The sequence below is a fragment of the Anomaloglossus baeobatrachus genome, chromosome 9 (assembly GCF_048569485.1).
Source record: "Anomaloglossus baeobatrachus isolate aAnoBae1 chromosome 9, aAnoBae1.hap1, whole genome shotgun sequence".
NCBI lineage: Eukaryota > Metazoa > Chordata > Amphibia > Anura > Aromobatidae > Anomaloglossus > Anomaloglossus baeobatrachus.
The window spans coordinates 220,556,372-220,628,179 of NC_134361.1; the positions used below are offsets into that span (position 1 = coordinate 220,556,372).

The 71,808-nt window shown below is 49.8% G+C and overlaps 1 protein-coding gene across 1 annotated transcript; it reads right to left on the minus strand.

The window, feature by feature from the left end:
- Window positions 1-4,628: 4,628 nt before the first annotated feature.
- Window positions 4,629-27,158, minus strand: LOC142250765 (uncharacterized). The gene is made up of 3 exons (XM_075322983.1): window positions 26,829-27,158; window positions 7,255-7,396; window positions 4,629-6,476 (listed from the first exon to the last, which is right to left on the minus strand). The coding sequence occupies exons 1-3, from the start codon at window positions 27,019-27,021 to the stop codon at window positions 6,002-6,004; spliced, it is 810 nt and encodes a 269-aa protein (XP_075179098.1). The 5' UTR covers window positions 27,022-27,158; the 3' UTR covers window positions 4,629-6,001.
- Between the last annotated feature and the right edge of the window lie 44,650 nt (window positions 27,159-71,808).

Here is a 71,808-nt window from a genome sequence, read left to right on the forward strand (position 1 = left end):
GCCGGCTACTGGGAGTGATCGGCTGATCACCCGGCGGCCGACTACTGTGAGTGACCCGGCGGCCGACTACTGTTAGCAATCAGCTGATCGTTCACAATAGTCTGCCGACGGTGAAACTGTAATAAAAAAAATAAAAAAATGAATTGCGTTGTTTTGCAGCATCCGTTGGGCCACTATATGCAACACATCCGTTGCATCCATCACACAACGCAATGCAACGGATACCGTTCAACGCAAGTGTGAAACTAGCCTAACTCAATTAAAAATAAGTGCATGGTCATCAAGGGGGAGCTTAATCATTACACCTGACCTTCCAATCTGATGTTTTGGGCCCAAAATCATCTGATAAACTCTTTGTTTCCAGATGGCTTTTGTTTCAGTGCAAGACAGTGAATGTTGAACATATATGGGAATTAACTATGTGGCAAGTTGGCTTGCAAAGATTAGAGACCCAGTGATGCACTGTGCACCTTTACATTTTTCATAAAACTAGTATGTGCTGATATCTTCACCACAATTTAAAGGGATTAAATTTAGTCTGGCTTCGGGATGCCTTATCACTAACTCTATCCATCCTTAGCCAAATTTTTAAAATGAATTTGAGAACCTAATGTAGACCAGGTGGTGTGACCCTCTCATGTGCAGGTGATTTACTTCTACATCTTGCAAAATGTAAAAGTTTAGTGCATGCTCAAACTCCTTTTTTGTAAAGGGCTACAAAACTCAATAACTACTTAAGCCAATATTTTTGGTTTAGATTTGTCCCTTTATGGGTTTGTTTTTTTTTTTTTTTCAAATTTTTTTTAAAGGATATTGTGTGTTTTTTTTAAAAAACATTTGTTCATAATTAAAGGGATCAGTTATGTCAAAACCATCAAGTTATTTGGATCTTGTTCATGCATGTATTCCATTTACTGGGTCAAAATTTGCATCAAGTCAACAAATTGTAGTGGTGTTTTATTTTATCCAAACAATTAAAATAAAAACCCAAAACAACAAATTGCAAGCCTACTGGTGATTCCACGGCTAGGGTAAAAATTCTAGTTTTATATTGGCACGTCTTTTTGCCTCCCTGTGTTCAAGGCAATATTTTTTTAATTTTGTTTCATTTTGTATTTAACAGTCTTTTCAACTGACTTCCCCTATTAACTTACTTTTTTGCATTTGTTTTTCTAATTTATATATTTTTTTGTTTTTTAACAATTTCAGATTTCTCGCAACTGGCAATTGTTTTGTTTCACTCCATTTTGAGTTTCTCCTTGGCACGTCAACTATATCTGGGATTGTGCGCAATACTTGTGATGTAATTTGGGACAATCTCAAGAGCCGTGTGATGCCTCAGCCAACCACACATGACTGGGTGAGGATTGCCCATGGTTTCATGGAAGCAGCAAAATTTCCACACTGTATTGGAGCACTAGATGGCAAGCACATTCGTGTTAAAAAGCCACCAAATTCAGGATCCCGTTACTTCAATTACAAAAAGTATTTTTCGGTTATTCTTATGGCTTTGGCTGACAGTAAATACTGTTTTGTAATTGCAGATATCGGTGCCTATGGGAGTGCGTCTGATGCTCGCATCTTTCGTGCTTCCAGGTTTGCACGTCGTCTTAATGACATGAACCGTGCCCTTGCACAGACCTCTGGGCCGCTTGCACCCTTTATTATGGTTGCTGATGAGGGATTTGCGCTCTCGAAACATGTCCTTCGGCCATGGTATGGACACCCGTAAGCGCATTTTTAACAAACGACTGACCAAAGCCCGTCGTTTTGCGGAGTGTGCTTTTGGGATACTTACCTCGAAATGGCGTCTTTTCCTGAGCACAATTCAAATGCATCCTGAAAATGTCAAAGCTGCCTTGAAGGCAGCTGTTCTTCATAATTTTTGTCGTCTCCAGGAACAATCCTTCGCTGATGAGGAGTCGTTGAGGGAGTTAAACATGCCCTTACAACAGGACATACAACATGGTACACAAGAAAGCCCTTCTGGTCTTCATGTCCAGAATATTTTTGCAGATTATTTTGTTTCGCCCGAAGGCTTTGTACCATGGCAATTGCAGGAGAATCTGTAATTATTTTTTTAAAAGTTTAGGTTTTTTGTGACTCCTTTTTGATTTGGCTTTTTTATTTTCACAAATTTGGTTTAGTTAGGGACTCGCAAGAAAATGAGGACCCTTGACGTGGGTTGCGAGCTTAAGATTTTGTGTTTTTCTATTTAAAGGGTCTTGTTTGACCAATGTTAAACACAGAAATCAACAAATACCTCATGATTTTTATCACAATCATTTATTGTTAGACTAATTTTTATGAAGAAATATTAAAAAAATTGTATTGACCATGTTTTTTTTGTTTATCTTTAAAAAATAACCAAACCACATGGCGATAATGGTTAATCCCAGCAGGTGGCTTAATATGGGTGGATAAACCAAAAGGCATGCGTTGCCCTGTCCCAAGACAAATTTAATGAAGGTAACAGGGTGACGGTCTATTAGGAGCGCTAGGAAACAAGAGGACTAGGGGACTCAAAATACAAGGACTTTATACTGGCTATTAGAGGGATTTAAATTATTAAAAAGTCCATCTATTGTAATTCCCCTACTCATCCTGTTTTGTAGCGCTCCTAATTGACCGTTACCTTCACTTGTAATATCCCCTTGTGGGATTATTGGCAGGAGCTGCTCTGCGAACGGAGTGCCACACATTACTTACTAGGACCCACACTTGCCAGGATACTGGGCTTGCTCTGGCTGTTCATGAGCTGCGGTGATGTACTTCCGTTTGCTCGTGGCCCCGTGGCCAGCCTGGAAGGAATTGACATGCACCGGCTTCCCGGGATCCTTGGATGGCTGCTGGCTCCAGCGTGCCCCCGTGGATTTTGAATTCATTATCCGAGGTTGTGCAAGGGTGCACAACCTTCTAAGGTGAGTAGCCTTCGGGCATTATCCCAGTTCTGTAGCAAGGGGAGAAAATAAGTCCTGCACCACCGCACTTTACCTGCAGTATCGTCTGCGGTACCGCCTGTGTCTGTGTCCGAGTGGAGAGCCTGGAAAGTCCAATAATCCAAAAGCGGGGTGCTCGTCATAGAACAAAATCCATGGATAAAGGATGAGAATATAAAGAGACCGCACTCTGTCCGCTGTGAAGGATTTTCTTTTATTCAAACACATGCAAGGTGAGAAGCCGGAGGCACACTGTGAGCTGGCTCCTCTAAACTGGACGACGGCCGTTTCGCCCACAAATTGGGCTTCCACAGGTCCACATGTGGAGCTACGGCTACACCCCTTTTAAAGGAGCGCTCACAGGCTGCCTGAGACCACATAAAAACATACAGGAGATTTATATGTGTACGTGAATATAAAAAGTAAACATATGTCAAGTTTCATGAACAAGTTTACAGAAATTACATAAATAACAGACAACCGAAGTATTTGGAACTGTCACAGGAATACAGTCAGATCCACACGATCGTTTAACCCTTGTGGGCCTTGTGCCCCATAATTAATAATCAACTTAGCCTCTTCTTGCAATAATAATTTGTGCAGGTCGCCCCCCTTAGAAGGGAGAGAGACCTTTTTGAGGCCGGCAAAACGTAAAACGTCGGGATTACTGTCATGATGTTCCTGGACGTGTGTGATTAATCTGGGGGAACCTTTCCCTGATGTTATTGAACTATAATTGTCTATGTAGTTCTCTGCCCTTGTGGCAGGTTCTACATAGGCAAAACTATCAGATGTTTGAATGTACGGTTCAGGGAACATTATAGTTCAATAACATCAGGGAAAGGTTCCCCCAGATTAATCCCACACGTCCAGGAACATCATGACAGTAATCCCGACGTTTTACGTTTTGCCGGCCTCAAAAAGGTCTCTCTCCCTTCTAAGGGGGGCGACCTGCACAAATTATTATTGCAAGAAGAGGCTAAGTTGATTATTAATTATGGGGCACAAGGCCCACAAGGGTTAAACGATCGTGTGGATCTGACTGTATTCCTGTGACAGTTCCAAATACTTCGGTTGTCTGTTATTTATGTAATTTCTGTAAACTTGACATATGTTTACTTTTTATATTCACGTACACATATAAATCTCCTGTATGTTTTATGTGGTCTCAGGCAGCCTGTGAGCGCTCCTTTAAAAGGGGTGTAGCCGTAGCTCCACATGTGGACCTGTGGAAGCCCAATTTGTGGGCGAAACGGCCGTCGTCCAGTTTAGAGGAGCCAGCTCACAGTGTGCCTCCGGCTTCTCACCTTGCACGTGTTTGAATAAAAGAAAATCCTTCACAGCGGACAGAGTGCGGTCTCTTTATATTCTCATCCATTATCCCAGTTCTGCCTTACCACCAGGTGCTATCCAGCACATCCTCCTTTTTTTTTTTTTTTTTTATTCCAAGACAAATTTAGTCATTGCAAACCTAAGAAGCTGCGTACTTCCATTATACATGTTCTGGCACTTTCCATCACATAGGCCTCTCCTGTTATAATGGCCCCATGACAGAGGGCAATGTTGGCCTACCTCTGCTCCAAAATATTTTGGCCACATTTTTTTTTTAAACAAAAATTTAGATAAAAAGCCATACGTCAAAAAATGTGCTCACATTTTTTTATTCAAACAAAAACATTTCAACTCAAATGCACCACTAATATTTTGGTTACATAACCGAACAAAAATGGTATTACCATATTTTTTTCAAAAAAAATACACATTAGGTTATATGATGCTACACAAAATCAAACCATAAAAGGTTCTAAACAAAATAATGGGTTTTGTCTTATAGTCTGGTGGTGTATTACCGGAGGAGGTGGCAGCGGTGGTCGATTGGGGTCACAGGATGCAAGGGCAGTGGTTCTCCCCCAGCTGTGCTGGTGAAGTGGTGGCTGAAGGGGAAGCTGTGATGGTGCTTGAGCAGCTGTGCTGGGGCTTGGGCTGCAGCATTGGTGGGCGGAGAGGGCTTCAAAGAAATGGCGGCTGGAGTTGGCACGTGAGCAGATTGAGCTCTTGGCTCAATAGCAAGCTGAGATATCTTATGCTTAAGCACCACCTCTGCACACCTTTTTATTAAGTCCACTGCTGACAGATCGATGGAGCGGAGGTGGCGCATGTGCTGAAAAATACTTTAGCCAAGAGCTCCATCTGTGCACGCACTGACTCCTGGCAACATTATTTGAAGTCATTACTGGCTGCCCCACAGCCCCTGCACCAGCTGACACCAAACCCGCCCAGCTGCCGCAGCCCCAGGACCAGTTGCAGCAGCATCACAAGCCCATCCACTACAGCCTTTGCACAGTCGCCCCACCATTTCCCCAGACACGTGCAACTCCTCTCCACCACCCCCGGTAAGCTACATTCTGATTGTAAAATGCACCCCTCACTTTCCTCCCTAATTTTGGGTATGAAATGTGAGTTAGAAGAAACAAACTATCGGGATTTTCATAAACATTAAATAATAACTGCAAGAAATCAACTACAATATTTTAGTGACTAAGCCAATCACTCGGTTTGTGATTGGGAGCTGGCCTGATTGCTAGGGGTGGACTTTGTGGCCCTTTGAGTACGTTGGCTCTGGGTGGTTGTGGGTTGGGTAACGTGTGGTTGTCTGTAGCATGTGGGATAAAGGAACAACAGAGTGTGGGTAATTATATGATTCTCTAGATGAACCATAGTAGGAGGATGGCAGAGGAGGGGGGGGAGGAGGGTTGTTGGTTGTATTGAAATGATGAGCCATAATTCGCATATTGGCCTGGCCGTTCCTGCTGGGACAAAGGCAAGTAGGTGGGAGCAGAAGGTTGCTGGGAAATGGCTGCCCAGTTAAAGAGCCAGCAGTAGATAGTTGTGGGTTATAGGATGTCATGGGCTGCTCAAGGCCATATGTCTGGCCAGTTGTTGGGACAGATGTCTCAGCAGAATGATGATGAGTTGGTGAATTTCTGGTGGCCACGGTGGTCTCGTGGCTTGCCTGCTGCTCATCCCGCCAGTGTTCTAGCATATTTAGAACATTGGCTGGGTCATTCCTGGCTGGCCTCAAGCAGGTGCAGAATACCTGCCCTTACATGGACCTGCCGGTTGGCTGGAACCAAAGTGAGATGTGGGCCAAGGGACCTGCAAAACCGCTCGGCATCTGTTTCAGGGTTTAGACTATTTAGGATATGGAGAACACGGGTATCTATTAAGTCTGGCAGAGAGGTAATCTCCTCTGAACGTTGCATCCGTCGGGTTCTAACTAAAGCAACACTGGGCCTAGGGAGCACATGTTGGGTTGGGAATTGGGATGCAGAATCGGATGCCAATTGACCTGCTGGCTGTCTAGTGTTGACAGCAGCTCCACTTGGGCCCTCTCCAGCATCTGCATCTACTTGTGGCTCGTTGCCTTGACTTGTCTCTGCCTCCACTTGTGTATCTGCCTCTGATTGCGAGGTAATACGGGTGGAGGGTCCGGCTGTAGCAGACTCAGATTCTGATTCATCCAGATTATCATCTGTCCTATGCAAAATAAAAATATGATCATATGAAATTACATACACAAAGAAGTTTAGCCTTTGCTTTGTTTTCACATAAGGCTAGGTTCACAATTCCGTTAAATAGAATCAGTCACAATCCGCTGCTCTGGTAAACAACGGAATCCATTTGGCGGATTCCGTTGTTCCCATAGACTTATATGAGCGGCAGATTGTGACTGATGATGCTGCGTTGCATCCTCCGCCCAACTGATCAGTCGTGAAACGACTTACCGCAGGGCGGAAGGAACGCAGCTTGTAACATTTTGGAGCAGGGCAATTGGTAGAATTTCGCTGCGCGTGCTCTCTCTGGCTCCCTGCACACGTAACCAGGATACACATCGGGTTACCAAGCAATGCGCTTTGCCTAGTTACCCGATATTTACCCTGGTTATGGGTGCAAGAAGCCTGACAATTCCCTGCTCGGCTCCGCCCCCTCCCGCAATCCGCATGTATACACACACACACACACACCTCAACTGTCCCATGCAGACCGCGGCACTGACGTCATCCACGGCCCCCCTCGGCTCCACCCACCTCGCACTCCACCCCCCGCACTCCGCCCCCCGCACACAACGGAGTCCGACAATGAATTTCTGTTCATTGACATCCATTGTATAATGCATCAGTCACATGCGTCAAGCAACGCATGTGACTGAGGCAAAACAACGGAAATGTGAACCTAGTTTTATACATTTAAATTTTAGACTTAGTTTAATTTTTTAAATGGTTTAAACATTGCCAACCTATGTAGAATCACTTACTGGTTTAATTCCATAACTGGACGAAGAAACTGCAAATTGCGATAATAGATATACGGCCTCTTCTTGGATGTTGAAGGGAGAGCGTTAAACTCTCGTCTATATTGGTCCCTACATGAGCGCCTGCGCCGTTTCAGTATTTCAACTGTTCAAAAAAAGAGAATACATTAAACAGACTTTAATATTAACCAAATTTAAACACAGAAACAGTCTGGAAAAGCCATGCTTGTTTTTTTTACAAAGTTAACGTTGGCAAGTTAAATATATTAACTACCTGCTGACCTGTTGGCCATATTCTCCATCATGATGTTACTATTGCTTCAGCTGTTGTTGTTAGCTTTTGTCACAATGACAGCATTTAATTTACTTTGTTCTAAAAATTTGCACTTGTGTAAAATTTTTGTGTCCAACAATACAACGCCTAAGTGCAAAATGTTTTAAGAGGAGGCAACGGATATCTCAACCCTTGTCAATGAGTGGGCTAGGGATATGTTGACAATTTTTTTTATTTTTTTTTTTTTTTATAATATTGGGCAAGCAAATAAAGGTATGAAGTTGAAACATACAGTTAGGTCCAGAAATCTTTGGCCAGTGACACAATTTTGGCGAGTTGGGCTCTGCATGCCACCACATTGGATTTGAAATGAAACCTCTACAACAGAATTCAAGTGCAGATTGTAACGTTTAATTTGAAGGTTTGAACAAAAATATCTGATAGAAATTGTAGGAATTGTCACATTTCTTTACAAACACTCCACATTTTAGGAGGTCAAAAGTAATTGGAAAAATAAACCAAACCCAAACAAAATATTTTTATTTTCAATATTTTGTTGCGAATCCTTTGGAGACAATCACTGCCTTAAGTCTGGAACCCATGGACATCACCAAACGCTGGGTTTCCTCCTTCTTAATGCTTTGCCAGGCCTTTACAGCCGCAGCCTTCAGGTCTTGCTTGTTTGTGGGTCTTTCCGTCTTAAGTCTGGATTTGAGCAAGTGAAATGCATGCTCAATTGGGTTAAGATCTGGTGATTGACTTGGCCATTGCAGAATGTTCCACTTTTTTGCATTCATGAACTCCTGGGTAGCTTTGGCTGTATGCTTGGGGTCATTGTCCATCTGTACTATGAAGCGCTGTCCAATCAACTTTGCGGCATTTGGCTGAATCTGGGCTGAAAGTATATCCCGGTACACTTCAGAATTCATCCGGCTACTCTTGTCAGCTGTTATGTCATCAATAAACACAAGTGACCCAGTGCCATTGAAAGCCATGCATGCCCATGCCATCACGTTGCCTCCACCATGTTTTACAGAGGATGTGGTGTGCCTTGGATCATGTGCCGTTCCCTTTCTTCTCCAAACTTTTTTCTTCCCATCATTCTGGTACAGGTTGATCTTTGTCTCATCTGTCCATAGAATACTTTTCCAGAACTCAGCTGGCTTCATGAGGTGTTTTTCAGCAAATATAACTCTGGCCTGTCTATTTTTGGAATTGATGAATGGTTTGCATCTAGATGTGAACCCTTTGTATTTACTTTCATGGCGTCTTCTCTTTACTGTTGACTTAGAGACAGATACACCTACTTCACTGAGAGTGTTCTGGACTTCAGTTGATGTTGTGAACGGGTTCTTCTTCACCAAAGAAAGTATGCGGCGATCATCCACCTCTGTTGTCATCCGTGGACGCCCAGGCCTTTTTGAGTTCCCAAGCTCACCAGTCAATTCCTTTTTTCTCAGAATGTACCCGACTGTTGATTTTGCTACTCCAAGCATGTCTGCTATCTCTCTGATGGATTTTTTCTTTTTTTTCAGCCTCAGGATGTTCTGCTTCACCTCAATTGAGAGTTCCTTAGACCGCATGTTGTCTGGTCACAGCAAAAGCTTCCAAATGCAAAACCACACACCTGTAATCAACCCCAGACCTTTTAACTACTTCATTGATTACAGGTTAACGAGGCAGACGCCTTCAGAGTTAATTGCAGCCCTTAGAGTCCCTTGTCCAATTACTTTTGGTCCCTTGAAAAAGAGGAGGCTATGCATTACAGAGCTATGATTCCTAAACCCTTTCTCCGATTTGGATGTGAAAACTCTCATATTGCAGCTGGGAGTGTGCACTTTCAGCCCATATTATATATAGAATTGTATTTCTGAACATGTTTTTGTAAACAGCTAAAATAACAAAACTTGTGTCACTGTCCAAATATTTCTGGCCCTGACTGTACCTGTAGGTTGTTGCTGTGTTGTATATCAGATGATTAAACAACAAACTCCTACTCACCCACCAAATAATAATTACATTTTTGATTGGTTTGTAGTGAAGCATTCTGTTTAGTAGACAGAACATCATTATCAACATCTTGGCTGAGTCACGGGCGCCTCTATACTGACTTCATGGGTGTGATCAAAAGAGAACAGCATGATGTTGATTATGATGCCTTGTCTACAGAGTTTTGAGGATGAAAAACAATATTTGTTTTTTGAAATGTTAGCCTAATAAGCTGCTTATTTTGTGACAATATTATTATTGGAGTTGCCTTTCGTGGGCAGAAAATGCCCCAGCCACACAGCCCCAACAGGCAGATAGGTGTCAACATCATACCTGATTTTTATTGTAACTTAAAGATAAACATTAGAAGAGGTTACGTTTTGAAGTACAGTGTATCACAATGTCACTTATTTTTTGGATTGGGTGAGACATACATTGCTCATTAGTGATAGAGTTCCCAAAAAACATTACATATGAAGAGATAGGACTCAACGCAATTGCTAAATTCGCCCTAAAAGTTTCTTTCAAGCTGACAGTGTGACAAACAGGGGCTGCAACAGATGCTGGCTGACCATTAGCAAGGCTAATATGTACATTAGATGAGCATTTTTATTTAATTTTCAAATTAATTCAGTCAGGTCACTTATGCCTACAAATTGAAAAGCATTGTGATTGATATGTGAAAATCAAGAGTTTGTATATATAATTATAGTCTATTTTTTTTAAAAAAAATTATGGTTAGCAGACTTGTGCCAGGCCTAGATTATATCTGGTATTGTAGAGTGTAGGTGGCGTTTTAAAGCAGCACGCACACAGAAGACTGTAAACATGGGATCTGGGCTGATATTTTAAATAACGTCACATAGACTATATGAGGGCAGAAATCACATTTGCCAAGCACATTTGACAATTCCTTGGTGCAACAATAAAATAGGTTGAGAAAACCCATACCTCCCAACTTTTAAAGAAGGGAAAGAGGGACAAAGTTTGCGGCGCGCTACGCGTGCCGCGGCAATTTTTAGGCCACGCCCCCTAACCACACACATTTTACAAACGGCCACACCCATATCCACTCCCCATCTACACCCATCCAGTAAACTGAAACTGCAGAAGTTGTCCGTGCTGGCTTTGAGCCGCCACAGATCAGCTATGTGCAGAACAGGCAGGGAGTTAACTACAGGGTGTGCAGGCAGCTAGGACCCAGGAGGAGAGCTGAACAGGGTGTGCAGGCAGCTAGGACCCAGGAGGAGAGCTGAACAGGGTGTGCAGGCAGCTAGGACCCAGGAGAAGAGCTGAACAGGGTGTGCAGGCAGCTAGGACCCAGGAGAAGAGCTGAACAGGGTGTGCAGGCAGCTAGGACCCAGGAGAAGAGCTGAACAGGGTGTGCAGGCAGCTAGGACCAAGGAGGAGAGCTGAACAGGGTGTGCAGGCAGCTAGGACCCAGGAGAAGAGCTGAACAGGGTGTGCAGGCAGCTAGGACCAAGGAGGAGAGCTGAACAGGGTGTGCAGGCAGCTAGGACCCAGGAGGAGAGCTGAACAGGGTGTGCAGGCAGCTAGGACCCAGGAGGAGAGCTGAACAGGGTGTGCAGACATATAGGATGCAGAAGGAGAGCTGAACAGGGTGTGCAGGCAGCTATGGCCCAGGAGGAGAGCTGAACAGGGTGTGCAGGCAGCTAGGACCCAGGAGAAGAGCTGAACAGGGTGTGCAGGCAGCTAGGACCCAGGAGGAGAGCTGAACAGGGTGTGCAGACATATAGGATGCAGAAGGAGAGCTGAACAGGGTGTGCAGGCAGCTAGGACCCAGGAGGAGAGCTGAACAGGGTGTGCAGACATATAGGATGCAGAAGGAGAGCTGAACAGGGTATGCAGGCAGCTAGGACCCAGGAGGAGAGCTGAACAGGGTGTGCAGGCAGCTAGGACCCAGGAGGAGGGCTGAACAGGGTGTGCAGGCAGCTAGGACCTAGGAGGAGAGCTGAACAGGGTGTGCAGGCAGCAAGGACCCAGGAGGAGAGCTGAACAGGGTGTGCAGGCAGCTAGGACCCAGAAGGAGAGCTGAACAGGGTGTGCAGGCAGCTAGGACCCAGGAGGAGAGCTGAACAGGGTGTGCAGGCAGCTAGGACCCAGGAGGAGAGCTGAACAGGGTGTGCAGGCAGCTAGGACCCAGGAGGAGAGCTGAACAGGGTGTGCAGGCAGCTAGGACCCAGGAGGAGAGCTGAACAGGGTGTGCAGGCAGCTAGGACCCAGGAGGAGAGCTGAACAGGGTGTGCAGGCAGCTAGGACCCAGGAGGAGAGCTGAACAGGGTGTGCAGACATATAGGATGCAGAAGGAGAGCTGAACAGGGTGTGCAGGCAGCTAGGACCCAGGAGGAGAGCTGAACAGGGTGTGCAGGCAGCTAGGACCCAGGAGAAGAGCTGAACAGGGTGTGCAGGCAGCTAGGACCCAGGAGGAGAGCTGAACAGGGTGTGCAGGCAGCTAGGACCCAGGAGGAGAGCTGAACAGGGTGTGCAGGCAGTTAGGACCCATGAGGAGAGCTGAACAGGGTGTGCAGACATATAGGATGCAGAAGGAGAGCTGAACAGGGTGTGCAGGCAGCTAGGACCCAGGAGGAGAGCTGAACAGGGTGTGCAGGCAGCTAGGACCCAGGAGGAGAGCTGAACAGGGTGTGCAGGCAGCTAGGACCCAGGAGGAGAGCTGAACAGGGTGTGCAGGCAGCTAGGACCCAGGAGGAGAGCTGAACAGGGTGTGCAGGCAGCTAGGACCCAGGAGGAGAGCTGAACAGGGTGTGCAGACATATAGGATGCAGAAGGAGAGCTGAACAGGGTGTGCAGGCAGCTAGGACCCAGGAGGAGGGCTGAACAGGGTGTGCAGGCAGCTAGGACCCAGGAGGAGAGCTGAACAGGGTGTGCAGGCAGCTAGGACCCAGGAGGAGAGCTGAACAGGGTGTGCAGGCAGCTAGGACCCAGGAGGAGAGCTGAACAGGGTGTGCAGACATATAAGATGCAGAAGGAGAGCTGAACAGGGTGTGCAGGCAGCTAGGACCCAGGAGGAGAGCTGAACAGGGTGTGCAGGCAGCTAGGACCCAGGAGAAGAGCTGAACAGGGTGTGCAGGCAGCTAGGACCCAGGAGAAGAGCTGAACAGGGTGTGCAGGCAGCTAGGACCCAGGAGAAGAGCTGAACAGGGTGTGCAGGCAGCTAGGACCAAGGAGGAGAGCTGAACAGGGTGTGCAGGCAGCTAGGACCCAGGAGAAGAGCTGAACAGGGTGTGCAGGCAGCTAGGACCAAGGAGGAGAGCTGAACAGGGTGTGCAGGCAGCTAGGACCCAGGAGGAGAGCTGAACAGGGTGTGCAGGCAGCTAGGACCCAGGAGGAGAGCTGAACAGGGTGTGCAGACATATAGGATGCAGAAGGAGAGCTGAACAGGGTGTGCAGGCAGCTATGGCCCAGGAGGAGAGCTGAACAGGGTGTGCAGGCAGCTAGGACCCAGGAGAACAGCTGAACAGGGTGTGCAGGCAGCTAGGACCCAGGAGGAGAGCTGAACAGGGTGTGCAGACATATAGGATGCAGAAGGAGAGCTGAACAGGGTGTGCAGGCAGCTAGGACCCAGGAGGAGAGCTGAACAGGGTGTGCAGGCAGCTAGGACCCAGGAGAAGAGCTGAACAGGGTGTGCAGGCAGCTAGGACCAAGGAGGAGAGCTGAACAGGGTGTGCAGGCAGCTAGGACCCAGGAGGAGAGCTGAACAGGGTGTGAAGGCAGCTAGGACCCAGGAGGAGAGCTGAACAGGGTGTGCAGACATATAGGATGCACAAGGAGAGCTGAACAGGGTATGCAGGCAGCTAGGACCCAGGAGGAGAGCTGAACAGGGTGTGCAGGCAGCTAGGATCCAGGAGGAGGGCTGAACAGGGTGTGCAGGCAGCTAGGACCTAGGAGGAGAGCTGAACAGGGTGTGCAGGCAGCTAGGACCCAGGAGGAGAGCTGAACAGGGTGCAGGCAGCTAGGACCCAGGAGGAGAGCTGAACAGGGTGTGCAGGCAGCTAGGACCCAGGAGGAGAGCTGAACAGGGTGTGCAGGCAGCTAGGACCCAGGAGGAGAGCTGAACAGGGTGTGCAGGCAGCTAGGACCCAGGAGGAGAGCTGAACAGGGTGTGCAGGCAGCTAGGACCCAGGAGGAGAGATGAACAGGGTGTGCAGGCAGCTAGGACCCAGGAGGAGAGCTGAACAGGGTGTGCAGGCAGCTAGGACCCAGGAGGAGAGCTGAACAGGGTGTGCAGGCAGCTAGGACCCAGGAGGAGAGCTGAACAGGGTGTGCAGACATATAGGATGCAGAAGGAGAGCTGAACAGGGTGTGCAGGCAGCTAGGACCCAGGAGGAGAGCTGAACAGGGTGTGCAGGCAGCTAGGACCCAGGAGGAGAGCTGAACAGGGTGTGCAGACATATAGGATGCAGAAGGAGAGCTGAACAGGGTGTGCAGGCAGCTAGGACCCAGGAGGAGAGCTGAACAGGGTGTGCAGGCAGCTAGGACCCAGGAGAAGAGCTGAACAGGGTGTGCAGGCAGCTAGGACCCAGGAGGAGAGCTGAACAGGGTGTGCAGGCAGCTAGGACCCAGGAGGAGAGCTGAACAGGGTGTGCAGGCAGCTAGGACCCAGGAGGAGAGCTGAACAGGGTGTGCAGACATATAGGATGCAGAAGGAGAGCTGAACAGGGTGTGCAGGCAGCTAGGACCCAGGAGGAGAGCTGAACAGGGTGTGCAGGCAGCTAGGACCCAGGAGGAGAGCTGAACAGGGTGTGCAGACATATAGGATGCAGAAGGAGAGCTGAACAGGGTATGCAGGCAGCTAGGACCCAGGAGGAGAGCTGAACAGGGTGTGCAGGCAGCTAGGACCCAGGAGGAGGGCTGAACAGGGTGTGCAGGCAGCTAGGACCTAGGAGGAGAGCTGATTAGGGTGTGCAGGCAGCTAGGACCCAGGAGGAGAGCTGAACAGGGTGTGCAGGCAGCTAGGACCCAGGAGGAGAGCTGAACAGGGTGTGCAGGCAGCTAGGATCCAGGAGGAGAGCTGAACAGGGTGTGCAGGCAGCTAGGACCCAGGAGGAGAGCTGAACAGGGTGTGCAGGCAGCTAGGACCCAGGAGGAGAGCTGAACAGGGTGTGCAGGCAGCTAGGACCCAGGAGGAGAGCAGAACAGGGTGTGCAGGCAGCTAGGACCCAGGAGGAGAGCTGAACAGGGTGTGCAGGCAGCTAGGACCCAGGAGGAGACCTGAACAGGGTGTGCAGACATATAGGATGCAGAAGGAAAGCTGAACAGGGTGTGCAGGCAGCTAGGACCCAGGAGGAGAGCTGAACAGGGTGTGCAGGCAGCTAGGACCCAGGAGAAGAGCTGAACAGGGTGTGCAGGCAGCTAGGACCCAGGAGGAGAGCTGAACAGGGTGTGCAGGCAGCTAGGACCCAGGAGGAGAGCTGAACAGGGTGTGCAGGCAGCTAGGACCCAGGAGGAGAGCTGAACAGGGTGTGCAGACATATAGGATGCAGAAGGAGAGCTGAACAGGGTGTGCAGGCAGCTAGGGCCCAGGAGGAGAGCTGAACAGGGTGTGCAGGCAGCTAGGACCCAGGAGGAGGGCTGAACAGGGTGTGCAGGCAGCTAGGACCTAGGAGGAGAGCTGAACAGGGTGTGCAGGCAGCTAGGACCCAGGAGGAGAGCTGAACAGGGTGTGCAGGCAGCTAGGACCCAGGAGGAGAGCTGAACAGGGTGTGCAGGCAGCTAGGACCCAGGAGGAGAGCTGAACAGGGTGTGCAGGCAGCTAGGTCCCAGGAGGAGAGCTGAACAGGGTGTGCAGGCAGCTAGGACCCAGGAGGAGAGATGAACAGGGTGTGCAGGCACCTAGGACCCAGGAGGAGAGCTGAACAGGGTGTGCAGGCAGCTAGGACCCAGGAGGAGAGCTGAACAGGGTGTGCAGGCAGCTAGGACCCAGGAGGAGAGCTGAACAGGGTGTGCAGACATATAGGATGCAGAAGGAGAGCTGAACAGGGTGTGCAGGCAGCTAGGACCCAGGAGGAGAGCTGAACAGGGTGTGCAGGCAGCTAGGACCCAGGAGAAGAGCTGAACAGGGTGTGCAGGCAGCTAGGACCCAGGAGGAGAGCTGAACAGGGTGTGCAGGCAGCTAGGACCCAGGAGGAGAGCTGAACAGGGTGTGCAGGCAGCTAGGACCCAGGAGGAGAGCTGAACAGGGTGTGCAGACATATAGGATGCAGAAGGAGAGCTGAACAGGGTGTGCAGGCAGCTAGGGCCCAGGAGGAGAGCTGAACAGGGTGTGCAGGCAGCTAGGACCCAGGAGGAGGGCTGAACAGGGTGTGCAGGCAGCTAGGACCTAGGAGGAGAGCTGAACAGGGTGTGCAGGCAGCTAGGACCCAGGAGGAGAGCTGAACAGGGTGTGCAGGCAGCTAGGACCCAGGAGGAGAGCTGAACAGGGTGTGCAGGCAGCTAGGACCCAGGAGGAGAGCTGAACAGGGTGTGCAGGCAGCTAGGACCCAGGAGGAGAGATGAACAGGGTGTGCAGGCAGCTAGGACCCAGGAGGAGAGCTGAACAGGGTGTGCAGGCAGCTAGGACCCAGGAGGAGAGCTGAACAGGGTGTGCAGGCAGCTAGGACCCAGGAGGAGAGCTGAACAGGGTGTGCAGACATATAGGATGCAGAAGGAGAGCTGAACAGGGTGTGCAGGCAGCTAGGACCAAGGAGGAGAGCTGAACAGGGTGTGCAGGCAGCTAGGACCCAGGAGGAGAGCTGAACAGGGTGTGCAGGCAGCTAGGACCCAGGAGAAGAGCTGAACAGGGTGTGCAGGCAGCTAGGACCCAGGAGGAAAGCTGAACAGGGTGTGCAGGCAGCTAGGACCCAGGAGGAGAGCTGAACAGGGTGTGCAGGCAGCTAGGACCCAGGAGGAGGGCTGAACAGGGTGTGCAGGCAGCTAGGACCCAGGAGGAGGGCTGAACAGGGTGTGCAGGCAGCTAGGACCCAGGAGGAGAGCTGAACAGGGTGTGCAGGCAGCTAGGACCCAGGAGGAGAGCTGAACAGGGTGTGCAGACATATAGGATGCAGAAGGAAAGCTGAACAGGGTGTGCAGGCAGCTAGGACCCAGGAGGAGAGCTGAACAGGGTGTGCAGGCAGCTAGGACCCAGGAGGAGGGCTGAACAGGGTGTGCAGGCAGCTAGGACCCAGGAGGAGAGCTGAACAGGGTGTGCAGGCAGCTAGGACCCAGGAGGAGGGCTGAACAGGGTGTGCAGGCAGCTGGGACCCAGGAGGAGAGCTGAACAGGGTTTGCAGGCAGCTAGGACCCAGGAGGAGAGCTGAACAGGGTGTGCAGGCAGCTAGGACCCAGGAGGAGAGCTGAACAGGGTGTGCAGGCAGCTAGGACCAAGGAGGAGAGCTGAACAGGGTGTGCAGGCAGCTAGGACCCAGGAGGAGAACTGAACAGGGTGTGCAGGCAGCTAGGACCCAGGAAGAGGGCTGAACAGGGTGTGCAGGCAGCTAGGACCCAGGAGGAGAGCTGAACAGGGTTTGCAGGCAGCTAGGACCCAGGAGGAGGGCTGAACAGGGTGTGCAGGCAGCTAGGACCCAGGAGGAGAGCTGAACAGGGTGTGCAGGCAGCTAGGACCAAGGAGGAGAGCTGAACAGGGTGTGCAGGCAGCTAGCACCAAGGAGGAGAGCTGAACAGGGTGTGCAGGCAGCTAGGACCCAGGAGGAGAACTGAACAGGGTGTGCAGGCAGCTAGGACCCAGGAGGAGGGCTGAACAGGGTGTGCAGGCAGCTAGGACCCAGGAGGAGAGCTGAACAGGGTTTGCAGGCAGCTAGGACCCAGGAGGAGAGCTGAACAGGGTGTGCAGGCAGCTAGGACCCAGGAGGAGAGCTGAACAGGGTGTGCAGGCAGCTAGGACCAAGGAGGAGAGCTGAACAGGGTGTGCAGGCAGCTAGGACCCAGGAGGAGAACTGAACAGGGTGTGCAGGCAGCTAGGACCCAGGAGAAGAGCTGAACAGGGTGTGCAGGCAGCTAGGACCCAGGAGGAGAGCTGAACAGGGTGTGCAGGCAGCTAGGACCCAGGAGGAGAGCTGAACAGGGTGTGCAGGCAGCTAGGACCAAGGAGGAGAGCTGAACAGGGTGTGCAGGCAGCTAGGACCCAGGAGGAGAGCTGAACAGGGTGTGCAGGCAGCTAGGACCCAGGAGTAGAGCTGAACAGGTTGTGCAGGCAGCTAGGACCCAGGAGGAGAGCTGAACAGGATGTGCAGGCAGCTAGGACCCAGGAGGAGGGCTGAACAGGGTGTGCAGGCAGCTAGGACCCAGGAGGAGAGCTGAACAGGGTGTGCAGGCAGCTAGGACCCAGGAGGAGAGCTGAACAGGGTGTGCAGACATATAGGATGCAGAAGGAGAGCTGAACAGGGTGTGCAGGCAGCTAGGACCAAGGAGGAGAGCTGAACAGGGTGTGCAGGCAGCTAGGACCCAGGAGGAGAGCTGAACAGGGTGTGCAGGCAGCTAGGACCCAGGAGAAGAGCTGAACAGGGTGTGCAGGCAGCTAGGACCCAGGAGGAAAGCTGAACAGGGTGTGCAGGCAGCTATGACCCAGGAGGAGAGCTGAACAGGGTGTGCAGGCAGCTAGGACCCAGGAGGAGGGCTGAACAGGGTGTGCAGGCAGCTAGGACCCAGGAGGAGAGCTGAACAGGGTGTGCAGGCAGCTAGGACCCAGGAGGAGGGCTGAACAGGGTGTGCAGGCAGCTGGGACCCAGGAGGAGAGCTGAACAGGGTTTGCAGGCAGCTAGGACCCAGGAGGAGAGCTGAACAGGGTGTGCAGGCAGCTAGGACCCAGGAGGAGAGCTGAACAGGGTGTGCAGGCATCTAGGACCAAGGAGGAGAGCTGAACAGGGTGTGCAGGCAGCTAGGACCCAGGATGAGAACTGAACAGGGTGTGCAGGCAGCTAGGACCCAGGAGGAGGGCTGAACAGGGTGTGCAGGCAGCTAGGACCCTGGAGGAGAGCTGAACAGGGTTTGCAGGCAGCTAGGACCCAGGAGGAGGGCTGAACAGAGTGTGCAGGCAGCTAGGACCCAGGAGGAGAGCTGAACAGGGTGTGCAGGCAGCTAGGACCAAGGAGGAGAGCTGAACAGGGTGTGCAGGCAGCTAGGACCAAGGAGGAGAGCTGAACAGGGTGTGCAGGCAGCTAGGACCCAGGAGGAGAACTGAACAGGGTGTGCAGGCAGCTAGGACCCAGGAGGAGGGCTGAGCAGGGTGTGCAGGCAGCTAGGACCCAGGAGGAGAGCTGAACAGGGTTTGCAGGCAGCTAGGACCCAGGAGGAGAGCTGAACAGGGTGTGCAGGCAGCTAGGACCCAGGAGGAGAGCTGAACAGGGTGTGCAGGCAGCTAGGACCAAGGAGGAGAGCTGAACAGGGTGTGCAGGCAGCTAGGACCCAGGAGGAGAACTGAACAGGGTGTGCAGGCAGCTAGGACCCAGGAGAAGAGCTGAACAGGGTGTGCAGGCAGCTAGGACCCAGGAGGAGAGCTGAACAGGGTGTGCAGGCAGCTAGGACCCAGGAGGAGAGCTGAACAGGGTGTGCAGGCAGCTAGGACCAAGGAGGAGAGCTGAACAGGGTGTGCAGGCAGCTAGGACCCAGGAGGAGAGCTGAACAGGGTGTGCAGGCAGCTAGGACCCAGGAGTGGAGCTGAACAGGGTGTGCAGGCAGCTAGGACCCAGGAGGAGAGCTGAACAGGATGTGCAGGCAGCTAGGACCCAGGAGGAGGGCTGAACAGGGTGTGCAGGCAGCTAGGACCCAGGAGGAGAGCTGAACAGGGTGTGCAGGCAGCTAGGACCCAGGAGGAGAGCTGAACAGGGTGTGCAGACATATAGGATGCAGAAGGAAAGCTGAACAGGGTGTGCAGGCAGCTAGGACCCAGGAGGAGAGCTGAACAGGGTGTGCAGGCATCTAGGACCCAGGAGGAGAGCTGAACAGGGTGTGCAGGCAGCTAGGACCCAGGAGGAGGGCTGAACAGGGTGTGCAGGCAGCTAGGACCCAGGAGGAGAGCTGAACAGGGTGTGCAGGCAGCTAGGACCCAGGAGGAGGACTGAACAGGGTGTGCAGGCAGCTAGGACCCAGGAGGAGAGCTGAACAGGGTTTGCAGGCAGCTAGGACCCAGGAGGAGAGCTGAACAGGGTGTGCAGGCAGCTAGGACCCAGGAGGAGAGCTGAACAGGGTGTGCAGGCAGCTAGGACCCAGGAGGAGAGCTGAACAGGGTGTGCAGGCAGCTAGGACCCAGGAGGAGAGCTGAACAGGGTGTGCAGGCAGCTAGGACCCAGGAGGAGAGCTGAACTGGGTTTGCAGGCAGCTAGGACCCAGGAGGAGAGCTGAACAGGGTGTGCAGGCAGCTAGGACCCAGGAGAAGAGCTGAACAGGGTGTGCAGGCAGCTAGGACGCAGGAGGAGAGCTGAACAGGGTGTGCAGGCAGCTAGGACTCAGGAGGAGAGCTGAACAGGGTGTGCAGGCAGCTAGGACCCAGGAGGAGGGCTGAACAGGGTGTGCAGGCAGCTAGGACCCAGGAGGAGAGCTGAACAGGGTTTGCAGGCAGCTAGGACCCAGGAGGAGAGCTGAAGAGGGTGTGCAGGCTTCTAGGACGCAGGAGGAGAGCTGAACAGGGTGTGCAGGCAGCTAGGACGCAGGAGGAGAGCTGAACAGGGTGTGCAGGCAGCTAGGACCCAGGAGGAGAGCTGAACAGGGTGTGCAGGCAGCTAGGACCCAGGAGGAGAGCTGAACAGGGTGTGCAGGCAGCTAGGACCCAGGAGGAGGGCTGAACAGGGTGTGCAGGCAGCTAGGACCCAGGAGGATAGCTGAACAGGGTGTGCAGGCAGCTAGGACCCAGGAGGAGAGCTGAACAGGGTGTGCAGGCAGCTAGGACCCAGGAAGAGAGCTGAACAGGGTGTGCAGGCAGCTAGGACCCAGGAGGAGGGCTGAACAGGGTGTGCAGGCAGCTAGGACCCAGGAGGAGGGCTGAATAGGGTGTGCATGCAGCTAGGACCCAGGAGGAGGGCTGAATAGGGTGTGCAGGCAGCTAGGACCTAGGAGGAGGGCTGAACAGGGTGTGCAGGCAGCTAGGACCCAGGAGGAGGGCTGAACAGGCTGTGCAGGCAGCTATGACCTAGGAGGAGGGCTGAACAGGGTGTGCAGGCAGCTAGGACCCAGGAGGAGAGCTGAACAGGGTGTGCAGGCAGCTAGGACCCAGGAAGAGAGCTGAACAGGGTGTGCAGGCAGCTAGGACCCAGGAGGAGGGCTGAACAGGGTGTGCAGGCAGCTAGGACCCAGGAGGAGGGCTGAATAGGGTGTGCAGGCAGCTAGGACCCAGGAGGAGGGCTGAATAGGGTGTGCATGCAGCTAGGACCCAGGAGGAGGGCTGAATAGGGTGTGCAGGCAGCTAGGACCTAGGAGGAGGGCTGAACAGGGTGTGCAGGCAGCTAGGACCCAGGAGGAGGGCTGAACAGGCTGTGCAGGCAGCTAGGACCTAGGAGGAGGGCTGAACATGGTGTGCAGCTAAGGGTATGTTCACACATCAGGTTTTTGCTGTGCTGCACAATCTGGCGCTTTGCGGGAAAAACGCATGTGGGTTTTTTTTGCCGCCGGGTGCGGTTTTTCCTCATAGACTTTTATTAGCGCCGGATTGTGCCGCATGTACTTACGTTTGATCCGGTTTTTGCCGGATGCGGCAAAAATCGTCACTCCGGCGGCCGCACAGGACGCAGACAGGAACGTTTTTTGCCAGCGGCAAAAAAATGCATAGTTCCGGGTGCGGCATGGTGCATAATTGAAGTCTATGCGACCGGATACGGTGTCATGCTTCAAACGCCGGAAGCATGTACCGTATCCGATTTTTACTTCTGAGCATGCCCAAAAGTGATATAAATTCATTGCTTGTCAGAAAATCAATCAATCACTCACTCTCTCTCAAACTCTCTCACTCACTGACTGACTCACTGACTCATTCACTCTCTCTCACCCACTCACCGGTCACCGGCGCGGGGCTGCACGGCTGTCACACTGCTCCGGCGGCTTCCCCTAATTTGAAAATGCCGGCCGCCCATTATTCAATCTCGTATTCACACCGGCGCCTATGATTAGTTGCAGTCAGACACACCCCGACGCTGAGTGACAGCTGTCTCACTGCAACCAATCACAGCTGCCGGTGGGCGGGTCTATATTGTGCAGTAAAGTAAATAACTAAAAGAAAAACGGCGTGCAGTCCCCCCCCCCCAATTTTGATACCAGCCAAGATAAAGCCACACGGCTGAAGGCTGGTATTCTCAGGAGGGGGAGCTCTACGGTATGGGGAGCCCCCCAGCCTAAAAATATCAGCCAGCAGCCACCCGGAATTGCCACATCCATTAGATGCGACAGTCCCAGGACTCTACCCGGCTCTTCCCGAATTGCCCTGGTGCGGTGGCAATCAGGGTAATAAGGGGTTAATCATGGCAGGCGTCTATGAGACACCCCCAATGATTAACCTGTAAGTGAAAGTAAATAAACACATACACCCAAAAAAATCCTTTATTTGGAATAAAAGACAAAAAAACACCCTCTTTCACCATTTTATTAAAATCCCCAAATACCTCTCCAGGTCCGACGTAATCCACAGAGGTCCCGCAACGCTCTCAGCTCTACTACATGAAGCTGACAGGAACGGTAGTACAACACAGCCTCTCTCCATCAGCTCCACGCAGCAACTGAAGGGAGTCGCGCTGTCAGCGGTGACGTCACTGAGGTAATGCCGGGTTGTGTGCGGTGAAGATGCGTGCAGGGTAGTGCCTGCGTGTGCGGTGATGATGCGTACGGTAGTGCAGGGGTGTGCGGTGATGATGCGTGCTTGGTAGTGCCTGCATGTGCGGTGATGATGCTTGCTGGGTAGTGCCTGTGTGTGCGGTGATGATGTGTGCTGGGTAGTGCCTGCGTGTGCGGTGATGATGCGTGCGGTAGTGCAGGGGTGTGCGGTGATGATGCCTGCTGGGTAGTGCCTGCGTGTGCGGTGATGATGCGTGCTGGGTAGTGGCTGCGTGTGTGGTGATGATGCATGCTGGGTAGTGCCTGCGTGTGCGGTGATGATGCGTGCGGTAGTGCATGGGTGTGCGGTGATGATGCGTGCGGTAGTGCAGGGGTGTGCGGTGATGATGCGTGCGGTAGTGCAGGGGTGTGCGGTGATGATGCGTGCTGGGTAGTAACGGTGTGTGCGGTGATGATGTGTGCTGGGTAGTGCCTGCGTGTGCGGTGATGATGCGTGCGGTAGTGCAGGGGTGTGCGGTGATGATGCGTGCGGTGATGATGCGTGCTGGGTAGTGCCGGCGTGTGCGGTGATGATGCGTGCTGGGTAGTGCCTGCGTGTGCGGTGATGATACGTGCTGGGTAGTGCAGGAGTGTGAGGTAGTGCCTGCGTGTGCGGTGATGATGCGTGCGAGGTAGTGCCTGCGTGTGCGGTGATGATGCGTGCTGGGTAGTGCCTGCGTGTGCGGTGATGATGCGTGCTGGGTAGTGCCTGCGTGTGCGGTGATGATGCGTGCGGTAGTGCAGGGGTGTGCGGTGATGATGCGTGCTGGGTAGTGCCTGCGTGTGCGGTGATGATGCGTGCTGGGTAGTGCCTGCGTGTGCGGTGATGATGCGTGCTGGGTAGTGCCGGCGTGTGCAGTGATGATGCGTGCGAGGTAGTGCCTGCGTGTGTGTGGTGATGATGTGTGCTGGGTAGTGCCTGCGTGGGGGGTCTCTCTCAGCATAAAATAAAAACAAAAAAAAAAAAAACGGATCCGTCGCATCAGTTTTTTCACAATCTGAGACAGATCCGTTGCATCAGGCACAAACCAGATTGTGCCTGATTGGAAAAAACTGATGTGTGAACAGTAGATAAGGCACTGTACAATTTGTTGTGCAATTTCTACTGAGTAAGCTAATACCCCATATTTGGTTGAAAACTACTTTTGAGGTACAGTAGAAACTGAAGAAGAGAAGGAGAACCATATTGGAGTGCAGATGTAGTTGGAATGGTTTGCAGGTGCCATGTCACATTGCCAGAGCCCCTGTGTTGCCAGTACAGCAGAAATCCCACATAAGTGACCCCATTTTACAAATTTCACCCTTTAATGAATTAATCTCGGGATCCAGTGAGCATATTGACACTACAGGTGTGTCACAAAATGTTATATTATTGGGTAGTGAAGAAGGAATATTTACATTTGTACCACTAAAATGGCCCTATAACCTGTTACACAATTTCTCCTGAATGTGACAACACCCCACATGTGACTGCAGTAAAATTTGTGATTTAGTGGCAGCTAGGGGCTTAGTGGCAGCTATTAACTCCTAATTACCCTGATTGCCACCGCAGCAGGGCAATTGGGAAGAATTGGGTCCAGCACCAGAATTGGCGCATCTTATGGATGCGCCATTTCTGGGGTGGTTGTGGGCTGCTATTGTTAGGCTGGAAAGGGCCAAATAACGATAGCCCTTCCCACCCTAATAATATCAGCCGCCAGTTGTCTGCTGTACCTTGGCTGGTTTTAGAAAAATGGGGGGACGCCACGTCATTTTTTTTTTTCCCAAAAAAATAAAACAGCTGGCCAAGCTGGCTATCCCCCTATTGAGCTATTGTGTTATTTCTTTCTATCTATTCTGTTCTTATAATCTATTCTATATGTATGGATACCATATTTTGGTATAGGCGGTTTCCTTGACAGGAGACTGCCCTTCCCATGGTTGTTCCTTCCCGGTGAAAGACCTGGCTAGTTTCCTGCCAGCGTTGAGAAACATGTGATGGTGTCTCCGCAGGCCTTCTTGCTTTGAATATTTCCCAGGGGGCACTGCTCTAGAATCACTGCGTTGAGAAACACGTGATGGTGTCTCCGCAGTGGTGGATGTTGATCTCCCTAAGGTCAACCATCCTTGCTCACATAGTCTTTTACTAGGCAATGCTCCCACTAGCCAGATTCCTACTCCACACTGATGAGAGGCAAATACCCCGAGACGGCTGTCTGTGGATGGATACCATGTTTGGCATAGGTGGTTCCTTGACTGGAGACTGCCCTTCCCGTGGTTGTTCCTTCCCGGTGAAAGACCTGGCTAGTTTCCTGCCAGCGTTGAGAAACATGTGATGGTGTCTCCGCAGGCCTTCTTGCTTTGAATATTTCCCAGGGGGCACTGCTCTAGAATCACTGCGTTGAGAAACACGTGATGGTGTCTCCGCGGTGTTGGATGTTGATCTCCCTAAGGTCAACCATCCTTGCTCACATAGTCTTTTACTAGGCAATGCTCCCACTAGCCAGATTCCTACTCCACACTGATGAGAAGCAAATACCCCGAAACGGCTGTCTGTGGATGGATACCATGTTTGGCATAGGTGGTCTCCTTGACTGGAGACTGCCCTTCCCATGGTTGCTTCTTCCCGGTGAAAACCTGGCTAGTTTTCTGCCAGCGTTGAGAAACATGTGATGGTGTCTCCGCAGGATTTCTTGTTTTGAATGTTTCCCAGGGGGCATTGCTCTAGAATCACTGCTTTGAGAAATACGTGATGGTGTCTCTGCGGTGTTGGATGTTGATCTCCCTAAGGTCAACCATCCTTGCTTATGTAGTCTTCTACTAGGCAATGCTCCCACTAGCCAGTTTCCTACTCCACACTGATGAGGGGCAAATACCCCGAAACAGCTGTCTGTGGATGGATTCCATGTTTGGCATAGGTGCGCTCCTTGACAGGAGACTGCCCTTCCCGTGGTTGTTCCTTCCCGGTGAAAGACCTGGCTAGTTTCCTGCCAGCGTTGAGAAACATGTGATGTTGTCTCCGCAGGCCTTCTTGCTTTGAATATTTCCCAGGGGGCACTGCTCTAGAATCACTGCGTTGAGAAACACGTGATGGTGTCTCTGCGGTGTTGGATGTTGATCTCCCTAAGGTCAACCATCCTTGCTTATGTAGTCTTCTACTAGGCAATGCTCCCACTAGCCAGTTTCCTACTCCACACTGATGAGGGGCAAATACCCCGAAACAGCTGTCTGTGGATGGATTCCATGTTTGGCATAGGTGCTCTCCTTGACAGGAGACTGCCCTTCCCGTGGTTGTTCCTTCCCGGTGAAAGACCTGGCTAGTTTCCTGCCAGCGTTGAGAAACATGTGATGGTGTCTCCGCAGGCCTTCTTGCTTTGAAATATATATTGTCATGCTTGGGTCAGGAGGGTCACCAGTCAGTCCAAGCAATGCAATGCTATCGTTGTTGGTGTTATATGGCTGTTTCACTGAGCGCTCTGTATCTTACTCCAGTAAGATTTTTGGTGTAAGGAATGTCACAGTTCATCATGAATTAGACGAGTTCTGGCATCACACCCTCGTTCTGCCCCAGCTATATCTATTTTGGCAGAGCATGCAGTTTAATGCAATTCCACATTGCACAAAACATTTGTGACTTTTCAAAACAATTTATGCCAAATTCTGCCAGAATTACTTTAATGAATCAGGGCCTTTGCTCTAGTACTCGGGTGGGACAGTGACACTTGATACAAAGCTCTAAATCATGAGCATAAATATATATTAGAAAGAATACCAAGCTGGACTTGCTACCACTATAAGGAGCAAGAGAGTTTACCAAAAGGCAAAGATTTTAACTAACATAAACCTATAAAAACAGAAAGGTTTCTTCAAGACATGCAAAGGCTAGCCTGAACTTCATGTAGCTGCAAATTACCAGAAAAACCCAACACAGAAGAAACTATTTATCTGCTTCAACCTTTGAAAAGGCAGGTCTACAAACTGTTCATTGTGGAGATAACCCTGGCTTCTTTTGTTACTGTCACGCTTCCCGGTCCCCTTGTCCCGTTCTCCGGTCCCCGTGGCCCGCTTCCCGCTCCCCGGCGGCGTCCCCTGCTCACCACTCCGGTCCCGTCCTCCTCGTCCCCGCCTGCAGCCTCCACGCGTCCAGCTCCCCGCTCCCGGCGCTCCTCTGCGAGGTGGGACTCCCAGCCGGGCGCTCCTGCCTCCTCCTCACCGCTTCCTGGACTGGCTTCTGGCACACGGGCCTCGCGCATGCGCATTAGGGCGCGCGCGCGGTCATTGACCCTTTCTTAAAGGGCCAGCACCCAGAAACAGGATATTGCATAGAAAGGTACAGGGTATATAAGGGTTCTCTTTCCTGGTGGGCGGGGCCTGTTCTACGTGTTTAGTAAGCTAGTGTTCAGGTCCCCTATTGCATTGCCTTGTACCTTGCCTGCATTAACCCTGTCCTGTCTCGTAGAGCCTGTCCTGCCACGCCAGCCGCTCCGAACCACGCTCATTCCCGTACCCTGACGGTGACTTCGGCGGATGTTCCACCATCTCTGCAGCTCCGCCAGTCTCCAGTCCCTGGCTCCGCTTGGTGACCCGTTCCATCGCTCAGCAAGTCCCGGATCCCGCCTGACCTTACCACCTGGCCTCGGACTCTGAGCCTCGTCACCCGGACCACCGTCCAGAACTCCATCCACCTTTCCTGCTCCCATACGGACTGTCCGGCTACCAATAGTGCTTCGGCCGCCGTGCACCCAGACCCTCTGGCGGGGTGACCTGCCTGACTGCCTCCTCAAGGGAAACCGGTGTACGGTCCAGAGGTTCCACCACCCGGACGTTACAGTTACATTATCACCAAAATCAGGATATGCAGAAACAAGCTTTAAAATAAGTTTCCTGTACTACATCCTGCAACTGTGTGTGACATGTAAATGTATGTTATATAAAGCCACGACCATGGACTGAACAATGCAAGAAGATTAGGCGAATCTGATTAATAAAATCTTCATACTTTATTTGTACATAGAATAATAAAATTCTGATGGCAGAGATAATAAAATTCAAATTGTGAATTGTATATCTCCGAAATTATGGAGTTTTATTATGCTATGTACAAATAAAGTATGACGATTTTATTCATTCATCGGATTCACCTGATGATCTTGCACTGTGTGAACTTAGCTTTACAGTTTTCTATGCTAACAATTGCCATGAATCCATTAAACTGGAAGCCATACAGATTTGTACATATAGCATGTTTTTTTCCCGTACACTTTAAGTTCAATGGGTGTGTGAGAATACAATACATTTTTCTATTTACTTTTTTTTACTATGAGAATACAATATATATTTTTCTATATGTTTTTTATATAACTACCGTAAGGTTTTTTTTTTCCTATATGAGTAACAAGAGCCTGCAAGCATGTCTACACCAAGGTCAGCAGCTGATATCGTGAAACAAGGGAACAGAATGAAAATATTGATAACAATGGCCGGCTGTATCTGATACGTAACAAAGAGTTTGCAAGCTATGGAGTTAGAACACAGTAGGGGATGGAGAGGAAGTCCCAAAAAATGGATAAACGTCACAAGCTATCTGCATATGCTTTTAATATCGCCAATGGCATACTTAGGAATTTTACTAAGAGATTAACCCATTGCTTGTAAAAATAAAGCATGTGCACCTGCTCTTACTGAGAGGGATTTATACCAGATATTATCTGTGTGGTCTGAATTCCTTTGCTGGCACTCAGTGACTATTAATCAGAGATTACAGCAGACATTCACTGTTAGGAAGAAGGAGATTAACCAAAAGCTATGGAATTTCTCCTTAACAGGTGAATCCTAGCTGGATAAAAAAACAGTAGTGCATTGTGCAAATTTTTTGATATCAGTAAAAAAAAAAAAAAGTGTATGTGAACTACCCCATTCACTTGCACTGTTACATGGGCTGTCACTGTATTATCCATTTGGCACGCTGAGACACAATGCAGTGTAAGGCTATGTGCGCACAGTGCGTTTTTGCGCGTTTTTCGGGTGCGTTTTTGGCCTTAAAACTGCAGGACTTTGCTTCCCCAGCAAAGTCTATGAGTTTTCATTTTTGCTGTCCGCACACATCTGTTTTTTTTACCTGCGTTTTTGAGTTAAAAAAAAAAAAAAATGGACATGTCAGTTCTTTCCTGCGTTTTTCTGCGTTTTCCCCTCATGCACTGCATTGGAAAAACGCAGCAAAACGCAGAGATCAAAAACGCAGCAAAACGCAGCCAAAAATGCACCAAATCGCAGCAAAAACGCATGCGTTTGATGCGTTTTTTCGACGCAGGTGCGTTTTTGTGCGTTTTTAGCGGCCAAAAACGCAGCGTCAAAAAGACGCAGTGTGCGAACCTAGCCTAAGGCTATGTGAGCACGTAGCATAATTTCATGCGTTTACTGCAGCGTAAACGCTTGCGTCCTGCGTCCCCAGCACAATCTATGAACATTGTGCATAATCCATCCGCACGTTGCGTTTGAGAGTGCACCGATTTGAATGCTGAAATTTTGATCCAAATCGCGGCGCTCAAAAAAGCAACATGTCACTTATTTTGTGCGCTTTGGATACTCCTCCCACTCTGTCTATGGCCCTCTTCACACGTCCGTGAAACACGTGCGTGTTTGTTCCGTTTCCGTATATACCGGAGACACAGACAAACATGCACCAATGTTAATCTATGTTTGAGGTCACGCGTGCGTTATTTTATAATGTCCATGTGTGCGTGTCCGTGATCCGTATGTGTTTCCGTGTTGAACGGAAGCATGTCCGTTTTCTGCACAGAGCACGCACACATGGACCCAATGAAAGTCTATGGGTATGTTCGCACATGTTAGTAAACACGTATGCATCTCCCTATGGTCCATGTCCGTTTGGTGTTTTTTTTCTAGCGATGTCGGTCATTCTTTCTATTTCTGTGTATGTCGGTCAATCTCCCTCAGTCCGTCGGTCGGTCTCTCTCTCTGTCTCTCTCACAGTCTGTCGGTCAGTCTCCCCCCTCTCTCATACTTACCGTTCCCCGATCACCGGTGCGGCGCTGCACAGCTGTTAAAAAAACTCCGGCGGCTTTTACTATTTTGAAAAAGCCAGCCGCTCATTAAACAATCTCGTATTCCCTGCTTTCTCCGCCCACCGGCGTCTATGATTGGTTGCAGTTAGACACGCCCACACGCTGAGTGACAGCTGTCTCACTGCAACCAATCACAGAAGCCGGTGGGCGAGTCTATACTGTGCATTAAAAAAAAAAATAATTAAAAAAAAACGACGTGCGGTCCCCCCCATTTTGATACCAGCCAGGGTAAAGCCACACGGCTGAAGGCTGGTTTTCTCAGGATGGGGAGCCCCACGTTATGGGGAGCCCCCCAGCCTAACAATATCAGCCAGCATCTGCCCAGAATAGCCGCATCCATTAGATGCGATAATTCTGGGACTCTACCCGGATCGTCCCGATTTGCCCTGGTGTGTTGGCAATCGGGGTAATAAGGAGTTATTGGCAGCCCATAGCTGCCAATAAGTCCTAGATTAATCATTGCAGGCGTCTATGAGAAACCCCCAATGATTAATCTGTAAGTTAAAGTAAATAAACACACACAGTGAAAAAATCCTTTATTTGAAAAAATAAACACTACAAAAAACCCGCGTTCACTAATTTATTAATAATAGTAATAATTTTATTAATTTATATAGCGCTATTAATTCCACAGCGCTTTACATACATTGGCAATATTGTCCCCATTGGGGCTCACAATCTAGAGTCCCTATCATTAAGCCCCAAAAACCCCTCCAGGTCTAGCGTAATCCACGGAGGTCTCTCGTCGCTTCCAGCTCTGCTACATGAAGGTGACAGGAGCTGCAGAAGAACACCGCCGCTCCTGTCACCTCCACGCATCAACTGAGGTGAGTATCGCGATCAGCTGAGCTGTCACTGAGGTTATTCGCGGCCACCGCTGGATCCTTCAACTGTGACAACAAGTCGCCTGAGTGACAGCGATGAAGTCACAGGTGAGTTGCGGTCACGAGTGGAGGATCCAGCTAGCCACGGGTAACCTGAGTGACGGCAGCGCTAATCGCGCTGCTCACTACAGTCACTCAGGGGATTAGCGGTCACCGGTGAGTCCTTCACGTGTGACCGCTAATCAGTACGCGACACAGACAGAGTCGCAGGATGACAATGAAGTCGGCTGAAGTTCACCCGAGTTCATTCTCAGCACGCGACTCTGTCTGCTGTCAGCGGGTATGCATCAATGACATGTTACATCCCACACGGACAACACATACACACACACACACACACACATCAGTTAAGTTTCACAAGCACACACGGACATTACACACGCACACACGGCTAGCATACGCAGTTCACACAGATGCCACACGGACCTTAAAAACGGACACAAAAACGGACACAAAAATGGGACACTGACCCGAAAAACGGCCCGTAACACACGTGCGTGTATTTTCACGGACGTGTGAAGGGGGCCTATGGGAGAGGCAGCATCCCGAGCGCATGAAATCGGCATCTATTCTGCAGCACACTCCATCCATTATGCAGTGTTTCTGCAGCGATTTGAAGCGTACATGCACTGCCCAAATCGCTGCAGAATTTGCAGCATGGACACTACGCCACGTGCGCACATAGCCTAAGGCTATCCAGGTGTGAAAAAAATCAACAGCACTCACCGCTCACAGTAGTCTGTGTCCCCGTATACCCACAGCATACATTCTATCCCCCAGCGGCTATCCCCAAATGGGAGAAATATTTTAAAGGAAATAAAAGTTGCCATTTTATACAGAGGTGAGTGCCACTGATTTTTTTCATACCTGGATCTGTGAATTTCCCCCTTCCTTGGGACTGATCGGCTGAGCACCGTTGCACTCAGCACAGCTCACACCAGACTTACAGAAGAGCGGTGAGTGTTTTTGATTTATCCTGTATGCGTTTTGTTTCTTCTTCACATATATTGGCAGTGCAAGGCTATGTGCACACGTTGAATATTTGGTCGCAGAATTTTCTTCACCATTTCGGCATCTGCTGGCAGGGAAAAAGACAGCCCGGACTGCTGCCCCAAAGGGGCTCAAGGAAGGGCAACATGACTAAGAGGGATGCTAGGCCAGAGGGTGTAGCAAAGGGTTAAGGTGAGCTATTTTGGGCGGGAAACCAGGAGGTGGGGCTACAGGAGTTATAGGGACATTTGATTGGTTAGGGGTAGGTCAGTGTGGGTTAGTATATATAGGGCAGACTGTTGGGGGTTGGTCATTCGGCACCTGGAAGACGTCTGGAATCGCCCACCCACCCGCCCTATTTTTAAGATGTCCGGATCACGGTGGAAGAGAAGAGGAGTGCACTTGTCGCAGCAGTTGGCGGAAAGGGGGGGGTATTTGAAGTCGGTGGATTGCACAAAGAGCGGGGGGGAACCCAGTGCAGGAGCGGGTTACCCCTGGTGGTGCAATTGTGTGTTGGTTAAGGTGGGTCCTTGTTGTGCTGGGTCACAGCGGGGCATGTTAATGTGGGTCCCTGCTGGGCTCGGTCCCAGCAGGGCAGTGGTTGGGCAACACTCGGCTGGGTGTCCTCGAGTCGGTGTGTTGCGGCTGAGGGCACATGGTGGAGCTGATGTTGCAATCATGTACAATGGTACTCTTCAATTACCCACCCCCTCCTTTGCTGGTGGTTATGTTTTATTGAATTATTTACTATGTTATGGTTAAAGCGTTATTATTTTGGTGATAATAAACGGGGCTGCTGTGGCCTTTACATCCAATGTCACGTAGTCCGTGTCTTATTTTAGGTTAAGAGGTCAAAGGAGGTAAGGCCGTCAGTCAGACATTCCATAGTCATGCAATATTTTTTTATGCGCTTTTTACAATGCATTCTTCATGCATTCTGGAGTGGAGAAATGCTGCAACAACACTGAAAGAATTGACATGCTGCAGATTTATTTCTGCACCAAATCTCCAAAGGAAATAATCAACATGTGCACAAAACTTCAAGGGGTTGTCCACTACTTGGACAACCACTTCTCATTCCCCTTGTTCACTCCAGAAAAATAAATAAGCCCATACTCACCTGCGATGCGGCCCGAGGTCCCAGCGATGTTTGAAGTCACGTTCTCGGGGCCCATGTGACATTGTTATTACACGCGAGCACTTGGCGTCTGTCTCCCCGCCTTCGGATATTTGAGCAGGATGTGAGGGTTGCGCTGACTTCCAGTTCATATGTGCTAGGACAGGGAGAAAAAAGCAGGTGCTGATTGGTCGTGGGGCCTGTGTGTCATAAAAATGTCACGTGAGCCCCGGGAACGCGACTTCAAACATCACTGGATCCGCGGTTGCACATTTCTTTCTCCCTTGCAGATTGGGTGCAGAAATAAATCTGCAGCATGCCAATTCTTTCAGCATTTTTCAACACCATAATGCAAGAAAAACACGTCAAAACCGTAGCAAAAAAGCAGCGTTTTTCCTGCCAAGAGATTCAGAAATGGGGCAACAAATACTCAACGTCCGCACATAGCCGAACACACATTATAGAGGCTTCAGAAATTTTTTCTTAGAGTATGGTCATAATGTGTCCCTTTCCACTGTTTTTTGTTTTTTTTGCATAAAAAGCAGTTAAAAATAAAACTTAAAAAACACCAAAAATAATGAGCATATTATATCCTACTTCAAAAAAACAGCTTGCTGCGCATATTGAATAAAATGTCCAGTCTTGAATTTTTTTTCCCCCTTCCTGACATGCCAATTTCTATTTTATCTTTCTGTCCACATAGACATATGAGGGCTTGTTTTTTGAGGGACGAGTTGTACTTTTCAAAGACACCATTAATTCTTCCATATATTGTACTGGAGAACGAGAAAAAAAAATATCTAAGTGCAGTGAAATTGCAAAATAAAGTGCCAAAATTCCACAACTGTTTTTTGAATTTTTAATTCACCATTTTCACTATATGGTACAACTGTCCCGGCATTATGATTCTCCAGGTCAGCACGAGTTCATGGATACCAAACATGTATAGTTTTATTATTATTTTATTGTTGAAAAAAAAACAGTCTGACATTTATTAAAAAAAAAAATAAAATGGCACTTTTGTAGCCATTTTCCAAGACCCGGAGTGTTCTCATTTTTTGTATTGGGGCTGTATGGTGGCTTATTTATTTGAGTTTCGAGCTGACATGTTTAATTGTACCATTTTTGCATAGGTATGATGTTTTATCGCTTATTATTGCATTTTATAATAGTGTTGCAGGCAACCAAAAAATGTAATTCTGGCATTTTGATTTTTTTTTCTTGTTATGCCCCAGATCAGATTAATTTTTTTTATATTTTGATAGATCGGGCATTTCTGAAGATGGCGTCATACCCTCCATTGACAGGTAGGAACCAGTTCTCTAGGGCTTCCTAGGGACTCCATAGATTTAGTCGCCCCTCTCTTACCCTGCAAACCACTATGTCGATTATTGTTTAAACACTAGGTGTTCTTTCAATGTATATTAATAGAGATAACTGTTTTATTTGGTTATTGAGGTTTTGTGAATCACATATTACTCAGGCCGCTTGTATTGTTTATTGGAAGCATTTCTGAAGGTGGCGATACCAAATATGTGTATATTTTTATTATTGTTTTATTTTTAATCGGGCAAAAGGGATTTGAATGGATTTTATGTTTTCTTGTCATTTTGTCTTATTTTTAAAAACTTTTTTAAAAAAATCTTTTTAATGATTTTACTAGTCACCTTGAAGCCTGCACTCTTCGATTGCTTCTGCTGTTCAGAGCGGTGCTTTAGCATCGCTCTGAACAGCAGAATTGTTGTTCTCCTGTGAATCCCGAAGCACAGATAACGTCCACATGTTTGGCATTATAAGGCTATGTGCCCACGCTGCGGATTTTGCCGCGGATTTGCCAAAAATCTGCAGCAGCGGCACTTCCAAGCCATTTCAATGGCATTTTGGAAATGCTGTGTCCATGCTGCGGATTTTTCCGCGGCGGATTTGCCGCGGATTTTGATCCGGAAAAATCTGCAGCATGTCAATTATTGTTGCGGATTTTGGTGCGGATTTTGGGTATAGAATGGGGAAGAAAAAAAAAAATCCGCATCAAAATCCGCGGCAATTCCGCGGCAAAAAAAAGTGCGGATTTGCCGCGAAAGTCACGGATTTTCATGCAGAAAAATCCGCAGGTACGTTCTACTGTGGACACATAGCCTAATAGTGAGGAAAGACAACTTAATTTACAGGGTGCAGGTCTCCAGAAGCATGAGCTCGGCACAATGTACAGGCACTACAATACAATGTACATGACATGATACCCCCAAACCATTCCAGCAAATTGTGAAATCCATTATGGCGCTCCTCCCTGCACTCGTAGTCCGAGTACACATCGGGTTAATAAGCACAGCGCTTCGCTTATTTACCCAATGTGTAGTCTGGCTACGTGTGCAGGGAGCAGGGAGCCGTTACTGGCAGCCTGAGAGCGGCGGACGCTGTAACCAAGGTAAATATCGGGTAACCAAGGTAAGCGCTTCCCTTGGTTACCCGATATTTACCTTGGTTACAGCCTCCGCCGAAGCAGGCTCCCTGCTCCCTGCACATTCTGATCGTTGCTCTCTCGCTGTCAAACACAGCGATGTGTGCTTCACAGCGAGAGAGCAACGTCCAAAAAATGAACCAGAGCTGTGTGTAACGAGCAGCGATCTCACAGCAGGGGCCAGATCGCTGCTCAGTGTCGCACACAGCGAGATCGCTAATGAGGTCACTGGTGCGTCACAAAAACCGTGAATCAGCAGCGATCTCGCTAGCGATCTCGCCATGTGAGAAGTACCCCTAAGGCTATGTGCGCACTGAGCGTTTTTTTTGATGCTGCGTTTTTGGCCGCTAAAAACGCACAAAAGCGCACCCACGGCAAAAACGCACAAAAACTGCACCGGTAAAGACGCATGCGTTTTTACCGCGTTTTGCTGCGTTTTTGATCTCTGCATTTTTCTAATGCATTGCATGGGGGTACAACACAGAAAAACGCAGGAAAGAACTGACATATCCATTATTTTTTTTTTTTTTAAGCTCAAAAATGCAGCTTAAAAAAAAAGTTGTGTGCGGACAGCAAAAATGGAAACTCAGAGACTTTGCTGGGGAAGCAAAGTCATGCAGTTTTGAACCAAAAACACACCCGAAAAACGTGCAAAAACGCAGCGAAAAACACACTGTGCGCGCATAGCCTAACAATTCCAGTCAATTTTGTGTTCCAAAATTCAAATAGTGCTCCTTCCCTTCTGTGCCCAGCCGTAAACCCAATCAGTTTCCACCACATATGTGGTATCCCTGTACTCAGGAAAAATTGCAAAACAAATTGTAACGTCCATTTTCTAATGTTACCCTTTTGACAATATTGACGTTTAAATTATTTTTTCATTTTCACAGCTCAACAATATAATGCTAAACCACACCTCTAGGTAAATTCCTTGAGGAGTGTAGTTTCAAAAAATGGGGTCACTTGTGGGGGGTTTCCCCTCTTTAGACACATCAAGGACTCCCCAATAGTGACATGTCGTTCGCTATCGATTTCAGTCAATTTTGTGATCCAAAAGTCAAATGATACTCCTTCCCTTCCGAGCCCTGCCATGCGAACGGTGGTTTTCCACTACATATGGGCATAATCAGGAGTTGTTGCACAACAAATGGCACCATCCATTTTCTCCTGTTACCTTTGTGAAAATAAAAATTTTGGGGTTAAAGAAACATTTTTGTGGTAAAAACGTGATTTTTTTTTTTTTTTTATTCTCATGGCTCAACATTATAACATTCTGTAAAGGTGCCCACCACACCTTTAGATAAATTCTTTGTGGGGTGTAATTTCCAAAATGGGGTCACTTGTGGTGGATTTCCACTGCTTAAGCACATCATGGGCTCTGCATGCGAGACATGGCGTCCCCTATCGATTCCAGTCAGTTTTGTGATGCAAAAGTCAAATTTTGCTCCTTCCCTTTCCGAGCAGTGTTGTGTACCCAGACAGTGGTTTTCCACTGCATATGAGGTATCGGCATACTTAGGAGAAATTGAATAACAAATTGCATTTTCTCCTGTTACACTAGTAAAAATGAAAAATTTGAGGCTAAAAGAACCTTTTTGTTTTGGATAAATTTAATTTTCCTTTTTTCCTTCCACAATGCTTTAATTCTTTACTTTATAAGCACCTAAAAAGTTAATAAACATCTTAAATGTGATTTTCTGCAGTTTGAGGGGTACAGTTTATAAAATGCTGTCACTTTTGCTTATTTTATGTCACATAGGACTTCAAATGTGATGTGGTCCCGGAAGAAAAAATGAATTTCTAAACTTTGTTGAGAAAAAAGTTGAAATTGCTGATATCTTTTTAACCCTTATAAGTTCCTCAAAAATTATGTTTAAAAAATGTTGCTGATGTAAAGTAGACAGGTGGCAAATGTTATTTATTAATGGTTTGGTGTGATGTAAGTATCTGGTTTAAGAGCATAAAAATTGAATGTTTGAAAATTGCCAAATTTTCAAATTTTTGGCAAATTTTCAATATTTTCATAAATAGGCGCAAATCATATCATCCAAAATGTATTACTATTATGAAGTACAATATGTTATGAAAAAAGAAAACTTCACAATCACTAGGGTCCATTGAAGAGTTCCAGAGTGATTACCTGAAAAAGCGACATCGGTCAGAATTGAAAAAGTTGGCTGGGTCAGAAAGATGAAAAGAGGGTTGGGGCAAAGGGTTTAATTATTAAAAGTGGGCACCAAAAGCCATAAGACACAAAATAACAAAACCCCCGCCCACTCCAAGACTGGTTCTGAACTGCTATTCTGGTCTCTGTATACTGGCTGCCCACTGTATACCCACTAAGCTCAGAAGTAGTGTTGAGTGAGTAGATGACTATTCTTAGGCCGGTTTCACACATCCGGCTTTTTGCCGGTTTGCCGGATCCGGCGCTCTCCCATACAGTGACTACAGTACAGTGACAGCGCAACAAGCGCCGGTCACGTGCTGTCATGTGACCGGCGCATGTGACCCGGAAGTTACAGCGCTGTCACTGTACTGTATTGTCTGTACGGGAGAGCGCCGGATCCGGCAAACTGGCGAAAAGCCGGATGTGTGAAACCGGCCTTACTTGCTATGCTGTTAGCGAGTACTGTCCGCTACTCGCATATTCATTACGAGTAGCGGACGCAATGTAAGTCAATGGGAATTACTCGCTAAGTGGCGAGTAACCCTAAAGCTGTACTTTTCGTGCAAGTAGCGAATAGTACAGCTTTTGGGTTACTCGCTACTTAGCGAGTATTTTCCATTGACTTACATTGCGCCTGCTACTCGTAATAAATATGGGAGTAGCGGACAGTACTCACTAACAGCATAACGAGTACGAATAGTCAACTACTCGCTCAACACTACTCAAGAGCTCTGCCAATTTAGACTGCATGAGTCGCTGAACTCAGTGATTGGCTGCAGCGGTAATAAGCGCTGTCGATGTGACGTCACTGCTACAAAAAAAAAACCAGCATTTGAGAGCCGATGCTGAAGCATGGAAGGGTGAGTGCTGGTTTCATTATGTTATATGTCTGCCAGCATTTGGGGTCCACTTAAGTAATCAGGGGATGACCAAATGTTTAAATCAGATTTCTCTGTTAAATGTATTTGAATTTTTAGCAATGTTTTGGGGTTTTTTTCATATTAGAACTAGTTTCTTTGATGTCATCTATACTGTTTCGTGGATCCTATGTTATCAGTCATCGTAAGCCTAGGGTCACAGTAAGGTACAAAAAAATCGGTCCGATTTTCGTCAAGAAAAGTGGAACTTTTTTAATGAATTGTCATCCATGTGCCATGGTTTTTTACTCAGCAGCTATTAATAATCTATAGGCTTATTTACAGTTTCCCATGCTACAGAATTGTAATGTATCCATAAAAAGCGAATGCCATACTGCTGCATCCGATTTTTTTTTCTTGCACCCAAGAGTTTCATCCGATCTCAGAGTCAAATTGTAGCATGCTGTGATTTTCTTTTTCAGACAGATCCTATCAGTTAAAAAAAAAACAGTCATCAGCACTTTCCCACTGAACCATATGGGTTAGAGTACAGTCCAATAAAAAAAATCAGATGGCACTAGTCCGATTTATACGGTGGTGTGAGCGAGCTCTAATCCTGTCTATATTGATAAGAAAATTCATACAGTGGAACCTTGGTTTACGAGAACAATCCGTTCTGGGAGTGGCTTGTAAACCAAGTCATCTAGCAAAGCAAAATTTCCCATAGGAAATAATACAAGCTCAGACAATTTGTCCCATCCTGGTCCCCTATTGTGCCATTACATTACTACACATGCACAAACACACACACACACACACACACGCACACACATTATGCTCACCTTACCCTCTGTTCCCTCGCCAACCTCCTGGTTCTTGTGGTCCACAGGTATGTGTATCCAGTAACCATTGCGACCGATGCCGGAGCTTCCCCAGTCAGCGCGTCAGCAGCTGACGTCAAAGCCTGAGCCGCTTGCCTCTGATTGGTCAGTGCACTGCCTTTGAGAAGCACTGACAGCGGAAGTACCTCCATCGTCATGGTTACTGGATACACATCCTGTACCTGCAGACTACGAGAACCAGGAGGTCGGCGAGGGAACGGAAGGTAAGGTAAGCATAATGTGTGTGCGGGCTGCAAGAGCGGGTCAGAGCAAGGTGAAAGTATGGAACCGGAAGTGTGTGCGGTGAGTATTTGCTCGTAAACTGAGTTACAAATTTATAGCAAGCTTTCTTTGTATAGCGAAATTCTCGCACACCACGTTACTCGTAAATCAAGGTTCCACTGTACACTCTTCCTGAAAACAGGAAGACTAAAAAAGCCCAAGTGTTTAGGCTATGTGCCAATGGGACTCTGTACCCGCGGATTTTGCCGTGGAAAACCTGCGGATTTATCTGGATTTTCTAGATAAATCCGCAGGTTTTAGCAAGTACAGACACTCCCCATGTTATCCTATGTGACATGGGGAGTGCTGTGTCCATTCTGCGGTATGTGCGGCTGCGGAACATGATGTCCCGCAGCCGCACGTAACTGCATGTCAATTATTCCTGTGGAAATATCTGCGGAAATCCTGCCTCTCCACTATGGAGATAGAGGCCGTGACTTCTGCAGGTAAGTCGCATGAAAGTCCGCAGGTTTACCGCAGATATTTCGCTGGAATCCTGCAGCAATGTACAGTTAGGTCCAGAAATATTTGGACAGTGACACAAGTTTTGTTATTTTAGCTGTTTACAAAAACATGTTCAGAAATACAATTCTATATATAATATGGGCTGAAAGTGCACACTCCCAGCTGCAATATGAGAGTTTTCACATCCAAATCGGAGAAAGGGTTTAGGAATCATAGCTCTGTAATGCATAGCCACCTCTTTTTCAAGGGACCAAAAGTAATTGGACAAGGGACTTTAAGGGCTGCAATTAACTCTGAAGGCGTCTCCCTCGTTAACCTGTAATCAATGAAGTAGTTAAAAGGTCTGGGGTTGATTACAGGTGTGTGGTTTTGCATTTGGAAGCTGTTGCTGTGACCAGACAACATGCGGTCTAAGGAACTCAATTGAGGTGAAGCAGAACATCCTGAGGCTGAAAAAAAAGAAAAAATCCATCAGAGAGATAGCAGACATGCTTGGAGTAGCAAAATCAACAGTCGGGTACATTCTGAGAAAAAAGGAATTGACTGGTGAGCTTGGGAACTCAAAAAGGCCTGGGCGTCCACGGATGACAACAGTGGTGGATGATCGCCGCATACTTTCTTTGGTGAAGAAGAACCCGTTCACAACATCAACTGAAGTCCAGAACACTCTCAGTGAAGTAGGTGTATCTGTCTCTAAGTCAACAGTAAAGAGAAGACTCCATGAAAGTAAATACAAAGGGTTCACATCTAGATGCAAACCATTCATCAATTCCAAAAATAGACAGGCCAGAGTTAAATTTGCTGAAAAACACCTCATGAAGCCAGCTCAGTTCTGGAAAAGTATTCTATGGACAGATGAGACAAAGATCAACCTGTACCAGAATGATGGGAAGAAAAAAGACTGGAGAAGAAAGGGAACGGCACATGATCCAAGGCACACCACATCCTCTGTAAAACATGGTGGAGGCAACGTGATGGCATGGGCATGCATGGCTTTCAATGGCACTGGGTCACTTGTGTTTATTGATGACATAACAGCAGACAAGAGTAGCCGGATGAATTCTGAAGTGTACCGGGATATACTTTCAGCCCAGATTCAGCCAAATGCCGCAAAGTTGATCGGACGGCGCTTCATAGTACAGATGGACAATGACCCCACGCATACAGCCAAAGCTACCCAGGAGTTCATGAGTGCAAAAAAGTGGAACATTCTGCAATGGCCAAGTCAATCACCAGATCTTAACCCAATTGAGCATGCATTTCACTTGCTCAAATCCAGACTTAAGACGGAAAGACCCACAAACAAGCAAGACCTGAAGGCTGCGGCTGTAAAGGCCTGGCAAAGCATTAAGAAGGAGGAAACCCAGCGTTTGGTGATGTCCATGGGTTCCAGACTTAAGGCAGTGATTGCCTCCAAAGGATTCGCAACAAAATATTGAAAATAAAAATATTTTGTTTGGGTTTGGTTTATTTGTCCAATTACTTTTGACCTCCTAAAATGTGGAGTGTTTGTAAAGAAATGTGACAATTCCTACAATTTCTATCAGATATTTTTGTTCAAACCTTCAAATTAAACGTTACAATCTGCACTTGAATTCTGTTGTAGAGGTTTCATTTCAAATCCAATGTGGTGGCATGCAGAGCCCAACTCGCCAAAATTGTGTCACTGGCCAAAGATTTCTGGACCTAACTGTATAGCTGCAGATTCCGGGGAGCTGCTGCAGTAAACCTACGGACGTACCTGTGGATATATCCGCAGGTACATAGTCCCGTGGGCACATAGCCTAAGTGTGAAAATTGTAATAGTACTAATATTTTTTGTTTAATAAATATTGTGATACAATAAGAATAATTGCCAAAATACAAAACAAGCCTGATTTTAAGGAACCTGTCAGCAGAAATTTCCCCTAAAACCTAACAGATTCCCCCTCTGCAGCTCCTGGGCTGCATTCTAGAAAGGTCCCTGTTATTAGGCTAGTTTCACACTACGTTTATTTAACATCCGCTGAAAACGTTTTTTTTGCTGCAAAAGCGGATCCTGCTTTTACAGCAAAAAACGCATGCAAATGTGGCGCCCTAGGACCTGGTCGCCACAACAGCATTGCCCTCCCAAAGGGTTAATGCTGAGCCTGGAGGTAATTGGGAGATCCATTGGCCAGCAGGTTTAACACCCAACACAGTTCTCCCTCCGGCCAGCAGGGGGAGCTCTGAACCTGGAATTCCAGGGAGCCTTCCTCTACCTGACCAGAGGGAGGAAGTGGAGTCAGTCTGAAGGGAGTAGTGGAAGTGAACAGATGCAGAGTGAGCTGTCCTGTGAATCTGGGGCCTAGAGCTGGAGCAGCTTGGCCCAGAGAAGCAGGAATAGCTGAGAGGCAGCAGAGAGACTCAGACATCGGAGTCTGTGGTTGCCAGGGTATAAAATCCGTCCCTGGTAGCCGAGTCCGAAGGGCAGGAGAGCTGCAAGCCCCTGGCCCAGAAAGATCCAAGGTACAGCTGCAGCATCAGGGCCCGGTGTGGACTCCAGCGGAGAAGCACCAGAGAGAGGGTCTGCGCAGCCACCTACAGAAAGAAGGGACGTGCCATCGGTCCCAGCAGCAAAGAGGGCCATTGCTGGATTCAGAGAAGCAGGGTCCTATCATCACAAAGCAAAGTACAGGAGTAGGCCTCATACTCAGCTGGCCAGAAAGATCATCCCAAGTACTTCCAGGCCGACCGGATCCCCATCACCACCTGTAACGGTCTCCCAGGACTGGACTGTTCCCAGAGTAAAAGAGGAGAAGGTAAAGAGACTGTTGTTTGTGCCTGGTTCTTTCCTCGCCTGTCGGCCCTGCACCGTGTTAGCCACACAACACCATAGACTTTCACGGGCACCAACGGTATCCCGGGGCATCGCTCCACCTGTGGGGAGCAGTACCATCATAGCTGTCATAACATCACCCCGGAGTTCTCCCATAACAGCGGCGGCTTAATAGCCGCATACCACAGGTGGCGTCACGAACATTAACTCTAACTCATCAGCCACATATTCAACTGACACCCACCAGGGCCACGGAGCCGGGCCCAGCCACCACTGACTACCACCGGACTAGTCCGGCCCGGCACCGGGTGTCCCATAGCCCTGGGGTGGGCGAGTCAACTTTTGGCGTCACGAACAGGATTTCGTGCCCGGTCACACCGGGTACTGTGCGCCTGAAGAATTGCGCTTTAAAGACTGTATTACTGCGTGTTTCACTGTTTGAAAACTGCCGCCGCCATTAGCCTCACTGAGCGCAGGAAGAAGGGGGGCGTGCCTGACAAAGAGCGCGAAGGGAGCGCGCCATCAGAGCAGAGCGCTGTTAACCCCGCGCGACCCAGAAGGAAATTTGAAAAGTGAACGGAGCCTGGTAAGGTTCACTAAGGGGGAGGAAGATGTCCGACGCAGAGGGAGGGCAGGTGGCTGCCATAGCCCGAGACGCCGCAGCACCAGCCGAAGCGATCCCTGTCGCCGTCGCCCCAGCCCCCGCTGTAGCGCCGGTAATGCCGATCACCATGCCGTACATACCGGGAGCAGAATGGCTGCCGCAGTACTCCGGGGAGTCCCATACCTTGAGCGACTTCAGAGAAAGCCTGCACAGCTTGTTCCGGGTGTATCCGCTGACTGAGAGCCAGAAGGTGGGCATATTAATGGGACAGCTAGCCGGCGCAGCCCAGCGTGAAGTGAAGTCCTGGCCTGATACAGATAAAGGGACAGCAACCCAGATACTGGCCAAGTTAAAGAGTACTTTTGACACCCGCACCGCAGCAGAGATAAAGATGAGATTCTTTGGGTGCAAACAACGGGCCACAGACAGCATAAGGGACTATGCCTTAAACCTGCAGGAGGCCATGAAAGCGGTTAAACAAGTGGACCCAGAGAGTGTACGTGAGGAACACAAACTCCTAACTGAGCAGTTCATAGAGGGGCTCCTGTCAGATGCCCACAGGACCCAGCTGCGTATCATGGTCCTGCAGAACCCTGCTCTGGACTTTGCAAAGTTTAAGGACCAGGCCATCCGGGTACTGAGAGAATCTACACCGAATGACCCAGTACCCCTCCGGCCTCTTGCTATCACGTACCCCGGGGTGGTGCCTGCAACACGAGCCACTGCAGGGGCTGAGGCGCAGTCCCTGGATAAGGATCCCACTGCAGAGCTCAGACAGCAGGTCCAGGAGCTGACCAAGACTGTGGCTGCCCTTGCCAAGACCGTGCAGTCTCTACAAGTGACCCCATCGCCTGCAAGAATCGAGTTGGCCTCCAGCCCAGATGACGTCCCATGGATGCGACAGAGGAGGGTTCCGCCGACCCGAGGCAGAGACACAGACCGGTATGATTCAACGGGACAACCGATCTGCCGCCGCTGCAGCCAGGCGGGCCACATTGCACGATACTGTCCTTTAAATGGGCCGAGCCTGGGGCCAGGAGCCGACCCCCAGGTGTAAGGAAGCCCGGCTCAACACCCAGCCGCAGCAAGTATGTGGGAGGACGACCGGTCCTTCCTATTGTGCTGGATGGGATCCCTTTGAATGCCCTCCTGGATACGGGGTCCCAGGTAACAACCATCCCCTACAAACTGTACAAAAGATATTGGGCTGATTCAGACATTGACCATGGCCCAGATGATGATTTAACAATTGTGGCCAGTAATGGTCAGCCCTTACCTCAAATTGGGTACAAAGAAGTAACCATTAAAGTGGGGCGGGTAGAATTGCCGTGTCAGGGGATGATAATTGTAGATATTGATCGCAAAGAATCTGACCCATTGGTAACCATTGGTACAAATGTGATAGAAAATTGTGTTGCCGAAGTGATAATTTTGTTGCAACAGGCGTCTGAAACTGCCAGCTCCGGGCAGCAGCGTGCCCTACAGAGGGAGATCAGAGCCCTGATGAGGAGGCAGCAGGTAGAGCTGGCCGGAGGAGAAATTGGCAGTGTGAGGGTAAGTGACCCCCTCCCCATTGCAATACCCCCAAGAAGTGAAATGTTGATATGGTGTCGGGCAGCAATAGGCCTCAAGGGTCAGGATTACCATGCCTTGGTAGAACCGGTGTATTCAGACAGCAGGCCTGGAGTCCTGATAGCCAGAGGGGTAGCAGACGTCCGCAAGGGGAGAGTGCCCATCCGTGTCCTGAATTGTGGGGAGGAGGAAGCCAAATTGCCCCGGTACGCCACTGTAGCAAAACTGTACACTGTCAGCAACAACACCATCAAAGCAGTGGAACCCTTGATCCCGTCCGACCAGGCGGAAGACAATGGCTCCAAGGGGCAGCTGGAAGACTGGTGCCAAAACTTACATGTGGGCACCGACTCCACCCCCTCACACCAAAAGCATGGGGTTTACCGGGTGGTACAGGAGTACGAGCGGGTCTTCAGCAAACACCCCCTAGATTTTGGGCAGGTGAAAGGGGTTAAACATCAAATCCCCACGGGTGATCATCCTCCCGTTAAAGAGAGATACCGCCCTGTACCCCCCGCACAGTATCAGTGTGCCAAGGAAATGTTACGGGAAATGAAGGAGGCTGGGGTTATCAGAGATAGTTGTAGCCCCTGGGCAGCTCCACTAGTGCTCGTAAAGAAAAAAGATGGTACAATGAGAATGTGTGTAGATTACAGGCAAATTAACCGCATTACACATAAAGATGCTTATCCACTACCCAGAATAGAGGAGTCACTAACAGCCTTAAAGTCAGCTAACTATTTCTCCACCTTGGATCTCACCAGTGGGTATTGGCAGGTTCCCGTGGCAGAGGCGGACAAGGAGAAGACTGCATTCACGACGCCAATGGGCCTCTGCGAGTTCAACTGTATGCCATTCGGGCTCTGCAACGCCCCAGGGACATTCCAACGGTTGATGGAGTGCTGCTTGGGCCACCACAACTTCGAAACCGTGCTGTTGTACCTGGATGACGTCATAGTCTACTCCAAGACTTATGAAGACCACCTGAAGCACTTAGCAGAAGTGTTTGAGTCTTTGTCAAAATATGGCCTGAAGATCAAGCCGTCCAAATGTCACCTCTTGAAGCCAAAGGTACAGTACCTGGGTCATGTGGTCAGCGCAGAAGGTGTGGCACCTGATCCGGAGAAAGTCACCGTAATCAAGGACTGGCCAAGACCCACCACGGTAAAGGAGGTGCGGCAGTTCCTTGGGCTGGTGGGCTACTACCGAAGGTTCATTGATGGTTTCACCAAGATAGCAGCGCCCCTTCAAGATCTCCTGGTGGGCCAGCCAAAGCAGGCTAAGAAGCAGAGCCCTCCCTTTGAATGGAGCAGCCAACTAGAAACATCCTTTGTCCAGCTGAAAGGGGCTCTCACGGGAGAAGAAATTCTGGCCTACCCTGACTACAGCCAGCCGTTTGTACTGTATACAGACGCCAGCAACGTGGGCCTGGGAGCCGTGTTGTCCCAGGTGCAGGGAGGCAGAGAGAAGGTGATAGCGTACGCCAGTAGGAAGCTTCGGCCCACAGAAAGGAATCCAGAAAACTACAGTTCCTTCAAGCTGGAGTTCCTCGCTATTGTTTGGGCAGTGACTGAACGCTTCAAGCACTATCTGGCGTCGGCCAAGTTCACCATCTTCACGGACAACAATCCGTTGACACACCTGGCAACAGCCAAGTTAGGTGCGTTGGAACAGCGGTGGATGGCCCGGCTGTCTAACTTTGACTTTACCATCAAGTATCGGGCTGGCAAGAAGAATAACAATGCTGATGCGCTGTCCAGAATGCCCCACTTACCCGAATCTGGAGAAGACCTGGATGAACTCGAAGAGATAGAGTTACCGGCTTTCCATCATCAGGGTGTTTCCCAGTGTGAGCATGCTGTGGGAGTGAAGCGCTCGAGCCAACACGAGGTCTCGGTTAACCCATTACTCCACCATAATTGGGAAGAAACACAGAATGGTGACCCGGCCGTGCGATTGGTCAAAGAGAAGCTAGCGCAAGCTGAGACCCATCTTGGCCCAGACGCTCCAGAGGAAGCCCAGCAGCTGTGGAAGGAGAGGGGACGACTGTTCACCTACCAAGGCAAGCTCTGCAAGAGATATGTCAACTATCGAACAAATGAACTTGTCTGGCAGATAGTGGTTCCGCAGAGGGATGCTCCAATGGTCCTAGCAGCGTATCATGATAACGCAGGACACTTCGGGTGGAAGAAGTTGGAGGCCTTACTCCGTGATCGGTTCTACTGGGTGCACATGAGAAAGATGATCGAGAAATGGTGCCGAGACTGTGGCCCGTGTAACTTGAGGCGGAAGGATGATGCCAGCCAAAGGTCTCCCCTACAGCCAATTGTCACGAAGCAGCCCCTGGAGTTGGTGGCCCTGGACCACGTGAAGTTGACACCAAGTCGGTCAGGCTATGTGTACGCCCTCACCATTGTGGACCATTACTCTCGTTTCCTGGTAGTAGTGCCTGTGAAGGACCAGACAGCCAGGACGGCAGCTAGAGCGTTCCAGGCATCCTTTTGTCGACCGCACGGCTATCCGGAAAGGGTACTGACGGATCAGGGTCCTGCATTCGAGGCTGAAGTGTTCCAAGAGTTCTGTAACATGTACGGTTGTAAGAAAATTCGAACCACACCGTACCACCCCCAGACCAATGGACTGTGCGAGAAAATGAACCATGTGGTTATTGATATGCTGAAGACCCTACCGCTGGAAGAGAGGAACCAATGGCCAGAAAAGTTGCCAGATCTGGTAGACCTGTACAACCACATCCCAGTGACTTCGACCAACTGCAGCCCCGCTTACCTGATGCGAGCCAGACCAGGCAAGTTGCCTGTAGACTTTGAGATGGGGACTGTGTCGCCTGAGGCGGTTCAAGAAATAGAGGATTGGGATGCAGAACGGCAGCAGCGGTACCGTAAGGTCCAGGAGTGCGTGGAAAGGAGCCTGTCTCAAGCAAGAACGAGACAAGAACAGCATTACAATCAAACAGTCCCAGCAACTCCCTTAGCACCTGGAGAACAAGTCCTCAAGAAGAAGCGGAAGACGCATAAGTTGGATGATCAGTGGGAAAACGAGCCCTACACCATTATCCCCTCCAACTTTGACAATAGTAAGGTATGCCTCATAAGCAAAGATGAAGGCAAGACCTGCCAAGCAATTTCCCGAGACCGCCTGAAGACGTGCCCTGAGCGGTGCAAAGTTCAAAAGGAAGTGGAGGAAGTTCGAGAAGAGGGGGAAGAGATGATACAAACAATCCTCGGCAAATTCCCCAAGACTTGGACCCGCATAAATGGTGCCGTAGTGGTACCGGTCCTGACGTTCCCACAGTTGGTCGAGCCAGAAACAGAACAGGTTCCGGATCCACCCAAAGAACCGTCCGCCCCGACACGAGGTGACACGCCAGCAGTGGAACAGGAGGATCAACCCCCTGTCAGTGGTGAACCTGTCATACCCTTGGCGACTCTTAGACCACATGGGCGATCATCATGCATACCTATTGGGGTTAGGCCTACCGGTAGTGCTGAGATAGGAGACACACTAAGTAGTCAGGGACAAACACCAGAGCTACGCAGGTCCCAACGCAGCACTCGGGGACAACCCCCTCTAAGGTATAGGGAATCAAATGTATAAAGGAGAAAGAAAGAGTATTTATTGGAATGTAAATAGTTATGCGAAATGTCTGTAATGTTGTGTACAAAATGTTTTTCTTTTTCTTTGATTGTGAAAATGGACAATTGGGCCACTGGACTATGGGTGGCCAACACCTAAATTGTTCATAGTTAGCACCAGTGTGCTCGACACCCCTGAAGAAAAACCCGTCCGGCGTGCATAGAGTGGGGTCATCAATGCTCTGACGCACGCCCAGAGCCTACGTTGGGGGTTTTATCGCGGCGGGTCCCCCATGGAGCAGTGTAATGGACACCCGGCAGGGAGCCACACTGGACTCTTATAGTACTGTTTGAATTTGTAACGTTAAAGAGAATGTGCCTCCCATATTGGGATGAAATGTATGACATGTTATGTTTTGTTTCCACAGTCCGGGAGTACTGAATTTAACTAAGGGGGAGTGTGGCGCCCTAGGACCTGGTCGCCACAACAGCATTGCCCTCCCAAAGGGTTAATGCTGAGCCTGGAGGTAATTGGGAGATCCATTGGCCAGCAGGTTTAACACCCAACACAGTTCTCCCTCCGGCCAGCAGGGGGAGCTCTGAACCTGGAATTCCAGGGAGCCTTCCTCTACCTGACCAGAGGGAGGAAGTGGAGTCAGTCTGAAGGGAGTAGTGGAAGTGAACAGATGCAGAGTGAGCTGTCCTGTGAATCTGGGGCCTAGAGCTGGAGCAGCTTGGCCCAGAGAAGCAGGAATAGCTGAGAGGCAGCAGAGAGACTCAGACATCGGAGTCTGTGGTTGCCAGGGTATAAAATCCGTCCCTGGTAGCCGAGTCCGAAGGGCAGGAGAGCTGCAAGCCCCTGGCCCAGAAAGATCCAAGGTACAGCTGCAGCATCAGGGCCCGGTGTGGACTCCAGCGGAGAAGCACCAGAGAGAGGGTCTGCGCAGCCACCTACAGAAAGAAGGGACGTGCCATCGGTCCCAGCAGCAAAGAGGGCCATTGCTGGATTCAGAGAAGCAGGGTCCTATCATCACAAAGCAAAGTACAGGAGTAGGCCTCATACTCAGCTGGCCAGAAAGATCATCCCAAGTACTTCCAGGCCGACCGGATCCCCATCACCACCTGTAACGGTCTCCCAGGACTGGACTGTTCCCAGAGTAAAAGAGGAGAAGGTAAAGAGACTGTTGTTTGTGCCTGGTTCTTTCCTCGCCTGTCGGCCCTGCACCGTGTTAGCCACACAACACCATAGACTTTCACGGGCACCAACGGTATCCCGGGGCATCGCTCCACCTGTGGGGAGCAGTACCATCATAGCTGTCATAACATCACCCCGGAGTTCTCCCATAACAGCGGCGGCTTAATAGCCGCATACCACAGGTGGCGTCACGAACATTAACTCTAACTCATCAGCCACATATTCAACTGACACCCACCAGGGCCACGGAGCCGGGCCCAGCCACCACTGACTACCACCGGACTAGTCCGGCCCGGCACCGGGTGTCCCATAGCCCTGGGGTGGGCGAGTCACAAACGCATGTCTTATTTTGCAGGATCCTGTCACTGGATGTTTAGGGGCGGGCATTGGAGTCATGTGATCGGGAGTGAGGGGAACTGAATGGGACAGACTGGGAGTTGGCATCTGACAGCTGCGAGGCTGTAACCAAAGTAAACATCGGGTATTTACTTTGGTTACAAGCGTCTGCAGCTGCTAGGAGCCGGCTGCCTGCACACGTTACCAACGTAAACATCGGGTAACTAAGATAAGTGGTTACCCGATATTTACCTTGGTTACGAGTGTCCGCAGCTCTCAGGTGGGGGAGAGGGAGGGGGAGAGACAGAGAGGTAGGAGAGAGAGACTGATCACGGAGGCTGGTTCTGGGCATGCTCAGTAGAGCAAGCAGGATCCTGTCTATCAGTATGCCAGCGTTCACATGCGTTTGCTGTATAGTCAGGATCCAGTGATTTTGCAGTATTTGGACGCAGCTCAAAAACGCTACAAGTAGCGTTTTTGAAAGATGTTAAAAAACTGCAACTCGCTGGATCCTCATTATAACGCACGGAAACGCAAGTGAACGCATGTTAACGCGAGTCCATTGCAAATGCATTGAAATGAAAACGCATTTGCACTGGATCCGTTTCTGCGTTAAAAAAACGTTCAGGACGGATGTTAAATAAACGTAGTGTGAAACCAGCCTTATTGTGCCCCCTTTCTGACCAAAAAAAAGAGTTTATAAAGAGGTACCTTTTTGGCTTCGGATTCTATAAATGTGACACGGGGGCGGGCAGCCTGATGGCCGTTATTCTGCCCCCTGGTCCTGTATGCCGCCCCCATCGCTGATTTCCATACTTTTGGACGCCGCCCACTGCTCCAGCCATCCCCGCGCATGCCCAGTGCCAGTCTCACGGGACTGAGCACTGTGACTGCTGGTGACGTGTGCGCAGGCAAGTGATTATGGGCGGGACTGTGACTGTTATCAGCAAGTACCCGCCCATAATCTCGTGAGCGCGCAAACCTCTCCAGCGTCACACTGTGCTCAGTGTAGATGCTAGACTGTATGGGCTGCTTCCAGGGATGACGTCCCTTTGTCACGTGATAGTATTTTGAACACGCCCCTATCACGTGACAAAGGGACGTCATCCCTGGAAGCAGCCCATACAGTCTAGCACTACACTGAGCACAGTGTGACGCTGGAGAGGTTTGCGCGCTCACGAGATTATGGGCGAGTACTTGCTGATAACAGTCACAGTCCCGCCCATAATCACTTGCCTGCGCACACGTCACCAGCGGTCACAGTGCTCAGTCCCGTGAGACTGGCACTGGGCATGCGCGGGGATGGCTGGAGCAGTGGGCGGCGTCCAAAAGTATGGAAATCAGCGATGGGGGCGGCATACAGGACCAGGGGGCAGAATAACGGCCATCAGGCTGCCCGCCCCCGTGTCCCATTTATAGAATCCGAAGCCAAAAAGGTACCTCTTTATAAACTCTTTTTTTTGGTCAGAAAGGGGGCACAATAATAACAGGGACCTTTCTAGAATGCAGCCCAGGAGCTGCAGAGGGGGAATCTGTTAGGTTTTAGGGGAAATTTCTGCTGACAGGTTCCCTTTAAAGAATAAGTAATTTTCCAGTGATAGCTTCCCTTTAAGATGGGAATATCCAGACTTCTAACAGCAGTAGAAAGGGCACATCTATACTAACATTTATTTGCAGGTGTTAAGTGAAATATTTGTAAAATGTATCAAAGCAGACATTATTGTAAGCTTATCAATCCTTTACATGGAAAATACAATTTACAAAAAACATGAGATAAAGCATATCATTTCAGATATTCCTTGTTCCTCGGAGGGCCCTCTTGGTGCTGAAAGATTAACACTTGTTTTGTTCATACTGGATTAATTGAAGGCCAAGCTCCAGCCTTGGCACTAAACTCACTCCCCAATCTTAAGGCCCCGTCACACTAAGCAACATCGCTAGCAACATCGCTGCTAACGAACAACTTTTGTGACGTTGCTAGCGATGTTGCTGTGTGTGACATCCAGCAACAACCCGGCCCCTGCTGTGAGGTCGTTGGTTGTTGCTGAATGTCCTGGGCTGGGCCATTTTTTAGTTGTTGCTGTCCTGCTGTGAAGCACAGATCGCTGTGTGTGACAGCGAGACAGCAACAACTAATGTGCAGGCAGCAGGAGCCGGCTTCTGCGGAGGCTGGTAACCACAGTAAACATCGGGTAACCAAGAAGCCCTGTCCTTGATTACCCGATATTTACCTTCGTTACCAGCCTCCGCCGCTCTCCCTGTCAGTGCCGGCTCCTGCTCTGTGCACATGTAGCTGCAGGACACATCGGGTTAATTAACCCGATGTGTGCTGTAGCTAGGAGAGCAGGGAGCCAGCGCTAAGCATTGTGCGCTGCTCCCTGCTCTGTGCACATTTAGCTGCAGTACACATCGGGTAATTAACCCGATGTGTGCTGTAACTAGGAGAGCAGGGAGCCAGCGCTCAGTGTGCGCTGCTCCCTGCTCGTGTAGCTCCGTGCGCTGGTAACCAAGGTAAATATCGGGTTGGTTACCCGATATTTACCTTAGTTACCAAGCGCAGCATCTTCCACGCGGCGCTGGGGGCTGGTCACTGGTTGCTGGTGAGCTCACCAGCAACCCATGTAGCGACGCTCCAGCGATCCCTGCCAGGTCAGGTTGCTGGTGGGATCGCTGGAGCGTTGCAGTGTGACATCTCACCAGCAACCTCCTAGCAACTTACCAGCGATCCCTATCGTTGTTGGGATCGCTGGTAAGTTGCTTAGTGTGACTGGACCTTTAGTATCAGAAACATCTGAACAATTTAGTGATGAGCGAGTACTAAAAAGCTCGGGTGCTCGAGGCTCGGGCCGAGCATCCCAAGATACTCGTGTACTCAGCCCGATCACCGAGCCCAATGTTATCCTATGGGAGACCCGATTATTTTTATGAAATGACCCCCCGGCAGCATGTAGAAACCCTAAAAATGTCACAAAAGTCTCAGAAGAGTGCTCAAATGACATGGCAACAGCATGGGGAAGACCCCTTGAAACATTTATCACTCAAAAGTCACAGCTGTGAACAATTTTGTCCGCGTTTTACGCCATTTTTACGGACTCACCAGAAAACCTTCAAAAATGACACCAAAATGAATTTTCATGGCGGAAATGTTAAGGGCACATACCCAATAGTGAGATAGAGCTGGTGTATGTTACTTTTGGAGATTACATGAAAGATTTTACGTGAAAACATTGTGTGGAACTCCGATGTCCCTGAGAAGAGACGTAAATGAAGGCCTCTTGAGTCTAATGTGCCCATTTTGAGGAAGTGAGTCTTTGTAGTATTTTCCTTTGCCAGGGCAGTCCAAAATTGTGAGGTTCACCAATGCCCCTGCATACAGACGTGCATGATGGCCTGTAAACCTGAAGTGCCCATTGTAAGGAAGTGGGTCTATTGTAGTATAGCCCTTTGGCAGGGCAGCCAAAAATTGGGAGGCTCCACATTGTCCCTGGATAGAGACGCGCATGATGGCCTGTAAACCAGAAGTGCCCATTGTAAGGAAGTGGGTCTATTGTAGTATAGCCCTTTGGCAGGGCAGCCAAAAATTGGGAAACTCCACATTGTCCCTGCATAGAGACGTGCATGAGGGCCTGTAAACCTGAAGTGCCCATTGTAAGGAAGTGGGTCTATTGTAGTATAGCCCTTTGGCAGGGCAGCCAAAAATTGGGAGGCTCCACATTGTCCCTGGATAGAGATGTGCATGAGGGCCTCAAAACATTGTTCCCATTGCAAAGGAGCGGGTCTCCTGTCGTTGTAGTGTCCATTCTGAAAGAATGGGAGAAAAAATGTACCACTGGGGATATACCTGAAACAACGGCCTAACTATTGTAACGGTCATCATGGTGGCGCATGAGGAGAAGGAGGAGCAGTCCAGCGATTATCCAAAGTCCAGAAGTGTGTACTCATGGGTGAGTGGAGGTACATGGCAAATTCTCGTTACAAAATTTATATTCCGCTCTCATTTGCTGGTGGTGTGGTGAAGTCTGGCCCAATCCAACCCTTGTTCATCTTGATCAGAGTCAGCCTGTCAGCATTTACAGTTGACAGGCGGGTGCGTTTATCTGTAATGATTCCACCTGCGGCACTAAAAACACGCTCTGACAAAACGCTAGCGGCAGGGCAGGCCAGGACTTCCAAGGCGTAGAGAGCCAATTCATGCCACGTGTCCAGCTTGGATACCCAATAATTGTAAGGCACAGAGGAATGTCGGAGTACAGTTGTTCGATCTGCAAGGTACTCCTTGAGCATCTGGGAAAACTTAGGATTTCTTGTGGCACTACCCCGCACCTCAGGGGCTGTGGTACGTGAGGGGCTGAGAAAACTGTCCCACATCTTAAAGACTGTTCCCCTACCTCTGGCGGATTGGACTTGTGCCCCTCTCGGCTGTACGCCTTGGTTGTCCGCTGATTCCTGACCTATGCCGCTAGCGTTTTGTGAGGGGAATGCTTTGCCTACTTCCGTGACTATGGCCTTCCGGAACTGCTGCATTTTGGCTGACCTCTCCGCCTCGGGAATAAGAGACATAAAGTTCTCCTTGTAGCGTGGGTCCAACAGCGTTACCAACCAGTAATGATTGTCGGCCAAGATGTTCTTAACGCGAGGGTCACGAGACAGGCAGCTTACCATAAAGTCAGCCATGTGCACCAGACTCTTAACAGCCAGTACGTCAGTATCCTGACCAACACGATGACTGAACATGCTGTCCTCCTCCTCCTCCTCTTCCTCCTCATCTACCCTGTCCTCTGGCCAGCCACGCTGAACCGAGGATATGACTAGTGTGCATGTCATATCCTCAATTTGGCCGGAGAGTTGCTCCATGTCTTCATCCTCCTCCTCGTCATAGTCCTCCACTGCACGTTGTGATGAGACGAGGCTGGGCTGTGTGTTATCACCCACACCCACTACTGTTTCTTGCTCCAACTCATCGCGCTCCGCCTGCAATGCATCATGTTTGTTTTTCAGCAGAGACCGTTTTAGAAGGCAGAGTAGCGGTATGGTGACGCTAATAATGGCGTCATCACCACTCACCATCTTGGTGGAGTCCTCAAAGTTTTGGAGGATGGTACATAGGTCGGACATCCATCTCCACTCCTCAGGTGTTATGTGTGGAGTTTGACCCATTTCCCGACGGCTTAGGTGATGCAGGTACTCAACAACTGCCCTCTTCTGCTCACATATCCTGACCAACATGTGCAGAGTTGAATTCCAACGCGTGGGGACATCACACACCAGTCTGTGAAGATGCAAACGGCGCTGAAAGCCGGCAAGGCCGGCTGAAGCAGTAGGTGACTTTCAAAAATGTGCAGACAGGCGTCGAACTTTTACCAGCAGATCAGACAGCTCTGGGTATGACTTTAGAAACCGCTGAACCACGAGGTTGAGCACATGGGCCACGCATGGAACATATGTCAGCTGGCCTCGCCTCAAAGCCGCCACCAGGTTCCGGCCATTGTCACACACGACCTTTCCTGGCTTTAGGTTCAGAGGTGTGAGCCAGTGATCTGCATGCTGTTTCAGAGCTGTCCACACCTCTTCTGCATTGTGGGGTTTGTCACCTATGCAGATTAGCGTCAGCACAGCCTGTTGCCGCTTCGCCGTGGCAGTGCTTCCAGCTTGGGACTGGTGTGGAGGGTAAAGTAGATGAGGATGCGCAGGAGGAGGAGGAGGCTGAGGAGCATGACATTCCGGAGCTGTAGAGTGTGGGTGAAGCCCTGACTGAGGTAGGGCCTGCAAACCTTGGTGTGGGAAGGACGTGTTCCGTCCCTCGCTCAGACTGGGTCCCAGCTTCCACAATATTAACCCAGTGTGCCGTCAACGAGATGTAGCGGCCTTGCCCACAAGCACTTGTCCACGTGTCTGGACATGGGGAGGCAGCCTGCCCGCCTGAAGAGGCAGCTTGCCGGTTGCCCGCACGCAGAGGCAGTCTGCCGCCCGCACAGTCAGCCACCGTGCGTGCCAACTCTCCACCCGGTAAGCAATATTCGTATTTTAAGACGCACCCCTCATTTTCCTCTGAAATCTTTGGGAGTAAAAGTGCGTCTTATAATCCGAAAAATACGGTGTGTGTGTGTGTGTGTGTGTGTGTGTGTGTGTGTATGTATGTATATATGTATATATGTGTATATATATATATATATATATATATATATATATATATATATATATATATATATATATATATATATATATATATATATATATATATATATATATATATATATATATATATATATATATGTGTGTGTATATATATAAATATTTATATATATATATATATATTGTGAGGCAGTGACAGGGGTAATATTTGAAGACCGCTATGTGTCCCCCAGAATGTGTCTGGAAACCTGTGAGCCTAGGAGAACCTTACACAGATCCCTGCGGTTAACGGGGTCCTAAGGTAACAAGACTTTTTGATGCAAAGAATTTGTCTATATGCACTGGCTGTGATCCGGAAGAGACTTTGACAGTGGGAAATTGGATCTATTTATGCTGCAACAATAAATAGACTGTTGGTGTGAACACGCTACTGCCTCACGTTTTTGCCCAAGCAACGCTGCTACCTCACATTATGGTGGAGAATGCGGGCATGGCAGCCTGGTTGCTAAGGGCAATGGCCTAAGAGGTACTTACCCGGAAAAAAAAAAAAAAAATTTTACTGACTGTTTGCGGTGGATCGGCGGGTCCACGAAGCTTACAGGCGTTGCAGCCTGGTTGTTAAGGGCAACAACCCAGTTTTCACATGTTTATGATCAAGCCTGCAAAGTTACAGTTTAACTCCGCAGCCACTATGGAGGATCTTGTAAAGCAGCTGGCCCAGTCTACTGCTCAACTACAGCAGGCTTTTGCACAAACCAGTGCACAACAGCAACAGGCTAATGCTCAGCAGCAACAGGCTAATGCTCAGCAGCAACAAACCAATGTCCAGCTCCAGCGGGCGTTAGTTCAGCAACAGGAGACAAACAGCTTGTTGACTAAGCAGCTTTCTGCTCTGCGAGACGCGCTCCCAGCGGTAACTCCAGGTCATCCAGTCCTTCCTGCGGCCCAGGACAGAGTAAGGGCGGCACTTACGAGGATGAGTGCAGAGGATGACCCAGAAGCCTTTCTCTCCGTGTTTGAGAGGACTGCTGAGCGAGAGAAATTGTCTATCGACCGTTGGACTGATGTCGTGGCCCCGTTCTTGGTAGGTGAACCCCAAAAAGCCTACCTGGATCTCAGCACGGAGGATGCCAAGGACTATGGCACACTGAAAGGTGAGATCCTTGCACGAATGGGGGTTAACACTTATCTCCGGGCCCAACGAGTGAATCAGTGGTCCTTTGAGGAGGGAAAACCTGCACGCTCACAGGCCCATGTCTTACTGGACCTTGTAAAAAAATGGCTGCAGCCGGAGACCTTGAACTCCGGACAGATGATTGAGCGGGTGGTGATTGAACGGTTTGTGCGGACTTTGCCAGCCCCCATTCAACAGTGGGTGGGACAGGGGGACCCCGGTACCCTAGACCAGCTAGTGAATTTGGTGGAACGCTACACAGCTACCCAGGAGTTGGTCCGGGACTCTGCTTCACGGCGGGCACTCCGTAGGGATACGCCCCCTTCACAGTTGGTAAAAGACTCCCGTCCCTCCTCGGGTGCTGCCCAGTCTTCAATCCTGGCAGAGAGTAAACCCCAGACTAAGGTCAGCCGGAGTCCCGGTTCCCCTAAGTCAGACACCCGAAACAGGGACACCTCTGCTGTTATGTGCTGGCGGTGCCATCAGCTCGGGCATGTGATGGCACAGTGCCCACTCACATCAGAACCCATGGACTGCCGGTACGCTCGCCGGGTATCAATGTATGCCTATACTGTTTGTACCGTAAGCACTGTTACTATGGGGGAGGAGCCCCATCTCTGCACAGTACGTGTTAATGGCTATACAGCAGAGGCTTTGTTGGACTCAGGAAGTGTAGTGACTCTGGTACATGCCTCCTTGGTCTCCGGGGAAAACCCTACGGGACATAAAGTAGGGGTACTTTGTATTCATGGAGACCTACGTGAATACCCTATGGAAAGGGTCACCATTGCTACCTCGTGTGGAGAGGTTCAACATGAAGTGGGGGTGATGAAAAGACTTCCATATGCTGTTATTTTGGGAAGAGACTTGCCCCTGTTCTGGACATTATGTGGGAGGCGACCTAGCCCTCCGAGGTGTATGATTGAACCAGGCCCTGAGCCGGACGATCCCGACTCAGGGATACCTGCCGTAGGGGTCACCAGTATAGGGACAGAGTGTAACCCTGCCAGGTTCCCCCTAGAGGTAATGGCAGGAGAGGTTGAGCCACCCGAGGCAATCCCGGAGTTGAACGTGTCTCCAGATAATTTCGGAACAGCACAGCTCCGGGACCCCACATTGGCTCCTGGACGTGGAAATGTACAGGTAATTGATGGGGTACCGCAGCGGCCTGGTGCCAGGCTGGAAACTCCCTACATGGCTCTAAAGCGAGAGTTGCTCTATCGGGTTGATACAATCCGGGGGGAAATAGTGGAACAGTTGGTGGTCCCTCAGCCGTACCGCCGTCAGACCTTGTAATTGGCTCATAACCACCTAATGAGTGGGCACCTAGGTGAAGAGAAAACGCGGGAACGCATGTTTCAGCGGTTTTACTGGCCAGGGGTCGGCGCAGAAATTAAGAGGTTCTGTGAGTCCTGCCCAGTTTGTCAGTTGACCGCACCAACGCACCGTTTCCGTAGTACTCTGATACCTTTACCCATTATAGAGGTGCCTTTTGAGCGGATTGCTATGGATCTGATCGGACCCATTGTAAAATCAGCCCGTGGTCACCAGCACATCCTGGTAGTGATGGATTATGCGACACGTTATCCGGAGGCCATTCCACTACTTCACACCTCGGCGAGGCTTATTGCTCGGGAGTTGTTTGCTATGTTCTGTCGCGTGGGGTTACCCAAAGAAATCCTGACCGATCAGGGCACTCCCTTCATGTCTAAAATTACAAAGGAACTGTGCAAACTCCTCCAGATCAAGCAGCTACGCACGTCGGTGTACCATCCCCAGACTGATGGTCTAGTGGAACGTTTTAATAAAACTCTGAAGGCTATGTTGAAAAAGGTGGTCTCCAAAGAGGGGAAAGATTGGGACATGTTATTGCCCTATTTAATGTTCGCTATCCGCGAGGTCCCACAATCTTCCACCGGGTTCTCGCCATTTGAGTTACTGTATGGCAGACATCCGCGGGGACTGCTGGATATAGTTAAGGAAACTTGGGAACAGGAGCCCACCCCTCACAAAAGCACAGTGGAATACGTTATGGGTATGCAGGATCGTATCACGGCAATAATGCCCATTGTTAAAGAGCATTTGCTGGATGCTCAGGCAGCCCAAAGTACTCAGTATAATAGAAAGGCCTCCATCAGGTCTTTTAAACCGGGAGATCGTGTCTTAGTCCTAATACCTACTGCAGAAAGTAAGTTCTTAGCCAAATGGCAAGGTCCCTATGAGATCCGGGAGAAAGTGGGGGAAGTAAGGTGTATCAGCCAGGTAGAAGAAAACCAGAGCAAATCTACCATGTAAACCTGCTGAAGGCGTGGAAAGACAGGGAATGTATGGTGGCTGACGTAACGTTGGACCTAACCTTTTCAGGTGCCTTGACAACAACAAAGGAGGAGTCCCCTGATGATGAATTAGGAGTGAGGATAGGGGATTCTCTCTCAAAACAGCAGAGACGGGAGTCTCGGAGGTTAGTGCAGCGGAATACGGATGTGTTCTCAAGCCTACCCGGCCGAACAACCGTAATCCACCATGATATTGTCACCGAGCCTCAAGTAAGGGTACGCCTGAGGCCATACCGGGTACCAGAGGCTCGTAGGCAAGCCATTGCGGAGGAGGTAAAAAAGATGCTCCAGCTAGGGGTTATAGAAAAATCCACGAGATAATGGGCCAGTCCCATTGTGCTGATCCCGAAACCAGAAGGTTCTTTAAGATTCTGTAATGACTTCCGAAAGTTAAATGAGGTTTCGAAATTTGATATGTATCCCATGCCCAGGGTCGACGAGCTGATAGAGAGACTGGGACGGGCCCAGTACTTCACGACTCTCGATCTCACTAAAGGTTACTGGCAGGTGCCGCTGACAGAGGCGGCAAAATAAAAGACCGCTTTTGTCACGCCAGGGGGGCTCTATCACTATGTCGTCTTGCCATTTGGTTTACATGGGGCTCCGGCCACGTTTCAGAGATTAATGGACATAGTGTTAGAACCCCATCAACCATATGCCTCCGCATATTTGGATGACATCATCATCTATAGCAGTGACTGGAGCACCCACTTATCTCAGGTACAAGCGGTAGTGGATTCGCTCAGAGCGGCTGGTCTGACGGCGAATCCAAGCAAATGTGCTATGGGTCTCAAAGAAGCCCGTTACTTGGGGTATGTGATAGGCCAAGGGGTTATCAAGCCACAAGTAAACAAAATCGAAGCCATTCAAAACTGGCCTCGTCCCCTTACCACAAAACAGGTAAGAGCCTTTCTGGGTATAATGGGGTATTACCGATGATTCATACCCAATTTTGCTGGAAGGTCGGCGCCTTTGTCCGATCTTTTAAAAGGGAAGAAGTCGGTCATGGTCCACTGGAATACACAAGCAGAGGAAGCCTTTCAGGTGCTAAAGGTAGTCCTATGTGGTCAGCCTGTCCTTGTCAACCCTGACTTTCAAAAGGAGTTTATAGTACAGGCAGATGCCTCTGAGGTGGGTCTGGGTGCGGTTCTGTCCCAGGAGGTAGATGGAGAAGAGCATCCGGTCACCTATTTGAGTAGAAAACTCACCCCGGCAGAGAAGAACTATAGCATAGTGGAGAAGGAGTGTCTGGAATCCCTACGCTACTACCTGCTGGGGCGACGCTTTCGCCTGGTGACAGACCACTCCCCTTTGGTCTGGATGAGGAATGCTAAGGAGAGAAATGCTAGAGTCACCAGGTGGTTTCTCTCCTTGCAGAACTTTCACTTTTCTGTGGAACACCGGGCTGGTAGGTTGCAGGGCAATGCGGATGCCCTGTCCAGAGGTCCCTGTATGTTGGCAAAAGTTCAACCCCGCCCGTTTGAACTGAGGGGGGGGGATATGTGAGGCAGTGACAGGGGTAATATTTGAAGACCGCTATGTGTCCCCCAGAATGTGTCTGGAAACCCTCTGAGTTTGCTATAGCTATTACTGGGAGTATAGCACAAAGGGTAACAGGGAGACAGATCCCTCCTCCCAGTCCAGGTTTTGTAGCAATCCTCATGTCCGGCATTTTTGTTTAAATCATGCAGAGCACAGCAGGGTGTGTCTCAGTTGAGAGCCAGGCTTGGTGAAGCTAACACATGCTGTGTGAGCTGGGCTGGCTCTGTGTGGAGTGAACACAGACCAAGAGTGTGAGCCTAGGAGAACCTTACACAGATCCCTGCGGTTAACGGGGTCCTAAGGTAACAAGACTTTTTGATGCAAAGAATTTGTCTATATGCACCGGCTGTGATCCGGAAGAGACTTTGACAGTGGGAAATTGGATCTATTTATGCTGCAACAATAAATAGACTGTTGGTGTGAACACGCTGCTGCCTCACGTTTTTGCCCAAGCAACGCTGCTACCTCACAATATTATATATAAATATATATATATATATATATATATATATATACACACACACAGTGCCTACAAGTAGTATTCAACCCCCTGCAGATTTAGCAGGTTTACACATTCGGAAGTAACTTGGCATTGTGACATTTGGACTGTAGATCAGCCTGGAAGTGTGAAATGCAGCAAAAAAGAATGTTATTTCTTATTTTTTTATTTTTTTTTAAATTGTGAAAAGTTTATTCAGAGGGTCATTTATTATTCAACCCCTCAATCCACCAGAATTCTGTTTGGTTCCCCTAAAGTATTAAGAAGTATTTCAGGCACAAAGAACAATGAGCTTCACATGTTTGGATTAATTATCTCTTTTTCCAGCCTTTTCTGACTAATTAAGACCCTCCCCAAACTTGTGAACAGCCCTCATACTTGGTCAACATGGGAAAGACAAAGGAGCATTCCAAGGCCAGAGACAAGATCGTGGAGGGTCACAAGGCTGGCAAGGGGTACAAAACCCTTTCCAAGGAGTTGGGCCTACCTGTCTCCACTGTTGGGAGCATCATCCGGAAGTGGAAGGCTTATGGAACTACTGTTAGCCTTCCACGGCCTGGACAGCCTTTGAAAGTTTCCACCCGTGCCGAGGCCAGGCTTGTCCGAAGAGTCAAGGCTAACCCAAGGAAAACAAGGAAGGAGCTCCGGGAAGATCTCATGGCAGTGGGGACATTGGTTTCAGTCAATACCATAAGTAATGTACTCCACCGCAATGGTCTCCGTTCCAGACGAGCCCGTAAGGTACCTTTACTTTCAAAGCGTCATGTCAAGGCTCGTCTACAGTTTGCTCATGATCACTTGGAGGACTCTGAGACAGACTGGTTCAAGGTTCTCTGGTCTGATGAGACCAAGATCGAGATCTTTGGTGCCAACCACACACGTGACGTTTGGAGACTGGATGGCACTGCATATGACCTCAAGAATACCATCCCTACAGTCAAGCATGGTGGTGGCAGCATCATGCTGTGGGGCTGTTTCTCAGCCAAGGGGCCTGGCCATCTGGTCCGCATCCATGGGAAGATGGATAGCACGGCCTACCTGGAGATTTTGGCCAAGAACCTCCGCTCCTCCATCAAGGATCTTAAGATGGGTCGTCATTTCATCTTCCAACAAGACAACGACCCAAAGCACACAGCCAAGAAAACCAAGGCCTGGTTCAAGAGGGAAAAAAATCAAGGTGTTGCAGTGGCCTAGTCAGTCTCCTGACCTTAACCCAATTGAAAATACAAAGAGAAGCCCTGCGTCACTGAAAAGGAAGGTGCTCTGAGGTAAAAAATATACAGAAGAGAGGTAACCCCGGCACACTACCACTCCCAAAAAGGCAATGATACAGTAATTTGTATGCAAAAAATTTTTTTTCTTTATTGACAAGTTTATTCAATATTCATTATATGTGCTTGGTCCAAAAAAGTATAATTCACGTTTCGGCTGGAGGCCTTCGTCAGTATGGACTTTTTATCATGTACTTATAGATACAAGTGAAGACATATGGCAGTTAAGCTGCAAAAAACCTGCGGAAAGTCTCTCAAAATCTTTTTCTGTGACTTTGAGAAGACTTCGGGTAATGAATGCACAAAAACAATGTGGCAGGTACTGTGACTGTATGCAGCATCTTATCAAACCTGCTAAATCTGCAGGGGGTTGAAGACTACTTGTAGGCACTGTATATATATATATATTACACACACACACACACACACACACACACACGTGCACATTTGTTATAATAAATAAAACGAAAAATGTTCAAAAACCGTGATCCAAAAGGTGTATAGAAAGAAAATATGGTACCACTAAAAAAGTACCACAAAACCATTTCACTTTGTCCTGAAAAGAATGCGGCCCCCCAAATTATTTTTTTTTTCTATGTGCGGCCCTTATATCTAGCCAAGTTTGAGACCCCTGCCTTCGACCATCAAGTAATTTGAGGTTTTAAAGGAGTGAGGTCAAGGGAGTGTTCGGCGATAAGCATGAACTTTCTGGAGCAATGATCCCACATTTTCTTAGTGAAGACAATGGGGTCCTAAGGTATGTGCATCTAGTTTATTAGGTGAGGTTCCCCACAGATAACAGTTAGGGTGTATTGGTGCTAACCACAGCTTCTCCACTTATATCCACCTGGAAAAGATTCTGCAATTTAACCAAGGTGGGTTATGACATAGGTGGGTAACTCAGTAGTATTTACCTATGTCAGGAACACCCAGTCCCACCCCTCAGTATACGATCAAGAAAAGTCAGTTTCTTGAGCCTATGTGTGGGAGCGTCAGTAAGCGGTGTCGGCGCAATGACGTCTGGTGGCCGTGCGGGAACTAAGGACCCATAAGATGAGTTTTTTGTTTTTTTTTAAAAAAAAAACTGTGTGCGGCTGTGCCAAGGTGGGGAGACAGTGTCAGCATGGGGGAAAACATGGCAGCATGAGTTAACATGCCAAGAAGGGGTACATTTACCAGGATGGAGGACATTTATCAGGAATGGAGTACATTTACCAGGAATGAGGCACATGCCGGGATGGGGGAACATTTACCAGGATGAGGAACATTTACCAGATGGGCAATATGCCTGGATGCGGTACATTTACCAGGATGGGGTACATTTACCAGGATGGGGACAAATATACCAGAAAGTAGGAAATATATCAGGATGGGGGGCATGCTTACCAGGAAGTGGCCCAGGAAGGGGGACATAAATATACAATGAAAGGGGAGGGTAGCAACTTGTATGTCTTTATGGAATTTCAAGATGTTCAGACTGTAAAATGTAGATGTGGGATTCAGGGTGACATCTGATTGCATGCTAAAATCTCTGTCTGTCTAATATGCTGACATTTTTTCCAGAAAGATCAATCAAACTGCTGTGTCTGAAAAAGGCAGTGGAAGAGGCTCAGCTTCAATGTGTGATAAGCATGCATGAGTGTGATGCCCTAGCAAAACCAGGTAGTCACACAGCATAGGCCCCCGCACAACACCTTCCCACAAAGGGTTACACCTTGCCAACCAAATCCTAGTCACCCCCCCCTAGAGTAGGACAGACACACCAGTGGGCAGGACCAGGCGGATGGAGAACGCTCACCTAGGGGTCTAGAGAACCCAGTGCGGGAAAAGCAGGAGATGAAAGTTGAAGGTCAAGTGGAAAGGTGTCAGTTTAGTGGAGTGGAGTAGTTGAGAGTAGAAAGTGAAGGGGAAGTCAGAAAGGAAAGGCGTTGGAGTTGGAGCCCCGGCGTACTGGCTAGGTGGCAGACGGTGGTCCGTGTCTGTCAGGAGACGGGAAGACAGCTGCCGGAGATCCGAGGTGGACCGGGGCAGGGTTGGAGCCCACCGGTACCGACACCGGAGAACCGACCCGGAAACCGTGCACAGAGGGGGTACTTGGACCCTGAAGCCAGGACCGGAACCAACGGCCTGGCTAATTAACTAATTGAGGGTAGGATTATAGGTCCTGTCCCAAACAAAGTCTCAAAAGCAGACAACCACCTACCGAGAACGATAGGGCATCCACCAGGGCCCGGTAGATCCCAAGGGTCAGCGTCAGCGGGCAAGGCTCCCAACAAAAGGACCGGGACCAGACTCCCGTGTTTCACACCGGGAAGTCCAACACACCAAACACAGAGTGCAGAGGAAAGTGACACACACCATCAGCTCGGGTGTGGGACCAGAATACACCCGGCCGAGGCGGCCGGCTACCAGCACCTTGGTTTACCACAGGACTTGTGTGATTTATTCAACCGTGAGTAACCTAACATCCCCCGGTCGGACCGGGCGCGCTGGCCCCTGCAGTCACCATCCCCAGCATAGAGACACTAGGCCCCAGGGCATCCATCCCTACCCACTGAGGGGTTAACATCCAGCTGCCATTCCATCACCCCCGAGAGCCCCTACAACAGCAGCAGTGGTGCCACACTTCATCACACACCGTGGGTGGCATCACAGACAGTTGACAGCAAATCCCGTACAAATATGTCCCCTTTTATTTAAAGTGTCCACGCAACCCCCGGGTCCGTTAGAATCCCTCGAGCCACACTACGGATCCGGATCTGAGCAGCCCCGGCTGCTGGCACGGGGGTGGCACACCTCAAAACCTGGCGTCACGAACAGGATTGTAACCCATCCACCTACCTGGTGGAAGTGCGCCTTGTTCTGGACTGTCAGCAGTGCTCCGCTGCAAAAATTTTGAAGAGCCGCCATTTTGCCGCCATTTTTGGGCGCGAAAAACAACAACCCAGCGTCTTCTTCCCCAAGAAAAGGCGCAAAGTTGAAGCCCCGCCCTGCTGAGAACACGGCCGGAAGGAAGCAATGCCTGAGGCCAAAAACGAAACTAGAGAGCCGCGTCTGGAGACTGCTCCCGAAAAACCAGAGGGGCAGGCGAAAACTGCGGCATGTGACCCGGGAAGATTAGAGGCAGGGACACCAGGACTCTGCCATCTTCTGTTCCTGGATACCATCTCGAAAGGATGTCTGCCCGGTCCAGCAACCTGATTATGGAGGAACCAACTCCCGGGACTGCTGAATGGGTGGAAGCCCAAACTGTGAAGATGTGCCACAGGATCCAGATCCAGCCCAACTATATGCTGGCAAGATGGATGGCCGAGATGAGGGATCTGGCTGCAGCTGTCCGGGCACGTGAAGAGGAGATGGCCTCGGAGGAGCGGGTAAGCGACCCACGCCCCTATGTTCCACGGGAACCGGCCCACTCGGCTGAGGAGCTCGGTCTGCCCTCGTCCGCCACGTCGCCTCCCTCGCTACCCGTACCTGCAGCTAGTGCCCCAGTCGGACGGCTGCCCCAAGCCACGGCAGCGGAACCCGTTGCATCTGCTCGCGAGGACCCGGACACTGAGTCCTCAGGCCATGAGCACGCCACCGCTCCGGCACCCGCACCAGTACCGCGCTAGACCAGAGCCCGGAAGACATCCTCTCCGGCCCCGAGCCCGGCCGCAACAAAGATGACATCATCCCCGGTCCCGAGGATGGCGGCGCACTTGATGACGTTGGCCCCGACAATCTGCCCGGCGCAACAGAGGCGACGCCCGACCGGAAGTCGGCCCCAGCAAAGACGCCAACCACTCCCCAGTACCCGGTCCCGGCTGTGGAGCAGTCGGAGTGCACCTGTAGGGCGGCAGTGCAGGCCACAAGTCAGCGAAGCCCTGCACTTCAAGGGAGGCCAGTTGTAGCCGGCAGTGAAAGTATCCGAATGGGCCGAGCCCCCGAGCAGGAAGAAGTGGAGCATAGAACCAGTGCCCCGTACTGGGAGCGGCAGCGGCAGCAGCTGAGGATCGAGATCGCTGCCCGGGAGAAGCGGAAGGCAGAGGTGTTCACTCGTACCTAACGAGAAAAGGACAATCTACGACAAGCCACCTTCCTGGTGCGGGGCCCGACCTACCAAGGACAGGTCCTGCACGTCAATGCCCAGAAAGGATGGGGCTTCATATATGAGCCGGGCATGGATGCCGAGATATTCGTTTCCTGGAGGGATGTGGCCCCAAATTTGCCCACAGGCCACCCGGATCGAGATCTGGAGCCTGGAGAGCTGGTCTCGTATACCCGGCACTGCGGTGAGAGGGGGTGGTTCGCCCTCGACGTGAGGAAGTGGGTGAAAGTTGGTGACCAGTTGTACCTCCAACCCCCTCCGCCATCTCCGTGCACAGATGACGAGTAAGGTAGCGGTTCCCGGCTACCTCAGTTTACCCCATTGGGAGTTTACAGTTTAAATAGACCATGGCCGAGAACTGGCAGGCCAACCCAAGAACTATTGGGCTTTGTAATTATCACCTGACTACTTTCTTATTCCCGCCGCAGTCTCTGGAGAGGCTTATTGGAGGAAGGGCCTGCGGTAGAGTAGGCCGAGGCCCAGTCACTACTGCAACCGGTGACTATCCTCCAGGCCAGGGGTCCCCGGACTTGGGGCCCGTGACGAGGACTGGCAGGTAAGGAACTTTTTACCCGGCCCGTGTGGGCGTCACCCGGACCCATTCCTGCACTTGGGCAAAAGGGTGCGCACCAGTGCTTAGCGGTGGTACCAGGAAACAGGTTGTTTTGGGTGGGGGCGCAATAAGAAGGTAGTCCGGTTCGTCCCGTTCCGAGTTTGTAACGATTCAAGAAATGTGCCTCCCATAAAGGGAAGAAGTGTTTTAAAATGTATTTATGCAATGTTTTACATGTTACCCCTTTTTCCCATTTTACAGTTCCCGAAAAATAAACGTTGGTGGTCGGACAGCCTGCGGACGGTCTGTGTTTAACCAAGGGGGAATGTGACGCCCTGGCAAAACCAGTTAGTCACACAGCATAGGCCCCCGCACAACACCTTCCCACAAAGGGTTACACCTTGCCAACCAAATCCTAGTCACGCCCCCCCTAGAGTAGGACAGACACACCAGTGGGCGGGACCAGGTGGATGGAGAACGCCCACCTAGGGATCTAGAGAACCCCGGGCGGGAAAAGCAGGAGATGAAAGTTGAAGTTCAAGTAGAAAGCTGTCAGTTTACTGGAGTGGAGTAGTTGAGAGAAGAAAGTGAAGTGGAAGTCAGAAAGAAAAGGTGTCGGAGTTGGAGCCTTGGCGTACTGGTTAGGTGGCAGACGGTGGACCGTGTCTGTCAGGAGACGGGAAGACGGCTGCCGGAGATCCGAGGTGGACCGGGGCAGGGTTGGAGCCCGCAGCTACCGACACCGGAGAACCGACCCGGAAACCATGTAAAGAAGGGGTACTTGGACCATGAAACCAGGACCGGAACCAACGGCCTGGCTAATTAACTAATTGAGGGCAGGATTATAGGTCCTGTCCCAAAAGCAGACAACCACCCACCGAGTTAGATAGGGCATCCGCTAGGGCCCGGTAGATCCCAAGGGTCAGCGTCAGCGGGCAAGGCTCCCAACAAAAGGACCGGGAGCGGACTCCCGTGTTTCACACCGAGAAGTCCAACACACCAAACAAAGAGTGCAGAGGAAAGTGACACATAACATCAGCCCAGGTGTGGGACCAGAATACACCCAGCCGCGGCGGCCGGCCACCAGCACCTTGGTTTACCACAGGACTTGTGTGATTTATTCAATCGTGAGTAACCCAACATCCCCCGGTCGGACTGGGAGCGCCAACACCTGCAGTCACCATCCCCGGCATAGAGACACTGGGACCCAGGACATCCATCCCTACCCACGGAGGGGTTAACATCCAGCTGCCATCCCATCGCCCACGGGAGCCCCCACAACAGCAGCGGTGGTGCCACACTTCATCACACACCGTGGGTGGCGTCACAGACAGTTTACGGCAAATCCCGTACAAATACGTCCCCTTTTATTTGAAGTGTCCGCGTGACCCCCGGGTCCGGTAGAATCCTTCAAGCCACACTGTGGATCCGGATCCGAGCAGCCCCGTCTGCTGGCACGGGGGCGGCCCATGAGTGTGATGCCCCCAGCTGATGAGAAGAGAAGACTTCAAAGGTAAGATTAAAATCAACTATTTACATAATAGGATTGGTTGGTGTGACTGGCCTATCAGGTCATCACAAGGGTGCCGTGCAATCTGCCCTTCTGCATGGTACCCGCGCTTTCTTGGTTACAGGTCCTGTCCATTTGGTGTTGCTAAGAACAGGTATACACAAATCCTGAGGAACACTCTGCACTACACCCACCAAACACCCATTGGGCAGCCTGAGGAGAATAGGGCCATCCAGATAGAGGGATGGTAAAAGGAGGGCCAGAAGTGTCAGAAGTAGAGTGATGTGCCAGTGAGCCGTGACAGGACAAGGAAGGAGTTGGAACCCCGGTCGCAGGGGATAGTGACAGGCGCATGGTACTGCCACGGAGGGCAGATCGGCGGCCTTGTGCTACAACCGGGCAGGGGTAAGGGCACGATGGGGTACAAGGACCCTAGACTAGGAAGGAGCTTTATGCAGCCCAGTAATTCACCCGATGGGAACGGAATCTTCACGAACCGCTCCCCACCCACTCCAGAATCAGGGTACTAGCGCAACGAGGGGGATAGGACTTCCCAAAACCATCTAGAAAATCCCAAGCGTGAACCCTGAGAGCAAGCTCACCCTGCTAGCCACGCAGGCGAGCGGGACCCGAGTAGTTTCAGGCAAAAGGGATCCACACAGATTAAACACAGTGCTAAGGGATAAGGCTTCAGACCAACCAGCAATGCCAAAAGGGCACGGACCCAGCGTGTTCAACCAAAAAGCTACAGGGCAATCAGGACTTTGGTTTACTTGGTGTCAGTGGCAGCATCTCTGGACTGTGTGAGTACATTGTGTCCCTCTACTCCCGACGGGTCCCCAGCCATCCCTCACAGAGCCCCGGGACACCATCCCCCTGCCCACGAAGGGGTTAACATCTCAAGCTGCCGTCCCATCGCTCCCGGGCGCTCCCTCACCAAGCAGCAGCGGTGGTATCCCACTTTACCATGACCCGTGGGTGGCGTCACGAACACTATCCAATTCCTTTCACCCCCTTTTGTAAATATCTTTCCCCCTTTTTTTTTTTTAATTTCGAGTGGCCGCGCGACCCCGCCTCGCGTCCGCAGACCCCTCGAGCCACTGCGGATCCGGATCCGAGCAGTCCGTCAGCTGTTGCGGGGGCGGCACATTGGCACTTCAAAAAAAAAAAAAATTGGGTTTAGGGCTACAGTTTGGGCACTCTGCCTGTGAAAGGTTCGCCATGATTGGGATAGGTCATTAATGTCCGATTGGCCAGGACCTGGCACCCCATTGATCAGCTATTCTTGGTCCAAGTGATGACAGCCTATGGCCAGAAGTTCTCTGTTCCGGAGTTACCCCGTCTTCTGATTGTGGCCACGGCCAGGTACTGCACATCTGGCTTCCCATTAAAATCAATAGGAGGCAGATACGCAGTACCTGGCTGCGGGTGCTATCAGTTGACGGAGCAACCCGGGAACTGAGCATTTCCGGCTGCCTACTGCTGCTGCGGGCATCAGAACAGGTGATTGGCAGTGCAGGGACGATCAGACATTAATGACCTATCATAAAGATAGGCTATCAATATAAAAGTATGTGGTTATTTTTGAATTTAACATGTTTTTATTAAGAACTTTATCATCATCTTGTACAATACATCTCTGTTACATATTTCTGACCAACAATACCACTCAACTTCACTGCCACTCTCAACATCTTTTTCAGATGTGTACAAAAATGACGTAGACGTCGCTTCTGTGCATGTCTGACATAGAAGGAAGAACTGACGCAGTGCTCAGCCTAGTATCCCCACTGATATATGCTTACCTGAAGAGCTGGTTGATGCGAATGCAGTAGATCCACTTGCGGCCTGAATGCAATTGTTTTCCAGCAGTGGGCAGGAACTGTTGCTGACATGCTCTTGTTTTACAAGCAGCGCTGCTCCACTTGGTAAAGCGATTGGATGACTTATTCCCAATTCCTCTTCCTTTGCCTGCCGCCTTCTCAACGCTATCTGAAATTAAAATTATTCAAACAACTGTGAGAAAATAACAAAGAGCCAGCACCAGTGTGCACTAAGGCATCAAATATTCCAAACTGCATTATAAAATTTTTTTTTTTTTTTTTTTTTGAGATTTTTGGCAAAAAATTGCAATTTCTTGAGCTGCTTCGCCACGTCACGGCAAATCTCATTTGAAGCAGTCCTACACTAAAATATTTTTATAAAATGTGCCATGCGGCCTCACATATAAATAGCAGAACTGCTCTCAGCAGCACTCACCTGGTCTATTGCAGTCCCGTACCCATGACTGAGTCATGGCTGTGGGCGGGACAGGTCCAAGCAAATGCTGCATGAAGTATATATATAGCCTGTGGACAAAGCCTGATGACCCAATGTGAACAGTCACCAAACGCCAAAATCTATACAGATGGAATACATCCCAAATTGGGGTGCATAGCAAGGTGGAGGTCAACCACCGACCAATTCAACAAAGAAACAACAAAGAGCCAGCACCAGTGTGCACTAAGGCATCAAATATTCCAAACTGCATTATAAAAATTTTTTTTGAGATTTTTGGCAAAAAATTGCAATTTCTTGAGCTGCTTCGCCACGTCACGGCAAATCTCATTTGAAGCAGTCCTACACTAAAATATTTTTATAAAATGTGCCATGCGGCCTCACATATAAATAGCAGAACTGCTCTCAGCAGCACTCACCTGGTCTATTGCAGTCCCGTACCCATGACTGAGTCATGGCTGTGGGCGGGACAGGTCCAAGCAAATGCTGCATGAAGTATATATATAGCCTGTGGACAAAGCCTGATGACCCAATGTGAACAGTCACCAAACGCCAAAATCTATACAGATGGAATACATCCCAAATTGGGGTGCATAGCAAGGTGGAGGTCAACCACCGACCAATTCAACAAAGAAACAACAAAGAGCCAGCACCAGTGTGCACTAAGGCATCAAATATTCCAAACTGCATTATAAAAATTTTTTTTTTTGAGATTTTTGGCAAAAAATTGCAATTTCTTGAGCTGCTTCGCCACGTCACGGCAAATCTCATTTGAAGCAGTCCTACACTAAAATATTTTTATAAAATGTGCCATGCGGCC

Coding starts and splice junctions, on each gene's coding strand:
- LOC142250765 (XM_075322983.1), bottom strand. CDS start 27,021: ATGGGAGCAGGAAAGGTGGATGGAGTTCTGGACGGTGGTCCGGGTGAC. Junction 7,397..26,828: donor CCGCCGAAGTCACCGTCAGG/GTACGGGAATGA, acceptor TTTTTTGAACAG/TTGAAATACTGAAACGGCGC. Junction 6,477..7,254: donor CCAGTTATGGAATTAAACCA/GTAAGTGATTCT, acceptor TATTTTGCATAG/GACAGATGATAATCTGGATG.